The following is a 70,951-nucleotide window of genomic DNA, read 5'->3' as shown; positions in this document are numbered from 1 at the left end:
TGGCCATCTTAGGGAATTCTTAAGTGACCGGGCCAAAAATAATTACGGCCACAATCGTGATAACGCGGAGCCCTCAATAAAAGGAGAAGACCCCCCGCGCCAGACGATAAACATAATTTTCGGGGGGAACGAGATTAATGGGGTTACCTTCTCGGTAGCAAAAAATATGAAGGTAACAGTAACCCACGGCAAGAGGCTATGGGAAGTTGCTGAGGACCACTTCCACGGAGGAAGATGTAAACGGATTATTGCTACCGCACAATGATTATTAGGGTTTTGTTAATTATTAGTGTTTTAGGTTTATAAGCAAAAAGTTAATTAGGGTTTTAGTTAAAAATGGCATTAGCTGGTGAGGATAAGGAAATGAGAATGCAAGGGTCATTAGGGTATCATTCACTTGATCAAAACTTAGATCAAGGTAACCACCACCACCACCACCACCATCAACCCAACAATAATAATCTTCAGCCACAACAAGATCATGAAAAATCATCCTCGGGTGCAGCTCCAGTTGTACCATATTCCAGTGGCGGATCTACTAATAATAAATTTAAAATAACATCACGAGCAAGGTATCGTGAATGCCTGAAGAATCATGCGGCCAGCATTGGTGGTAATGTTACTGACGGATGTGGTGAGTTTATGCCTTGTGGAGAAGAAGGAACGCTCGAGGCGTTGAAATGTGCTGCTTGTAATTGCCACCGTAATTTTCACAGAAAAGAACAACCAAATGTTGGTGCTGATAATAATAATAATGCTGGTATTATGGTTGTACATCCGCTTCAGCTTTCTCAACCGCTGCCTTCTCCGCTGCCGTCGATGAACCATCACCATTAACACGGCCTCTCAGTTTGGAGTGCTATGCCACCTCAGCCTGTCAAAATGGCCTTCGGAGGTAATGTTGAATTGTGTGATCGTTTCTTAAAATTGTTGGAAACTTTTGTAACAATTTTAAGAAACGATCACACAATTCAACATTACCTCCGAAGGCCATTTTGACAGGCTGAGGTGGCATAGTACTCCAAACTGAGCGGCCGTGTTGATGCTGATGGTTCATCGACGGCAGCGGAGAAGGCAATGGTTGAGGAAGCTAAAGCGGATGTACAACCATAATACCAGCATTATTATTATTATCAGCACCAACATTTGGTTGTTCTTTTCTGTGAAAATTACGGTGGCAATTATAAGAAGCACATTTCAACGCCTCGAGCGTTCCTTCCTCTCCATAAGGCATAAACTCACCATATCCGTCAGTAACATTACCACCAATGCTGGCCGCATGATTCTTCAGACATTCACGATACCTTGCTCGTGATGTTATTTTAAATTTATTATTAGTAGATCCGCCACTAGAATATGGTACAACTGGAGCTGCACTCGAGGATGATTTTTCATGATCTTGTTGTGGTTGAAGATTATTGTTGTTGGGTTGATGGTGGTGGTGGTGGTGGTAGTTACCTTGATCTAAGTTTTGATCAAGTGAATGATACCCTAATGACCCTTGCATTCTCATTTCCTTATCCTCACTAGCTAATGCCATTTTTAACTAAAACCCTAATTAACTTTTTGCTTATAAACCTAAAACACTAATAATTAACAAAACCCTAATAATTAACAGATAAGGAAAACCATGGAAGTTTATATAGACAATATACTTGTTAAGTATTTGAACGCAGGTGATCATCTTAAGCATTTGCAAGAAACTTCCGACATCCTAAGGAAGCATAACATGAAGCTTAACCCCGAGAAGAGCGCGTTCGGGGTCAGTTCCGGTAAGTTCCTACGATTTCTGGTGTCATAAAGGGGGATTTAGGTAAACCCCTATAAGATCAAATACATTGAAGACATCCCGGACCAGCTATCAAGCGTAAAAGAGGTTCAAAGGCTCACAGGGAGATTGGCCGCTTTGAGCAGGTTCATTTCCCGGTCATTAGAAAAACGCCACCATTTCTTTGCGTTGCTAAAAAGAACAACTTCGAATGGACCCCGGAATGCCAGCAAGCTTTGAGGGATTTGAAAAGGTACTTATCAAGCCCTCAGTTATTGTCAAAGCCGGAGGAAGGTGAAAAATTGTTAATCTACCTAGCAATCTTAGAGGTTGCGGTAAGCGTCGTTTTAGTTCGCGAGGATGAAGGTACGCAATCTCCTATTTATTACGTTAGTAGAATTTTAACAGGAGCAGAAACTCGTTACCCGCATCTAGAGAAGCTGGCCTTAGCTCTTGTAGTCACCGTTCGGAAGCTGAGGCCTTACTTCCAATGTCACTCGAAAGCTGTGGTGACCACCTTTCCCCAGCTAAATATCCTCCATAAACCCGAACTCTCTGGTAGGTTGGCCAAATGGGCTATCGAAATGAGTGAATTTGACATAGAATATAAACCTAGGAATGCAATTAAGTCACATGTTTTGGATGACTTTGTGGCCGATTTAAGTCCGGTATTTCTACCTCTGGAAACCAAAGAAGTAGTGATGGTGTCAGAATAGACATCGGGAGTTTGGACCCTATTTACGGAGGGAGCTTCCAACGTAAAGGGGTCCGGGCTTGGCATAGTATTAACCATGCTTTCAGGAGAAACCCTAAGGCAGGCCATAAGAATGGTCCCTTTGGCTAACAACGAAGCAGAGTATGAAGCTTTGATTGCAACACTCGAATTGGCCCGGGGACTAGATTCCGAGGTCATAGAAATCAAATGCGACTCCCAGCTGGTGGTAAATCAGGTCTATGGAATATTCGAAACCAAAGAGGAGCACATGCAATAATACGTAGTGAAGGTTCAGGTTGTGCTTGCTCGGTTCCAAGAGTGGTCAATTATGCATATCCCGAGGGAAGAAATTGCAGAAGCGGATGCATTAGCTAACCTTGGTTCATAAATGAAAATGAAGGGATCAGATTCCGAGACGGTAGTACAGCTCATGCACTCAGTTCTGGGCACAGATAGTTACTATGAGATGAATACAACAAATTTGGTGTGGGACTAGAGTAATTAGATCATTGATTATCTCGAACAAGGGAAGTTTCCCGAAGACTCCAAGGTATCCCATTGCGCGCCAAAGCAGCACGATCTAGCTTTAAAAGAGGTCAACTATACAGAAAATCTTTCCAAGGCCCGCTGGCCCAATGCTTGGGATCTTCCAAAGCTAATTATGTTATGCGAGAAGTCCACGAAGGGATATGTGGAAATCATTCGGGCGCAGACACCTTGATACTTAAATTGGTAAGGGCAGGATACTATTGGCCCCGAATGGAACAAGACGCCAAAGCTTTCATACAAATATGCGATAAGTGTCAATGCTACGCACCACTGGTACATCAACCAGCAGAACTGTTGCAGTGGGTTCTGTCTTCATGGCCGTTCATGAAGTGGGGAATAGATATCGTCGGACCACTATCACCAGCCACTAGCATGGTAAGATTTCTTTTGATTTTGACTGACTATTTTTCTAAGTGGGTTGAAGCAGGTCCTTATTAGAAGATCGGTGAACGTGAAGTGGTGGATTTCTTATGGGAGGACATAATTTGCAGATTTGGAATACCAAAAGAGATAGCTTGCGATAACGGGCCATGATTTATAGGCGCAAAGATCACAAAGTTCCTTGAAGACTTGAAAATCAAAAGAATCACATCCTCGCCCTATTATCCGAGCGCAAATGGTCAAGAGGAATCAATGAACAAAGTGATTATACAAAATCTCAAAAAGCGATTGGAAGCAGCTAAAGGTAAATGGCCTGAGGAACTGCCTGGAGTGCTATGGGCGTAACGAACAATGACCAAATTGAGCACAAGAGAAACTCCTTTCTTCCTTGTGTACGGAGCAGAAGCCTTAATCCCAATAGAAGTAGGGGAACCTACCTTGATATATTTCCAGGCAAGTGAAGAGGCAAACAACGAAGCAATGTTAGTCAACTTAGAGTTACTAGATGAGCACAAGGACTTGGCGCATATAAGGATGGCAGAAAGATATTATAATCGAAGAGCCAACCTCCGTTATTTCAAAGTGGGAGACTTGGTTCTAAGGAAAGTAACTCAAAATACCTGGGAACTCAACGCATGGTAGCTAGGTCCAACATGGAAAGGCCCTACTGGGTTTCAGCTGTCACCGGGAAAGGTTCATACGAGTTGGAGAATCAAAATGGAGAAAAGTTGCCAAGCAACTGGAATGTGGTACACCTTAAGAGATATTATTGCTGATGAACATGACCTGTACTGAAAGTATGTGCTGCACTATTTTTCCCTTCGTCCAGTTTTTGTCCCAATTGGGTTTTTCTGGTAAGGTTTTTAACAAGACAGCAATGGAAAGCATACTACAAATAAGGTTTCAACAGCAGCAATAAGACCTTTTAATAGCAAGGCACACAAGCGAAGAACCACTCCAGAGCGGTTAGATAATCTTTGGCTCGGTAGCAAAATTTTCACCGGGAAATTAAGTTTGCTATCGAGCAAAGGTTACCCGACCGTTCACAAGTGCAAACCACTAGAGGATTGTTAGATAGTCTTTGGCTTGATAGCATAAATTCCTTAGGGGAAGTGAAGTTTGTTACCGAACTGAAGATTATCTAGCAATTCATTTGTAGAGTCCTCGAAGGTGCAAAACTTTCAGTGTTCAAATTCGCATTCTTCGCATTCGAACACTGGAGGGAATGATATGAGGATACGACAACAATGACTACCACGTTGAACGGAAATACAAAAACCAAAAATATAGTTGTATCATCGGGACCGGGGACTACGCGGCCAGCCTCATAGAAACAAGTTATACAAGTTAGCCACAATGAATGGAAATTTCTTTTTAGCATAACGAATGCTTATGTACTTTTTGAAAATGGAAGGAATAAAGTAAATTCCTTTTATTTCTATCTTGTTTCTTATCTGAACGATGAATTGATTTTGTCATTTGAAAGTTAAACAAGTACTTCAAATGCTAGTGCCATAATGAACAGGAGACGTCCTCTTCAAGAGCACCGTAAACATAAGAGGGCCCTCTCTTATAAAAACCCTCACGATAAAGGGTTGATTTCAGAAGAATTTGTGCCCGATATCCAAATGTTTTTAGGGAAAAATACACCCAAAGCCTTGCATGATCAGACGCAAACAGTAAAATTTGCGCAAAACACTTAAGCAAGAGAGAATGCAAAGATTAAAACTTGCATAAATGTTCAAACAAAAGAACGCAGTAAGACTCATGCAATACTTGAGCAAAATATGTTTTTATTCACAATAAATATGCCAAAACGACACACGTACAAAAGTTGGGATAAGAAATGAAAAGCTAAACTGCTGCATCTTTGGAACCCGGAGAAAGAGAAGCATTCGTGCCCCCAGGGGAAGTGTGTAGATCTGCCACTGGCTCAATACCTTGGCCCTCATCAGTTTGGCCTTCAACATCTTCGCCCTTCGGTTCCTCTTCATTTTCCAAGGATTCGAAACCGAAACTAGAAGAACCGGAAGCATCAGGCCCTGCCGGGAGACCCCTTTTAGCAGCTGATTCCAGCTCACGGGATTTAGCGATTTCGGCATCGAAGTCAATGACACTCGCTTTAGCCTCTTCCAAGGTTTTTCTCCTTATGTTGTACATAACATATATTTCTTCAACAATGAGGGAAACCGCTCGGCGCTTGAGTTCTTCTTTAAGTTGGTCAACCTAGACAGAAAGGTTTTCCCGGGCGGATCTAATAGACTTGAGGTTAATGTCGAGTTCGCGGATAGTTTCTCAATGATCTTCTTATACTTCTCCTCCAATTGGGCATATTTCACCCCGACAGCAGCAAGATCTTCAGTTTTGTAGTTCAAGGCTGCCTCCAAATTGGTCAATCTTTTAGCGGAGGCAACCTCGCGATCGGATGCAGCAAGAGCGACACATAGACTTCAGCCCATTTGGCCCTTTCCTCTTCAAATTGAACCCTCAGCGGGGCGATATTTTGGCTAAGGGTCTCCACTTCTTGCTCGCTTTACTATAAACAAGCCTCCAACACAACAACCTCAGCAACAATGGCTTCCAGTTCTGAGAGGCGAGCAGCAGTTTGGTCCCCTCGGCCAAAAGTTAATCCTGCCTGGTGGTAAGTTCTTCGTTTTCATGAATCAACATCTGGAGTTCCTCGGAAGCAAGGAAATTGGCCTACGAAACAAGAAGGGCGAACTCAAGATATTACTAAATCAAAGACAGGAGATATGACAAAGGTTTGTACAATAAGCACTTTCTCGAGAGAGCCTATATCTTTTTACAATATTTTTCTGAAGCCAAAGGCTTCATATAGTTAGCAAGTTCCACCCGTCAGGACAGCAAATTGCATTCGGTAGATACCGAAAGAGTAACGCTCCTCCTCCTTTGCGGATCTTCTGAGGGGGGCAGGATAATTTCACCTCAAATTCCCATGAACCGGGGATTGGGGAAGAGAAACTTCCTCTTCTTGGATAGATGTGGATGGTGGAGATGATATAACAGTTGCTGGTGGAAGAGTAGGTGAAGAAGGAGATGAAGCTGATGGCGTTTAAGGGTAAGAAGCAGCGGTGGAAAACACAGTGCTGGTTGTTGGTTGCTCGTCAACCGAAGATGGCAGGGACCCGGTACTCACCTCCATAATACAGGGCGCAGCGACTGGGATCCGAAAATGGGAGTTGGCATTTTCCACCATTTCAAACTCCCCCTAGAGCATCGAGGCATCATCCCTGGTTAGTGTAACTAACTCAACAGATATAGCAGTTTGTTGAGTTGAGGAAGGTCCGTCGTCTTCTATGTAGAGAAGCCCCATCATCATTGGCTTCTCCATCATCGTCAATCATCACGGTATATATGGCCAGCCCAGGTGGAGGGCTCATCACCACAACTTCCGGAGATGAATCGGGAGCAACATTCTTCTCCCTCCTATTCTTTCCCCCGGCCGCGGAGGAACACCTTCTTTTTTGTTGCTTGTTCTTCGGACGGGGACTCCGAGAAGAAGGACTCGCACCAGAAGCAGGCCCGGAGATGCCTGTCTGTGAAAAGGCCTTCTGTAGCAGCATCGTCACATCAACAAGATCGGCCAAAACGTCCTCCTCGGGGACGACAAATGAGCCATGGGGTAGACCTATATTCAACAGGAGAGAAGAATCAGACAACTTTCTTATAAGAAAAAGTAAAGACAAGATAAGTTTAACTTACCATGATTTTTAGCCTTCCACTCATATTTCAGGGACAACTCTTTCCACGTGCGGGTTTCGGGCGTAGTAACGTCCAAAATTTTCTGAACCCAATGATCCAAGCCCTCAACCCTAGTGGGAACCCACCGAGTTGCCGAGACAGGTATAGGAAGAAAAGTCAATAATTACGAGGAATGATCTTTAATAGAAGCAGAAGCAAACTATATGCTTACGAGTGCGGTTCCACAATTTCGGGAAAGACGGAACCGAGACCGGGATGATGTCACCGGTGGCAACTGAAACAAACCGTTCCATCTACCCACAGTCGTTATCATTATCCATACTGGCTAGCAGTGCATGGTGGCCTCGCTTGCTAAAGTTAATCATCCCCCCACGGAAGATCTTGGGGGAATAAAATTTCATCACGTGAATTAGGGTTAGCTCATCCCCCATTTCTTGGCACAGGCGCCGAAGATAAGCAATCGTCCTCTACATAGAGGGACTCATTTGTGCCAAACATACCTGGTAGCGGAGGCAGAACTCCACAATAATGGATTCAAGCTCTCCACTTAGAGAAAATATCCCCAAAGTGAAGAGATATGTATAGAAGTACGTAAAACGCTTCTTGGGTAAGGTTAACCGCTCCTTCATATCGGGAGCGATAATGTCCAAATCCTGACAATGACAATCCTCCTTCAAATAGGAATACTGGAAGGATTTATGGAAGAAGGATATCTGCCAACGGCCCATGTACAAGGGTTAGCAGAAGAAAATTTCTCTTCGAAGTCTTTAGTTGTGAGAAGACTCTTGGGGATGATGGTGCTCACTGTAGGAGGAGCGGCTTCATCGGCTTTGCTTTTGTTCTTTGAGGAACTAAAATGTTTTTAAGATGAATCCATTCTATGTTAGAAAAGAAGGAAAAGCTTTTATCTTATGAAGAGAATTAAAGAAAGGTTGAAGAACAGAGTACAAGTTGAATGAAGAGAGTTTGAGAGAGTTTGGAGAATTATGGGGTGTGAATAAAGGAGGTTGATGAGTATAAGTAAAGGTTTATGCGGCTAAATTCGTGGCCATAATTACCTCGATAGCCAGCAAAAGTTATGTTGAATCGTGGGATGATGTGTGTTCGGGGCATTAAATGCGGAGAGACGTGCGTCTAATCAACCATCAGGAACTTTTCAGAGGGGGTCAGTGAAATTCCCGCCAAAATGAATGCTTCCACCAACTTCCCGATGACACAAAGTTATGTCACCGAAAAGTAGGGGGTCTATCTGTATATGGTAATATATGCTATGTTAAGTGATTGCATAAGGGAGTGACACATGGAGTCAAAGGTAGAGGATAGCTAAAATCGAAGACTTTTATTCCATTTGTTACCAGAAAGAATGGTGCTCATAAAGATGAAATAAATGCCTACCACCCGGTAGGATTTAATGGAGAATATTCTACAACATTTAGTACATTGCCTTTTATAAAGAATTTGTCATTCATGCCCGCCGTTACACATTCTTCAATGACCCTCATAATTGACATTAAAGAAGGGCATGATCATAGGACTTTGTCCCTAGGTGCAGTTATAAATAGTGAGCTTTATTATCATTGTAAGGGACATGAATTTTCCGGCAAACTTATGCAATAATCTATTAAAAGCTTTATACAATTTTATCCTCTTGCTTTCTGATTTTACAGTTGTTGTGCTCGGAAGCCCTGTGTCACGACCCAAAATCCAACTAGTCGTGATGGCACATAACCCAACCCGCTAGGTAAGCCAACTTTCAACTATCCAATTCCAATAATAATTATTAAAGCAATTTAAGTAAATAAAGATCTTAATCTTATACATTCCCCAAGAACTGGTAGTACAAATCATGAGCTTCTCAGAATATAATTTACAAAACTGGTATGAAATAATACATCATCTATTCAAAATGTACATGAACAGATTGATATAAATCTAAGGCTACCATGAACAAGAGGCAGCTACAGCCGGAACGCAGGTACATCTTCAGATCCAGCTCCCAACAAACACAACAACATCAGCAGCCAACATCTGCACGCAAGGTGCAGAAGTGTAGTATGAGTACAACCGACCCTATGTACTCAATAAGTAACAAACCTAACCTTAGGTTGAAAGTAGTGACGAACTTTTACCAAGGTCGGGTCCAAAACTAATAGTCCACAACCGTCCATAACAACGTAAGGCAAATAATACAAGAAGTAACTCAGAGATAAAATGCTCAGCTAAATCATGATTTCCAAAAATAGTTCTTCCTTTCAAGTACAACAATGAAAACCCAAATCTTTTACCGAAGTTACCAAAAATATGAATAAGTTTGAAAACAATAATTTTTCCGAAATTCTTTCAATAATAAATAAGATGGTTCATTTTCTATCCAGATAACAAATGTAAAACAAATGCATCACTATGCCCATCTGTCAAAATGTGTGAGAAATCATGAATGATGTGATACTGTACAGCATGAGAAAAAATACATTTCTATACCTATATGTCATGTGTGCATGTCAATGCGATGCAACTCAGTGATAAAATCATATGCATACTCTCAGAGTATCATTTCACTCAGTCCTCCCAGTCACCCAGTCACTCAGTCCTCACAGTCATTCAGTCCTCCCAATCACTCAGTCCTCCCAATCGCTTGGCACTCGCACTCGGCACTCGCACTCAGTAGGTACCTGCGCTCATTAAGGGGTGTGTACAGACTCCGGAGGGGCTCCTTCAGCCCAAGCGCTATAATCTAAATGGACAACTCACGTGCTGCACAGACAACTCACGTGCTGCACAGACAACTCACATGCTATAGTATCAATATCTGTATCCGCACGGACAACTCACGTGCTATAATAAAACTGTAGAGACTTAGATATGATAAGCAATGAAATGAATATGACTCAATATGAATTTTCAATTTAAAATAAATAATTCACAACAATATGACCTCTGTGGGTCTCAATAATACTGACACATAACCTCAACGTGATTTTTAATATGATTCTCAGCTCAATTTCTTTAACACATAAAACTGCATGGAAAATGCCAAGATATTTTGACTACAAAATTCCCCCAAAAAATTACGTCACAATTTCTATGGTGCACGCCCACACGCCCGTCACCTAGCATGTGCATCACCTCCAAACAATTCACATAATACGTATATTCAGGGTTCATACCCTCAGCTCCAAGATTAGAAGAGTTACTTACCTCGAACAAGCTGAATCCAATGTCGAGCAAGCTAAACAATGCTCCAGAAATTCCATTCTGCGCGTATCAACTTCTGAACGGCTCGAATCTAGCCACAATAAATTTGATTCAACCCACAAAAATTATAGGAATTTATTCCATATCAAAATACTAATTTTTCAACAAAATCCGAAATTATACTAAAAAATTGCTCGTGGGGCCCACGTCTCAGAACCCGACAAAAGTTATAAAATACGAATGCCTATTCAACCACGAGTCCAACCATATAAATTTTACTCAAATCCGACATCAATTCGACCCTCAAATCTCCAAATTAACACAATATTTTAACTTAATTCACCAATTAAATATTAGAAACAACCATGGATTCGGGTAATTTAACCAATATTGAGTTAAGAACACTTACCCCGTTGTTTCCTCTGAAAATCTCCCAAAATCGCCTCTTTCCGAGCTCCAATCCGTCAAAAATAAAAAAATAGGACTTCGTCCCATTTTCAGAACTTAAACTCTCTGCCCAGTCATTTGCTCTACGCGATCGCGAACATGCCCACACGATCGCGAAGAACAGTTTTCCACTGCCCAGATTTTCTTAATCGCGATCGCGGAAATGGCCTCGCGATCGCGAAGCACAAAGAAGATTGCCCACACACTTTACCCTATGCGAACGCGAAATCACCCACGCGATCGCGGATCACTGCTTCTCAAACCTACGCAAACGTGTTCAGCCCCATGCGATCGCGTAGAGCAATTGCCTCCCTTCATCTACTTCCCAAATGCTTCTACACGAACGTAACCTCATCCACGCGTTTGCGAAGCACGGCTTAATACACTTATGTGATCGCGTTCCTTCCTCTGCAACCGCATAGAACAAAAATACCCCTGCCCCAAATAAGCTTACGTGATCGCGTCCCAATCTTCGCGATCGCAAAGAAGGTTTGAAACACCAGAAATCAGCAGCTACCAACAGTGCAAAAAATGAAGGAAAATAATCTGAATAACATCCGAAACACGCCCGAGCCCCTCGGGACCTCAACCAAATATACCAACAAGTCCTAAAATATCATACGAACTTACTCGAGGCTTCAAATCATATCCAACAACACTAAAAACACGAATCATACCCCAACTCAAGCCTAATGAACTTTGAAATTTCAAATTTCCACAAACAATGTCGAAACTTATCAAATCACATCCGATTGATCTCAAATTTTGCACTTAAGTCATAAATGATATAACAGACCTATTAAAATTATCATAATTGGATTTCGACCCCAATATCAAAAAGTCAACTCCCCGGTCAAACTTTCCAAAAATTCAATTTTCGCTATTTCAAGCCTAATTCTACTACGGACCTCCAAATAATTTTCCGGACACGCTCCTAAGTCCAAAATCACCATACGGAGCTATTAAATCATCAGAATTCAATTCCAAGGTCGTTTACACATAAGTGAATACCCAATCAACTTTTCCAACTTAAATTTTCAATTATGAAACTAAATGTCTCATTTCACTTTGAAATCCTTCCGGACCCGAACCAACTAACCCAATAAGTCATAAATCAACTGTAAGGCATAAATTGAGCAGTAAATGGGGGAACGGGGTTGTGATACTCAAAATGACAGGTCGGGTCGTTACATTCTCCCCCACTTAAACATATGTTCGTCCTCGAACGTGCCAAGAGTTGTTCTTAACCTTCAAATCTCTATTACACCTTACCATGCACATACTCGGGGGTGATCTCACGTCACCCTATTCTATATAGGCCTAACCACATAACATAACTGAAAATTATTAATTTAACCTTAGCCCAAAAACCTTGGAATTCAATTCCCAACCTTCCAAATTTCTTTTCAAGACATGAATCTCACAGTTACACACCGTATAAGTCTGAACAAGCTGCATCGAGCTATAACTATAACCACGAATATAATCACCCAGCATATTACACAACTCGCATGTTCGCAGCACCATTCCTGATCATAGTAACTACTTCAAACCAACCAAGTACTAGTATTAAACCCCATATCGAACAAAACCTCATCCCGACACCTTTGTGCATTGTTGATAATAAAAGAAACACGCAGAATCTCATAACCCCTTATCATATCAACAAGTCATGGAGCTCTCTCGCCCCAACCAGAACCATAATCCCTTTTTTTAGCCAACTTTCAATGTCGTCTTCCCAAATATACCGTAATCAAACCTGATAGTACCCATTCTGGGTTTAATGACCTTATATTATTAAACACAACTATCCCACAGACATGCCACACCAATATAACTCAGAGCCACAAACCGTACCATCAGTGTGCCAATACGCAATAATTCAAATGTACTCAGTCATAGAAAATGACTCAAATGAGAGAACTGCCCCGCAAGATTAACAAGTACCACTACAACGAAATGCTGAAAATACATCACACACCGTAGAACCATCACACGATTCTAACACAAGGGTCATACCTTAACATAACTCTGCTGCAACGTGTGACCCCATCTAAATGATGGTCCATATTATATACCTCGAGCCACCCTGCTCAAAATCAATAACCACGGAGAGGCAAATGACACAATGCCACACAAAACCTGAAAGAACATAGCCAACATGAAATCAATCATGCAATACCTAAATACTTATCTCGCTCAAATTCCGCCATAAGGCCCCCAATAGAACCGCACCATGTGTGCACATAACCAATGAATCACAACTCCTCGTAGCATAAAGGAGTAACTCACAGATCATTTTAGAACACTAATAAGTTTAACATCAACTGAATGGCACATTCTTCGACAATAGTAGTATGTGACCAACCATTCCGACTCGCTGTATAATACACCTCCTAATTGGGCCTACCAATGGACCCCCAAATCAATTCTAGTCACCCACAGTAGATAAATAACCCTCCAAAAATTCACAACGACGGAGTCATAATACATACCATTATCTAGCTAGCTTCGGCCATGACTTCACAGTCCGCAACCATGAAACAATCTGCTCTAAATCCATAGAACACACGAATCACCATTTCTGGTTCCATCTCCACCGCCCGAATGTCTAACACATCTCTCATATACGATCATCCTACAAGGAATATTTCTCCCATTCTTTTGTGCCACATAATAATAATTTGAATATCAGCAGTTTATCAACCAGGTGAGTATTGCAATACCGATGAACATCCATAAGTCAAAACACAACGCGCCTTCTGAAATGCGCACCCTTATCTGGAATTACCGAGCATTTATAACATTCATCAAAATATTTGAAACTGACCATGCTGTCCAACATTCGTTACCTTCTCTTCAAGATTGAACTGTCACCTTGTACATGTAAATCCTAATCCCGCACAACATACCACATCTATTATGTCATCATGTGACAAGCATAAAAATCCCATTATCAACTCTGAGTCACCAGCAAATTACATACCTGGTTAGTTAGAAACCTTCCTCTTGCTTCCTTCCAGGAAGAAATCACAATACATAACACGTTTCTCACACCAGTAGAAAATATCCGGTTCAAACCATGGTTGAAACCATCAAGAATACTGTGGAATCCATTTGCATATAATCAATCCATGCATGTCACCAGACCCAAGAATATTGCCACCAAAAAATTTGTTAAGTCTTACCACATCGTAATTACCCAAAGGACTGATCCTACCATTACCATACTGGTCCAGTCTACTATCCAGTTGTCCTGTTTCTCCGAGTCCCTTCCGAATTTGTCTTCAGATTGATACTTCTCCTTGCTAAAACACCACGATCTTTAACCACAACTCACTATAAGACACCCGAACATAAAACACGCCGCCCTAAGGCCCATAAGTCAATGTATTTTTCTTAAGTACCCCAAAAGCACCACAAACGAGACATCCACTCTGAAAGACCTTATGTAAATTTAAAAATGTTTCTCTTCCCTTTCTTATACTGAAATGTAGAATCCATAGTCATACAGTATCACCATAAATATCGACACCAACCAATGTAAATAACTGATTCGAGCGATATACGAACCCGAAAATATTTCAATTGCCGCTTATATATTTTTGAATCCATTAGCACCTCCCCGAGAGTCACTCATTTTGCTCAAATATGAAAATTACACCGCCCAAACGGGCTGAAAGACACGTGCCCCATTAGCACAGCACTACTCAAAGAAGTAACCCTGCCTTAATACCACCGATCAAATTCATACTCCGTGCACTACATCCTTCAGAAATAACAACGCACTCATCCCATGATTTTACTATACTACTAAAGTGCCAGAACCTTTATCCAGAAATTCCCTTACTCGAGTCATTTTTGAACTCCTCCTCTGCAAGTCATCACTGATTCCCAAATATACTTCAGACCAAACTAAAATTTAACACATAACCACCAATTGAATTATCAATAGCAGACTCCCCCACTTGGCTCAAAGCCATAAATTTAAACACTCGATAACTCACAGTACCCACACTCTATTATTGCCATAATACTGTAGTTAGTTCAACTAAAATCCTTCTCAAGTTCATACAACGCCAACCATAAAAATACCTCAATCATCCGCTGAGCTTGTATTTATCCTCTTGATACTCAAGTCAACTTTCTCAACCAGATTCAGATTCAAATCTCAACACATACGCCCCACTGGCAGAAAAGAAACTCTCCACTCACATTATAAGGAATGCACCTACATAGATTACTCCGCAGGGGATAATCCACCTGCTTAGACTCAAATTAGTATCTTGTTATACCCTTTCGCAGTCACAGTTACTATGCAATCACTTAGTCAATCTGAGTCCCAACTCATTAACCAGACATGAGAGCTTAATTTGTCCCAAAATTTAAACACGTGAAAGATCTTTCCAAACATTCATACTCATCACAAAGCCATTCCACCGCTCGTCGAGCTACAAATTCCACTCGTAGGGACATTACCGGACATATGAGTACAAATGTACAGGTTACAACTAAAGCTACCGAGCTTAAGTTGTGGTATAAACTGTCACGACCCAATTTCACCTATAAGTCGTGATGGCGCCCAACACTACAACTAGGCAAGCCAACTAATAAATTAAGCATACATTGACAAAATTTAAAACTAAGAAAAATATAATAAAACCCAAACTCTACCAATGTGTGTACCAAGACCTGGTGTCACAAGTGTATGAGCATCTAGTAGATTATACAAAACCTCAAATATTGTCTGAAATAAAAATAGACAGAATAAAAAATACAAAGAGAGACACTAGTAGCTGCAGAACGGATCAGAGAAACAGCTCACCACTATGCCCCTGGATAACGTGGGTGCAAGATGATAGGTCCCCCACTAGTACTTGCCTCAGTTCCTGCACAAAAAGTGCAGCAAATGTAGTATGAGTACGTAAACAACGTGTACCCAGTAAGTATCAAGCCTAATCTCGAAGTGGTAGAGACGAGATGGCCGACTTTGACACTCACTATGGGTCAATGGTAATAATTGAAATACAACTAGGATATTTAAATCAGTATAATTTACAGAGTTTAAAATAATTTATTTAATCAGCGGAAATAATCAAATTTCTTCAAATACAACAATTCTCAATATATCAATTAAATTTCTTCAATTCAAATAATTTTTAATTTATCAATTAAATATCATTTACAGGAATAACAATTAATTCTTTAACAAGAAAGAATAATAATTCATTAAATTCCAAATATTTTTTAATTTATCAATTAGCTTCGCAAGCTAAAATAAATTATTAAAGTATCGTGTAATTATTAATATTATTAAGCACGATTTCTGCCGAGGACGTACGGCCCGATCCAAAGTGTCGTGTACACTGCCGAGGGACGTGCGGCGCGATCCATAGATGAATCTATCATGCCGAAGTATTCGGCCCGCTCCACAAGAAAGGAGGGCATTTTCTTATGTACCTCCGGAAGGAGAAGTATATTTATTATGAGATAATTTCGGGAGGAGAACAATTTCTTTTAATAATTAATTATTTTAAACATAAAATCAAGCGTATAAATTTTTCCACTCAGTCGGTCCTTATTATTATCAATATATATATATATATATATATATATATATATATATATATATATATATATATATATATTAATTAAACAAGGAATACAATTTACACAAGTAATTCATGCTTTGAGTCCTAAACTACCATAGTTTTAGCATTAATAGTAGCTACACATGGACTCTTGTCACCTCGTACGTACGTAGCCCCCGCAATTATCAATAATTATTCAATTTAATCCTTATAAGGTAATTTCTCTCTCACAAGATTAGGCAAGAGACTTACCTCGTCTCAAAGTCCACTTTCCGATTATCGCGTCGCGTAAAATTCTTGATTCACTGCCGAAAAATCCGAAATTATCCAAAAGTTATATGAAATAATTAATATATGTTCAATAATTCGAAATTCATCTATTAAATAAATTACCCTATCCAAAATGGTAAAATTTCTAAAATTTACCCCGAGCCCACGTACTCGAATTCTGAAAATTTTTGGATGGAAACGTTACCTATAATCTCAAGAACTCAAATATATAATTTCTACCCAATTCCATAACTATTTTCGTGGTAAAAATCTCATTTTTATAAAAATCTAGGTTTTTCTCCTAAACCTTTGATTTCTAAGATTTACTAGTTATAATCAACTTATAATCTATGTATTTAACTCAAGGGGTGTAGAATTAACTTACCTCAAATTGCTAGTTGAAATCTCGTCTCAAAAAGCTCTAAAATCGCCCAAACATGGAAGAAGAATGGGCAAAAATGGTGAAATTCTGTTCTTTTAAGCCTTCTGCCAAACAGGTCTTTCGCACCTATGGACAGATTACCGCACCTGCGACTTTCGCACCTGCGGAAAATCCTCGCAGGTGCGAGTTCCACTTACCTGGCCAATTTTTCGCATTTGCGCACAAAGCTTCGCACCTGTGCGTTCGCAGGTGCGCAAATCGACCGCATCTGCGGTGGATTGCCCCTTCCTTTTTTCCGCTTCTGCGCTCAAAATCTCACATATGCGAGGGTCGCGCCTGCAAGCTTCTGTCGCATCTGCGAATGTCGCACTTGTGACTGGCCAAGCGCAGGTGCGATTCTGACAGTAGCTGGGAGCTTCAGTTTTGGCTCCCAACTTCCAACTTGGTCTGAGCCTCGTCCGATTGACACTCGGGGTGCCCGAGACCCCGCCCGAACATACCAGCAGGTTTGAAATCATAAAACAAACTCGCTCAAACTCTCGGAACGCGTAAAACAACACCAAATCTAATAATCATACCCTAAACCAAATTGATTCAAACTTAAGAATTTCAAGTTCTTCAAATTACTTCCAATGCGCCGAAATATACTTAAACTACTCGGAATGACACAAAATTTTGCGTGCAAGTCTTAAATCACTATACGGAACTATTCCCGAACTCGAAATTCCAAACGGACTTCAATATCTCAAAAACCTACTTCAAACCAAATTTAAAGAACTTTAAACCTTCAAAAAGTTGATTTTTACTATCAAGCGTCAAAACGCTCCCGGGTTATCCAAAACCCGATTCGAACATACGCCCAAGTCCGAAATCATCATACGAACTTATTGGAACCGTCAAATCCCGATTCCGGGGTCGTTTTCTCAAAATGTTGACCAACTTGTCCATTTAAAGCTAACTTAAGGAACCAAGTGTTCCGATTTCAATCCAAACGCTTCCAAATCCCGAACCAACAATCCCCGCAAGTCATAAAATAATAAAAGCATATTCGGGGAGTTTTATTTTAGGGAACGGGGTTCTAAAAGTTAAAATGACCGGTTGGGTCATTACATTCTTTACCTTTTAAACAAACGTTCGTCCTCGAACGGGTTTAGAATAATACCTGGAGTGCTAAATAACTGTGGGTATCTATTTCGCATGTCCTCCTCGGTCTCCCAAGTTGCTTCCTCGACTGGTTGGTCCTTCCACTGGACCTTTACTGCAGAAATCTTCTTAGACCTCAATTGGCGAACTTGTTTATAAAAATGGCAAATGGCTCTTCTTCATAACCCAAACTCTTATCTAGCTGAACTGTGCTGAAGTCCAACATATGTGATAGGTCAGCATGATACTTCCGGAGCATAGATATATGAAAAACCGGATGAACTCCCGATAGACTGGGAGGTAATGCAAGCTCATAAGCAACCTCCCCAACTCGTCTCAACACCTCAAATGGGCCTATAAACCTTGGGATTAACTTCCCTTTCTTCCCAAATCTCATGATTCCCTTCATCGGCGAAACCTTCAAGAGAAATTTTTCACCTACCATAAATGATAAATCACGCGCTTTCTGATCCGTGTAACTCTTCTGCCTAGACTGTGCTGTACGAAGTCGCTCCTGAATCAACTTTACCTTTTTCAAGGCATCCTTTACCAAATTAGTACCATATAACTTAGCCTCTCTAGGCTCAAACCATCCGATAGGTGAACGGCATCGACGGCCATATAAAGCCTCAAATGGAGCCATCTCGATGCTAGATTGGTAACTGTTATTATAAGCAAACTCGGTCAAAGGCAAGAAATGATCCCACTAACCTCCAAAGTCAATCACACATGCCCTGAGCATATCCTCCAAAATCTGAACTGTCCGCTCTGACTGCCCGGCGGTCTGCGGATGAAAGGTTGTGCTGAGCTCTGCACGGGTCCCCAACTCACTCTGTACTACTCTCCAGAAATGTGAAATAAACTGAGGGCCTCTATCTGATATAATAGAAATTGGCACACCGTGCAACCGAACTATCTCCTGAATATAAATCTGGGCCAACCTCTCTGAAGTATACGTAGTCATAACAGAAATAAAGTGTGCCGACTTGGTCAGCCTGTCAACAATCACCCAAACTGCATCAAACATCCTCAAGGTCTGCGACAACCCAACTACAAAGTCCATGGTAATTCGTTCCTATTTCCACTCTGGTATAGTCATCTGTTGAAGTAGGCCACTGGCCTCTAGTGCTCATATTTAACTTGCTGGCAATTTAGACACTTAGATACATATTCAACTATGTCCTTTTTCATTCGTCACCACCAATAATGCTGCCTCAAGTTATGATACATCTTCGTAGCACCTGGATGAATAGAATACCGAGAACTGTGTGCCTCCTCCAGGATCTTTTTCCTCAGTTCATCTACATTAGGAACACACAGACGATCCTGGAGTTGTAAAACACCATCCGCACCAACAGTAACTTCCTTGGCACCACCTCGTAGTACCGTTTCTCGAAGAACCATTAAGTGTGGGTCATCATACTAGCGAGCCTTGATCTGCTCAAATAGTGAAGACTGAGCTACGACACATGCAAGAACTCGGCTGGGCTCTGAAATATCTAGTCGCACAAGTTTGTTAGCGAAGGACTGAATATCCGAGGCTAATGGCCTTTCCTCTGCTGAAATGAAAGCCAAACTACCCATACTCTCCGCCTTTCTGCTCAAGGCATCTGCAACCACATTTGCTTTGCCTGGATGATATAGGATAGTAATATCATAATCTTTTAGTAATTCCAGCCATCTGCGCTACTTCAAATTTAGGTCCCTCTGCTTGAGCAAATACTGCAAACTGCGATGATCAGTGTAAACTTCACAAGACACCCCATAAAGATAATGCCTCCAAATCTTAAGAGCGTGAACAATCGCAGCTAACTCCAAATCATGTACCAGATAATTCTTTTCGTGGGGCTTCAGCTGATGTGAAGCATATGCAATAACTTGCCCTTCCATCATTAATACACAACCCAAACCAACGCGTGAAGCATCGCAATACACTATATACATTCCCGAACTGGAAGGTAACACGAACACTAGTGTTGTAGTCAATGCTGTCTTAAGCTTCTTGAAAACTCACCTCACAATCATCAGACCATCGGAATGGATCACCCTTCTGGATTAATTTGGTCAAAGGTGCTGCAATAGATGAAAAGCCCTCCACGAACCGACGATAATAACCTGCTAAACCCAGGAAACTTCTGATCTCATTCGCCGAAGTGGGACGATGCCAATTCTGAACTGCCTCAATCTTTTTGGGATCAACTTTAATACCTTCACCCGATACAATATGTCCCATAAATGCTACAGACTCTAGCCAAAACTCACATTTAGAGAACTTAGCATATAGCTTTTGTTCCCGCAATGTTTGAAGCACTACTCTTATATGCTGCTCATGTTCCTCCTTGCTGCGCGAGTAGATCAAAATGTCATCAATGAAAAAAATGACAAACGAATCAATATATGGCCTAAATACCCTGTTCATAAGATCCATAAACGCTGCTGGGGCATTAGTTAAACCGAAAGACATTTCCAGAAACTCATAATGACCATATCTAGTACAGAAAGTAGTTTTCGGAACATCCGAATCTTGAATCTTCAACTGATGATACCCGGACCTCAAGTCGATCTTAGAGAACACCCTAGCACCCTGCAACTGGTCAAATAGGTCATCAATACGCGGCATCGGGTACTTGTTCTTAATAGTGACTTTGTTCAATTGGCGATAATCAATACACATCCGCATTGTTCCATCCTTCTTTTTCATAAATAATACCGGTGCACCCCAAGACGATACACTTGGTCTGACGAACCCTTTGGCTAGTAACTCCTCAAGCTTCTCTTTCAATTCTTTCAATTCTTTTGGAGCCATGTGATACGATGGAATAGATATAGGCTGAGTATATGGAGCCAAGTCAATACAAAAATCAATATCACGATCAGGTGGCATACCTGGAAGATCTGAAGGAAATACATCGAAGAACTCCCGAACTACTAGCACTGAATCAATAGCCGGAGTCTCTACGGTAGTATCCCGAACATAGGCTAGATAAGCCAAACAACCCTTCTCAACCATGTGTTGAGCCTTTATAAAAGAAATAACCCGATTAAATGAACTAACCGACAAACCCTTCCACTCCAGCCTAGGCAAAGATGGAATAGCCAAGGTAACGGTTTTGGCATGACAATCTAGAATAACATGATATGGAGATAACCAGTCCATACCCAGAATAATTTCAAAATCGATCATCTCGAGCAATAAGAGATCTGCTCTAGTTTCATAACCACAGAATGTAATAATACAGGACCGGTAGATCCAGTTCACAATAACAGAATCACCTACAGGAGTGGACACATAAATAGGAGTACTCAAAGACTCTCAAGAAACACCCAGGAATGGAGAAAATAGAGATGACACATATGAATACGTGGATCCTGGATCAAATAATACTGAGGCATCTTTGCCGCAAACAGAAATAATATATGTAATCACAGCATCTGAGGCCTCTGCATCTGGTCTAGCCGGAAAAGCATAGAACCGAGCTGGAGCGCCAACTGGCTGGCCTCCGCCTAACTGACCTCCACCTCTAGGACGACCTCTATCCACCTGTCCTCCACCTCTTGGTGGTCGAACTACGGGTGGAGCAACTGTTCCGGTAAGCATAGGCTGCTGACCCTACTGTACTGGTCTACCCTGAAGCCTGGGGAAAAACCTCTGCATGTGACTGGGATCCCCGCACTCATAATAACTCTTCGGTGCGATGGGCTGCCGACTAAGCGTCTGGCCCTGGGGAACTGAATACCCACTGGGAGGACCCTGAATAGCTGGTGGGTGGTAAGAGTTCTCCGGTATAGCACTGAGATGAAGTCGCACTGGAGCACCTCGAGGAGGTGGTGTGCTGGAAATGGGGGTCTGCTGGACTGCCCCCTTAAAAACTGACCTCTACCCCCAGACGGAGCACCCCTGAACTCTCCAGAGTACCTGAACCGCTTATCTCTCATAATCTGCTCTCGGCTCCGCTGACGCACGCCATAACTCGCTCATAAGAAGTACCCATCTCAACCTCTCGAGCCATAGTGGCCTGAATACCAGTATGTAAACCGGCTACAAACCTCTGCACTCTCTCCGCCTCAGTAGGAATTATCATAAGTGCATGGCGAGATAATTCAGAAAACCTCGCCTCATAATCAGTCACAGATATCTGACCCTGCTGGAGCTAATCAAACTGAAACCGCAACTTTTCTCTCTGGGAGGGTGGAATATACATGTCCAGGAAGATACGGGTGAACCTGTCCCAAGTCATGGGAGGAGAATCTGCTGGTCTGCCAAGAGCATAAGACTGCCACCATCTACGAGCTCTGTCCTCTGGCTGAAAGTAGCAAAGTCTACCCCGTGAGACTCCAATATCCTCATGTTGTACAGTCTATCCCTGCAACGATCAATGAAGTCATGTGGATCAGCTCCAAATCATTAAAAATGGAAAATGGGACGAAGTCCTATTTTCAGAATTTAAACTCTCTGCCCAGTGATTTCTTCTACGCGAACGCGAACTTCCTCACGCGATCGCGTAGCACAAATTTTTTTCTGCTCAAACATTAACCCTACGCGATCGCATCAAGTTCCTTGCGATCGCGATCGCGATGCACCAGGTTTCGACTCTATGCGATCGTATCCCTCTTCACGCGATCGCGTGGCCCAACTTCCTCTCAAATTTCCCCTACGCGATTGCAAACAATGGCACGTGATCGCGATACACACACTGGCCAATTCTACGCGATCGCGGACGTGTCCACGCGATCGCAGTAAACAAATTCCCAGCTGCCCAAATTAACCCTACGCGATCACAACCCCATTCACGCGATCGCGTAGAACAAATCTACTTCTGCCTAAATTACTCTAGGAGATTGCAGACCAACTTACGCGATCGCGTATAAGGAAATCAGAAGAAAATACCAGCAGTTATTAGCAGTGTTCCAAAGGCCAAAAATGATCCGTTAGTCGTTCGAAACTCACTCGAGCCCCTCGGGACCTCGACCAATTATACCAACAAGTCCCAAAATATCATACGAACTTATTCTAACACTCAAATCACATCAAACAACGCTAAAATCACGAATCATCCCCCAATTCAAGCTTAATAAAACTTAAGATTTCCAACTTCTACATTATGTACCGAAACCTATCAAATCAAGTCCGATTGACCTCAAATTTTGCACACAAGTTATAAATAACATAACGGAGCTATGTAAATTTTTGAAACTGGATTCCGAACCCGATATCAAAAAGTCAACTCTCCGGTCAAACTTCCAAACTTAAATTCCTATTTTAGCCATTTCAAGCCTAATTTAACTACGGACTTCCAAATAAAATTCCGAACACGCTCCTAAGTCCAAAATCACCATACGGAGCTGTTGGAATCGTCAAAATTCTATTCAGGGGTCGTTTTCTCAAAAATATTGACCGAAATCAAACTTGGCCTCTTAAAGCCAACTTAAGGAACCAAGTGTTCCGATTTCAACCCAAACACTTTCAAATCCCGAACCAACCATCCCCGCAAGTCATAAATCATTAAAAGTACATACAGGAAGTTTTATTTTAGGGAACAGGGTTCTGAAAGTTAAAATGACCAGTTGAGTCATTACAATATACTATTTCTTTTAACTTGGAGTTTTTGTCTTTCTTCCTTAACATGAATCCTTGTAGTTTTATTAGAATCCATGCTACTTCCTTGTTTTTAAGACTTTGAATGTGTAACACTTTATATTTATATTATTACTATATTAAAAGCACGAAATCCTTTACCGAAATATCGTTTGTCTTTTTACCCCTTTAAAATAGATTACACACTAGATAAAATAGTCATATAATTATTTTTCTAATATTTAAGAGTATAAAATTAATTAAAATTTTACTTATTAATTAATTTTTCTTATTTTAACTATGTAAAAAATACTACATCTAGGACTCCAAATTCAAATTTTATTTTATATTATTTTTTTCTTATTTGACAAAATTTTATGAACTTCATAAGTGCTTTTGGAGTTTAATACGTGTAACAAATATTACATTTAGTTTAATGTCAATTGCTAATTTTCAACAATATATTTTTATATACATTTTATACTAATTGACGCAATGCACACGTGCAACGCACGTACACTAAAGCTAGTTTCTTCTTAAATTAGAGAATACTTCTTGAAAAACTATTTTCTTTTATATTTGAAGAATTTATTGATTGAACAATTTATTCCTTATTAATGAGTACTTGTTTCGTTCATTTATTTTAGTTTTTATTATTAAAAAGAAAAATTGCTTCCTTATTGAAAAGTTCTTTTTCCCTTTTTAGATGTTACACTGATTTACTAAAATAGTAAACATAATGATGACTTATCCAGTTGCAATTTAAGATTTAAGAATAGATCAAACCAATATACTAATTATAAAGGAAAAATATAAAAAATAAAAGGGACATATTTGTCTTTTGTACTTAAACTTTTAAATTAAAGTTATACTCATTAAGCATCGATATGACATTGACTACATCCTCTATTTTTCTATTTGTTAATTTTTACTTTTAGTTGCTTAAAAGAGGAATACTTACCATACCAGAAGACCTCTCTTACTATATTTGAGATTGAATTTTTGTCTTTGAATCTTTGTAGGTGTCCGATATAAAGCCGTAGACCAATCATAGTTTTAGGATTTTGATTGTATAATAGTTCCTCTAAATTTGGGCTTGTCTCTCTTCGTTTGTTAATTTAGTAAATGAAAAAGAAGCAAACTAAAATTACATTGTTGTCCAACATAGAATATATATTTGAAGGGTTATTTTAGGCTATTTTCGTCTACTAACAGTGTATTTATGCTTTTATACTAATACTAATCTTTATGTTCGCGCATTGCACGAGAAATGCATACTAACAGTAATAAACTTTCAATTGCATATACTATTGAGCCTGTACACACTACGAAATTAGTTTCTTAAAATAAATTTAAAAAAATGCAATATATCATACAAATCAAGTTATGAATAATGTTTTGACATAATATAGGAGAAAATTGAAACTAAATATTCCGGAATCACATAGTTATGTGACTAAAGTTATAAAATAACTTATAGAATACACTATTATTTATTATGTTATTTGATGTTATGATTAATTTTAGTTAAGCCTTAAGGTATATGAAGTCTAATATATATCTTAAGATAAAGATATATTGATAATGGAGAAAATAAAGAAATTAAAAGTCATTTAGTCAATAATGTGTTTTATCGAACTTTTTTTAGTCAGACGTTATTTTATTTCAAGTATTACACATTTTTATGTCTAAACATTTTAATTTCTTAGCCACACATTGAAAACACAATTGTGTAATTATACATTTTTATGTCTAAACATTTTAATTTCTTAGCCACACATTGAAAACACATTTGTGTGATTATACAGAAGAAATTATATTATACAAAACTTATCACTAGGAAATTATTCAACTCAAATTCTTATTAATCCATCTCTTAGAAAGCACACGTTTTTATGTCTAAATATTTTAATTTCTTAGCCACACATTGAAAACACATTTGTGTGATTATACAAAAGAAATCATATTATACAAAACTTATCGCTAGAAAATTATTCAACTCAAATTCTTATTAATTCATCTCTTAGAAAGCACAGGGGTCATCATGTGTCTATACAATAATAAACTTGCTCATATCAAAATTGTTTAGTATGTCCAAATCAATTATCACAGAGAACATTGCGATGTAATTTAGTATATATATGTTTGAAAGTAATTAATTTATTATGTGTTATCATCAATTGAGATTTAGCGTTTCTGAGTTGCAAATTAGTGTATATATTAAAACATCTTTGAAAGTAATTGATTTATTATGAGTAGTCATCAGTTGAGATTTAGTGTTCTGAGTTGCAAAATATTATATACATTAAAAGATCGTCATACCTACCAAATCAAATGTTATATCCCAAATTATATTTTTTTTATGAAATAATTCAATTTTGAAGGATATACAAAATTGGTCAACATTTGAATTATAAGGACCCATCTTTGGGTAAAAAGGAAATAATTTCCTAATCATAATAATTTACCCTTATTTATTTACTCCTACATAAATTTATAGATTATTTGGTATAATAAAAAATCAAATTCTATTTTAAAACTACCTCTAATTTTGAAGCTAAAACAAGATAGGCTGCTAAATATATGTTTTACACGTTTAAGCTTACTCTAACTTTTTGTTTCTTTTAGGTATTCTTTCATTTGTTTAAACAAGGAGTTAGAGTGACATTAAAATATTATGTTATGTCGTGGCTTAAGAAATTCTTCTTCGTGTTTTCCAATGACAAGTGGCTTTAAGAATTTCTATTATTAGTTGGTAACTAATTCCTTTATTAAAGGTACTATAACTTGATTCACGTTATTTTATGATTTTAAATTTTTTTAGTATTAGCTGTTTCAAACTCCTATATTTTAGGTACTAACTGTTATAATTTTATCCCATATTCTATTTTTTTTTTTGAAGAAATAATTCAATTTTTAAGGGTATAAAAGTCGGTCAATACGTCAGGGGTATTTTTGTCGTTCGATATTTACAGATCCAATATTCATGATTTTATAATAACTAGCTTCTATGTACGTGCGTTGCACGTATATCCCTTGTCAACTAATTTAAATTTTGTATAAGAATGATAAATTTACTTGCATGTAGACCTATTAAATTTAAAAGAATTGAATCTTTTCAAACTTTAAAAAAGGAAAATCAAATTAAATTAATTAGATATTTATTGCTTTCACTCTATATTTCTAAATGATTTTCTAATTATGGAATGTCATGCTACAAAGTGTTTCTTTTCTTTTTCTCTACTAATAATTAAATTCTAAAGTGATTTAGGGAAAAAAAAAAGTCTTATGAATCAAGAAATAGTCATATATTGGTGGTGGTTAGCTGATCAAGGTTTATTTGTTTGACTAATGTTACTGAGATCCTATTACCTTCTTTTGTAGTTCAACCTTTATGCGTGATAGAATTGAAAGTTAAAGAGTTTGGATGTGAAGTTATCTTATAGTTACGAAGATCTGTGAATGTATGATTATAACGACCTGACCGGTTGTTTTGAGTATTACAACTATGTTTAGCCATTTACTGCTCAAATAGTACTTTACAGTTGTTGTATAACTTGCCGGGGTAATTGGTTCGGGTCCGGTGAGGTTTTGGAATGAATTTGAACACTTAATTTCAAGGTTTAAAGCTTAAGTTAAAATAGTGATCGGATGTCGACTTATGTGTAAACAATTCCAGAATAGAGTTTTGATGATTTCAATAGCTCCGTATGGTGATTTTGGACTTAGGAGCGTGTCCGAAAAATAATTTGGAGGTCCGTAGTGGAATGGCTTGAAATACCGAAAGATGAATTTTTGAGAAGCTTGACCGGGGGTTGACTTTTTGATATCGGGGTCGGAATCCGATTCTGAAAATTTGAATAGGTCTGTAAAGTGAAATGTGACTTGTCTGCAAAATTTGAGGTCAATCGGACGTGATTTGATAGGTTTCGGCGTCGTTTGTAGCATTCGAAAATTTAAAAATTTATTAGGCTTGAATCCGTGTGTAGTTCGTATTTTTGAGGTTGTTAGGTATGATTTGAGGCCTCGAGTAGGTCCGTGTTATGTTATGAAACTTGTTGGTACTGTAACAACCCAACCGGTCATTTTGACTTTTAGAACTCTGTTTCCCTAAATAAAACTTTCCGTATGTGCATTAATGATTTATGACTTGCGGGGATGGTTGGTTCGGGATTTGGAAGTGTTTGAGTTGAAATCGGAACACTTAGTTCCTTAAGTTGGCTTCAAAAGGCCAAGTTTGACTTTGGTCAATATTTTGAGCAAACGGACTCGGATTAGTATTTTGACAATTTTAATAGGTCCGTATCGTGATTTGGGACTTGGGCGTATGCTCGAAATTAAATTCCGAGGTCCCTAACCCGAGATATGAAATTTTGATAAAATAATTAAAAATATTTAAGTTCAAATAGTGACCGGATATCGAATTATGTGCAAACGACCCCGGAATAAAATTTTGATGATTCCAACAGCTCCGTATGGTGATTTTTGACTTAGGAGTGTGTTCGGAATTTTATTTGAAAGTCTGTAGTCAAATTAGGCTTGGAATAGCTAAAAACAAGAATTTAAGTTTGAAAGTTTGACCGAGGAGTTGACTTTTTGATATCGGGGTCAGAATCCAGTTCCAAAAATTTTTATAACTCCTTATGTCATTTAAGACTTAATTTGATAGGTTTCGACATCGAATGTAGAAGTTGAAAATTTTAAGTTTCATTAAGCTTGAATGGGAGCATAATTCGTGGTTTTAACGTCGTTTTGTGTGATTTGAGGTTTCAAATAAGTTTGTATAATGTTTTAGGACTTATTGGTATATTTGGTTGAGGTCCCGAGGGTCTTGGGTGAGTTTCGGATGGTTAACGGATAAAAAATTGGACTTAAAACAGCTGCTGCAATTTGTTTCCTTTCTGCTAGAAATTCAGGCCCAAAATCGAGCTCCCAAGATCGAGGCCCAAGATCGAACTCCCAAAAATCGAGCTCCCAAGATCGAGCTCCCAAAAATTGAGACCCATAATTGAAGCCACGATCGAGGCCGAGGATCGAGGCCATGAATCGAGGCCATGGATCGAGGGCTGCCTGGGAAGAATTATAAAAGAGGGCATTCGTCTCATTCGCCATTTTTAACAAATTGGAGCTTAAGCAGAGGCGATTTTTGATAGATTTTCAAGGAAAAGACATTGGGTAAGTGATTCTAACTTGGATTTGGTCTATAAACATAAATATATCATTGTTCTCATCATTTAATTAGTGTTTTGAGATTGAAATTTGGGAAATTTTTATAAATCTCATAGAAATGAATTATTAAGATTTCGGTATCGATTCAGAGTCGGATTTGAGTGAAACTGGTATGGTTGGACTCATAATTTAATAGGTTATCGGATTTTATAACTTTCGCCGGATTCCGAGAAGTGGGCCCCACGGACGAATTTTTAATTAATTTCGGGATTTTATTAAAAATGTAGTATTTTCTTATAGAATTGATTCCTATAAATTTTAATGATTGTATCGAATTATTTTGGGTAGATTCGAGCCAGACATAGTTGGATAATCGAGGAAAGGGTCTACTAGTGGATTAAATAGGAGCAAGACGAGGTAAACTCTTGTCTAATCTTGTGAGGGAAAATTACCCCATATGTGATTAAATTAAATAATTATTGCTAATTGTGGGGCTATGTACGCACGAGGTGACGAGAGTTCGTGTGTAGCTACTATTAATGCTAAAGTTCGGGTAGTTTAGGACTCAAAAGCATGAATTACTTGTGTAAATGGTAGTCTTTACTTAATTAAATTATTTGATATATGTATATATATGTTGTGAATTGATAGATAAAAATATTAAAGGATGGAAATCTCATAAGCTTGAATTTCTGTTTAAATTAATTAATTGTTAAGAGAAATTATTCTTCCTCCTGAATTTATCTTATAATAAATATACTCTTATTCCGGAGGTACTTAAGAAAATATCCTCCTTTCTTGTGGAGCGGGCCGAACGCCTCGGCAGGATAGATGCATCTATAGATCGTGCCGCACGTCCCTCGGCAGTGTACACGAAACTCTGGATCTGGCCGTACGACCTCGATAGAAATCATGCTTAATAATAATAATAATTACACGATACTTGGACAGTTTATTATAGTTTGTAAAAGCTATTTGATAAATTGGAAATTTATTGAAAATGAATTGCAGCTTGTAAAGCTATTTGATAAATTGGAATTTTTATTGAAATTGAAGGATTTAATTAATAGATTAGAAATTATTTGAATTGAAGGAATTTAATTAATATATTGAGAATTTTTGGAATTGAAGGAATTTAATTACTTCTGCTGGTTCAATAAAATTATTGTTAACTCTGTGAATCACGTTGATATAATTATTTTTATTTTCATAATTATTTAATATTATTGACCCATAGTGAGTGTCATAGTCGGCCATCTCGCCTCTATCTCTTAGAGATTAGGCTTGATATTTACTGGGTACATGTTGTTTTCATACTCATACTGCACTTGCTGCACATTTTATTGTGCAGGTACATATATATATAGCGGCTTTGTGGGCGCAGAGGTGTGGTTAATAATTGTGGGGACATAGGTGAGCTGCATTCTATATTACGATCTGCAGCTAACAGAATCTCCTTCAGAGTTATTATATTTTTCTGTCTAATTTGTATTCTGGACAGATGCTGTATTTTATTTTAATTCCCTAGTAAATGCTCATGCACTCGTGACACCGGATTTTGGGAATGGTAGTGAGTTGTTTAGAAATTTAGTTGCTAAAAATATTTATCATTTACTCTATGAGTTTTAATTGTTTTTATTTTATTGAAGAAATTTTGATTTTAAATCCATTAAAATGGGTAATTAAGCTAAGTATGTATTGTTGGCTTGCCAGACAGCGGTGTTCGGCGCCATCACGACCTTTAATGGATTTTGGGTCATGACAACATGGTATCAGAGCATTGATTCCTTTGAGGCTTATGCCTTCATTTCCTTCCTACTTAATCTTATGCGACGTGAAGCGCTTGTTATAAATTGGGGATCGAGGAAATTTTTAATGGTATTACAGATGTAGTACAGGATGCTTCTCCCTGTGTAATTAATTGGGCTATTATCGTCGCTTTACGAAAGGCCGCTCTGTCATTTCAAATTAAGTATCAGCACTACCTAAGGTTTTGAGATTTGGCATTGATTGTTATGATGATTCGTGCGTTGTTATCGCACAGTGTTTATGAAATGGTAAAATGACCGTCTATGTATCAGGGCAGTAAACGACTTGAAAGATGGTTTTTCCCAGTACATGATTCAGAGGTTCTATGTTTTATTCCCAGCAAAGAAAAGGTAATCGTACTACGAATGTTCAGGTTTGGGGTTAATAGATTAACGAAGCTTGATATTTTCGAGTGTGGTAGAGTTCTCAATTTTGATGTGGTGTCATCGCCTTGTTAAATGTGTTAAGGTTTGCCGGTGTTATGGTTTTCTTCAACTAGCCTTCACGATGGGGTGTTAGGAATTGGTATAGGGGAAGAAATCGTTAGACATCGCGGTGTGCAGTGATTCAGGATCGAATCAACGTTCCTAGTATTGATGTCTCGAGAAGGATGATCATCAAAAAGGGTTAAAGCTGGTAACGAGCTATTAGTTCAAGTTCTAAAGAGACAGATTTTTAGTTAGGGCAACAACTGGGAAGCGGAGGATGAGGAAGGATATATGAAAGGTACCTTGCGGTGGTTAGGTTCCGAAAAGGCCAAGTGTAAGAAAACAAAAGCAAAGTAGTTGCTTAAAGGAGATGGTTGACCAAAGTGGGAGAGTGGCAAGGTAGCATACATGTTCTGTGGTAGGATAGCCACACGCCTTGGGGGGAAATTTGAGTGATTTGGGAGTCATGGTGGACAGTGACTAGGTCTACGGACTTAATTTAGAATATTGGCTGCTATATTGAGGAAGATTGGATACAACAAAAGGGAGTTGCTTGATATGAAGAAGGATACAACATGAATTTGGATTGGAATGTATTTTTGCACCTTTAGTTGACGTCCATGAGGACTGCACGGACTGGTGCAACTGGTGAATGAGCTCGGACTCAGGATGATCTACTGATTTTGTAGTAATTGCACCTAGTGTAGAGACGTTGGAATATGTCGGAATGTAATTTCCACAGGTGGGTTATCTCCTGTGAGCAGGTTAACGGTCGCGTGGTTTTGACGAAGCTTCTGCGAAGAATTCTACTGGCTACCCGGTAAGAGATTTAATATGTAAATGTGGCTAGTGGTTTAGAGTGTTTATTAAAGGTTAATAGAAGGATTTCGAGAAAATTTGGCAAGTTGCGTGTGCAAGATCATGTCAACGATGAAGAAAGAATCTCGGTGGATTCCGGAATTTTGTAATTGTAGCTTCAAGCTAAGTGGGAGAGCCCCACTGTCTATGATTGGATTGCGTAGTGTCAACTTGTGCGGTTTCTGGTCATCGGTGTATTGGTGGGTCATTACGACTATGGAAAGAAAATATCGGTGGTAATTTGAGCAAAGGATTTGGGGAATGTGTGCCATATTTGGCCTTACCGATTCGTATTCAGGCTTTGGGAAAACTCAAAGTTTAAGCTTCGTGTAGATGTAATGCACAGGGAAAGTGAGACAGTCGGGTGTTTCCTTGAGAAAGTTTCCATGTGCTAGCAAGGCCTTGGATTTGATCATGTTTGGGAACAAGTCAGAGCAAGTGACTCTCAATAACGGTCTTAGCGGGTTCAAAAATTTAAAGTGCGATGTCTAAGGATCTCGAGTCCATAGTATGGTTGAGTATCGAGCTTTTGCAGCAGATTATGAAACGGGGCTTGGAGTACTCTGTGTTATCTTCAGGTTGTGGTGTAGCATTTGAGAAACGAAAGAAAATATCTTCGGATTCATAAAAGAAGTATCAGAATGGGTGTACCAGTTTAAGATGTAAAAATGCGCACAAGGAAGAGTATGAGATTCGTGGATTTTGAAACAACGTGGTCTCGTGAAATAAGGTCACTCGGGATGAGTGTGGATTTGAGTTCGTGATGTAATGAATAGAGATATTATTACTTCTAAGTCAAGTTGAGAATAAATTGAGAAAAGACGGATCGGCTAACAATGGTGAAATTGGCATGATTGTGGCAATGATCAGTTCCTTTCAGTGCATTGAGTTATGCATGTGATTTGCGGCGGTACGTGCGAGGCTTGACTGCCGTCGTAATTGATTTTATTTGGAGGAATTCAAGTATTAGGGAATGTTATGTGTAGAGGGATCCCAGGAGAGTTATGGTGGTTTAGGTCACTACTTGAGGCCGGTATTTTTTTTTTTACGGATATGGGAATTCAGTAACGTGTTGCAATGGTTCTCTTGAAATGAGTTAAGAAGAAGGTTTCTATATGATGAAGTGTTTACCCTATTAGTGATTCGGGAGTTATGATGGAATTCTTGTACTCCTGTGCATTGGCATGGTTAAGTGCACTAAGTAGCATGGGATTCGAAAGTTGAGGATTTAAGATTTCGGTTTGGTGTTGACAAGGATGTCATGAGCTCGGATGAGCAGGAAAGGGATTTAGATGTTTAAAGTAAGATGGTATTGTTTTTGGCATCATCTAAGGTCGATGTCAGGTGTAAGAGACCTTGTGTATTGATTTGTGGATTCTTGATATGCTTTCCAGCATTAGTGTAACCGGTAGCATGGATGTGCAGACTTGTTATCTGTTGCGGAAAGTCATGGGAGCGTATTCCACGGGAGAATTGTATGAGTATGACAAGTAGTCACCTGATTGATTAAATATTTAACAACCAAGTATAAAGATTATGGTGATATCGCTAATTCGAGAATTTTTGCCTGGAGGGTGCTCGGTTCATTTGGTTGTGGAATGTGGAAGTTTGTTCAGGTTATGATGGTTGTTCTTGTGTGTTAGGGGAAAAGAGTTATTATGGATCCTTGAAAGTCTATTAGCCTAGTACGGTGCGATCAGAATTGGCTTGAGGTCTGTGGATGAATTTAAATATGAATACGGGCTCTATATCAGGCCGGATGTGTTCATTTCAGCATAAAAGCTCCCTATGGAGGAGTATTCAGACGTTGGACGTCGTTTCGTCGTCGGTTATTTCATGTAATACTATATTGTGCCGTGTGAGTTATGAAACGGCTTGATAAATTTCTATGTGTTCAGGTCCCGCGTAGCGATAGTGTTATGTGAGCAGGATGGCTCTTGAGATTCATATCATATATCGCACCTTAGTTGTGCTTGAGTTTTGTAGCGTATGGCGTTGTCGGTCCTTCCAGGGATGATATTATGCACTGAGCGTGGTTGTGTCCGATATTCGGATATTTTGTAGTAATGAGCATTCTAGCTCGGTAAGTATTTTCTTATAGATTCTTTTTGTGCGGATCGGGTGGCACGCTGCTACGGGTATGTTGTTTGGATCGGGTTGCATGCTGCAACGGTATCATGTGTGGATCGGGTTGCATGCCGCAACAGTGTGATGTTGAGTACAGTCACCTATATTCTATTTTGTGTGTTTTGTGCCCCGTTTTCTAAGGAAGGTTCATGACACCTTTTCAGTTGTCTAATTAGTCACGTGGGTTGAGTAATCCTTTACAGGGTTCGTTTTCCTTATGTATCGCAATCGAGTCCGTGGCTTATTAGCTAATTGTGGCGTCATATGAGGCTTTTTGATCGTATCTGAGGTGGTTTATTGCCTGAGCAGCTTATACTCGGTGAGACGAGATTATTGGATACGGGATCAGTGCGATCAGATTATATGGAGTGTAATAAAGAGCAAATACCATTATTTGGTTATAATGAAGCAATGGTTCTTGTAAGAAGGAGAAACTCAATAATTGTTGACTCGGCAGTTGATTATGAATTTCTACACATTTCTTCCATCGTGGAAGCATTTTAAGAGTTGGAACATGATTTATATGTTTCATGAGGTGTGTTGTGAACATCAGATTCGTGGAATTTTGGCTATTGTTATCGGAGGATGTTATTATAGTCATGTGAATGATGCGGTGCATGGTCTAAATTCAACAACGGTATGCAATTCTGTATTGGTGCATCGTGTAGTGATTGATACGACATTCATATGTTGGAAACATGCATGGTGGAGAATTCTGGATGTTAGAATTGGGCTCTAAGGCTTATTTGCCTAAATAAATGGGAGAATTTTAAGATTGGCTCGAGTTAGTGTGCTCAACTGGGTGTGGTAGCATGGGTAGGTGCACGAGGTGTTAAACAGTAATTTTAGATAACTCCTGAACACTCCTTAGCACGTTCGAAGACGAACGTATATTTAAGTGGGAGAGAATGTAACGACCTAACCGGTCGTTTTGACTTTTAGAACCTTGTTCTCCTAAATAAAACTTCTCGTATATGCTTTAATAATTCATGACTTGCGGGGATGGTTGGTTCGGGATTTGAAAGTGTTTGGGTTGAAATCGGAACACTTGGTTTCTTAAGTTGGCTTTAAAAGGCCAAGTTTGACTTTGGTCAATATTTTGAGCAAACGGACTCGGATTAGTATTTTGACAGTTTTAGTAGGTCCGTATCATGATTTGGGACTTGGGCGTGTGCCCGGAATCAAATTCCGAGGTCCCTACCCCGAGATATGGAATTTTGATGAAATAATTAAAAATACTTAAGTTCAAATAGTGATCGGATATCGAATTATATGCAAACGACCCCTTGGAATAGAATTGTGATGATTCCAACAGCTCCGTATGGTGATTTTGGACTTAGGAGCGTGTTCGGAATTTTATTTGGAAGTCCGTAGTCAAATTAGGCTTGAAATGGCTAAAAACAAGAATTTAAGTTTGGAAGTTTGACCGAGGAGTTCACTTTTTGATATTGGGGTCGGAATCCAGTTCCAAAAATTTTCATAGCTCCGTTATGTCATTTATGACTTGTGTGTAATATTTGAGGTCAATCGGAGTTGATTTGATAGGTTTCGACATCCAATGTAGAAGTTGGAAATTTTAAGTTTCATTAAGCTTGAATGGGAGCATAATTCGTGGTTTTAGCGTCGTTTTATGTGATTTGAGGTTTCAAATAAGTTCGTATGATATTTTAGGACTTGTTGGTATATTTGGTTGAGGTCCCGAGGGTCTCGGGTGAGTTTCGGATGGTTAACGGATCAAAAGTTGGACTTAAAACAGCTGTTGCAATTTATTTCCTTTCTGCTGGAAATTCAGGCCCAAAATCGAGCTCCCAAGATCGAACTCCCAAAAATCGAGACCCATGATCGAAGCCACAATTGAGGCCGAGGATCGAAGCCACGATCGAGGCCGAGAATCGAGGCCATGGATCGAGGCCATGGATCGAGGGCTGCCTGGGCAGAATTATAAAAGAGGGCATTCGTCTCATTCGCCATTTTTAACAAATTGGAGCTTGAGCAGAGACGATTTTTGATAGATTTTCAAGGAAAAGACATTGGGGTAAGTGATTCAAACTTGGATTTGGTCTATAAACATAAATATATCATTGTTCTCATCATTTAATTAGTGTTTTAAGATTGAAATTTGGGAAATTTTTAGAAATCTCATAGAAACGAATTTTTGAGATTTCGGTATCGATTCAGAGTCGGATTTGAGTGAAACTGGTATGGTTGGACTCATAATTTAATAGGTTATCGGATTTTATAACTTTCGCCGGATTCCGAGAAGTGGGCCCCACGGACGAATTTTTAATTAATTTCGGGATTTTATTAAAAATGTAGTATTTTCTTATAGAATTGATTCCTATAAATTTTAATGATTGTATCAAATTATTTTGGCTAGATTCGAGCCAGACATAGTTGGATAATCGAGGAAAGGATCTACTAGTGGATTAAATTGGAGCAAGACGAGGTAAGTCTCTTGTCTAATCTTGTGAGGGGAAATTACCCCGTAGGTGATTAAATTGAATAATTGTTGCTAATTGTGGGGGCTACGTACATACGAGGTGACGAGAGTCCGTACGTAGCTACTACTAATACTAAAGTCCGGGTAGTTTAGGACTCAAAAGCATGAATTACTTGTGTAAATGGTAGTCTTTACTTAATTAAATTATTTGATATATTTATATATATGTTGTGAGTTGTTAGATAAAAATATCAAAGGATGAAAATCTCATATGCTTGAATTTCTATTTAAATTAATTAATTGTTAAGAGAAATTATTCTTCCTCCTGAATTTATCTTATAATAAATATACTCTCATTCCGGAGGTACATAAGAAAATGTCCCCCTTTCTTGTGGAGCGGGTCGAACGCCTCGGTAGGATAAACGTATTTATGGATCACACCGTACATCCATTGGCAGTGTACACGAAACTCTGGATCAGGCCGTACGACCTCAGCAGAAATCGTGCTTAATAATAATAATAATAATTACACGATACTTGGACAGTTTATTGCAGTTTGTAAAGCTATTTGATAAATTGAACATTTATTGAAATTGTATTGCAGTTTGTAAAGCTATTTGATAAATTAGAATTTTTATTGAAATTGAAGGGTTTAATTAATAGATTAGAAATTATTTGAATTGAAGGAATTTAATTAATATATTGAGAATTTTTGGAATTGAAGGAATTTAATTACTTCTGCTGGTTCAACAAAATTATTGTCAACTCTGTGAATCACGTTGATATAAATATTTCTATTTTCATGATTATTTAATATTATTGACCCATAGTGAGTGTCATAGTCGGCCATATCGTCTCTACCTCTTCGTGATTAGGCTTGATACTTACTAGGTACACGTTATTTTCGTACCCATACTACACTTGCTGCACATTTTATTGTGCAGGTATATATATGTATAGCGGCCTTGTGGGCGTAGAGGTGTGGTTAATAATTGTGGGGACATCGGTGAGCTGCATTCTATATTACGATCCGCAGCTAACAGAATCTCCTTCAGAGTTATTATATTTTCATGTCTAATTTATATTCTTGAAAGATGTTGTATTTTATTTTAATTCCCTAGTAAATGCTCATGCACTTGTGACACCGGGATTTGGGAATGGTTGTGAGTTATTTAGAAATTTAGTTGCTAAAAATATTTATCATTTACTCTATGAGTTTTAATTTTTTTTTATTTCATTGAAGAAATTTTGATTTTAAATCCATTAAAATGGGTAATTAAGCTAAGCATGTATTATTGGCTTGCCTGACAGTGGTGTCTGGCGCCATCACGACCTTTAAGGGATTTTGGGTCGTGACATGTATGTTCGGACGGGGACCCGAGGGCCTCGGGTGAGTTTCGGATGGTTAAAGGATTGATTTTTGAATTTGGAAGACTGCTGGAACTGGAGCCTTCTGGTTTAATCGCACCTGCGAAAAAGTAGTCGCAGGTGCGAGCTCGCAAGTGCGAGCAGGGGTGCGCTGAAGTGCATGCGCGGAAGATGCTTCGCAGGTGCGCAATCGCACCTGCGCGTGAAGGAGCGTAGATGCGGGCAAAGGGCTGTGAGGCATTGGTCGCAGGTGCGAGGGAAAATTCCGCACCTGCGTGAGCGCAGATGCGGATGGATGTGCGCAGAAGAAGATGCGCAGGTGCGCAGGTGCCGCAAATCTTATCCGCATATGCGGAAATCGCTGGAGCAGAACCTTAAATTCGAGGATTCGATATTTTTACTCATTTTCGGATTTTGGAGCTCGGGTTGGGCGATTTTGGAGATGAGATATTCCACACAACTTGGGGTAAGTGTTCTTAACTCCCTTGTGATTATATTCCATGAATTAATCTTCATTTTTGGTGTAAGATTATTGAATCTTCAAGAGAAATAGAAGGAAATTTCTATAATATCACAAAACGATTTTTTTTCAAGTTTGAATACCGATTTAGAGTCGGATTTGAGTGAGATTAGTATGGTTGAACTTGTAATTGGATGGGTTATCGTATTTTGTGAGTTTCATCCGATTTCGAGACATGAGCCCCACGGGTGATTTTTGGGGCGTAATTTCGGAGTTTTGGAAAATATTAGTATTCTGATATGGAATTAATTCCTATAGTTTTGTGGGCTGAATAAAATTAATTATGACTAGATTCTAGCCGTTTGGAAGTCGATACGCATAGAATGGAATTTCTGGAGCATTGCTTAGCTTTGCTCGATATTGGATTTTGCTTGTTCGAGGTAAGTAACTCTTCTAATCTTGGAGCTGAGGGTATGAACCCTGAATATATGTATTTCGTGAATTGTTGGGAGGTGACGCACATGCTAGGTGACGGGCGTATGGGCGTGACTATAGAAATTGTGACATAATTATTTTTGTGAAATTTTGTAGCTAAATAATCTTGTCATTTTCCATGCGGTTTTATGAGTTAAAGAAATTGAGATGAAAAGTATATTAATAATTATGTTAAGGCTATGTGTCAGTATTATTGGGACTCATAGAGATCGTATTGCTGTGAATTATTGCTTATGTTGAAAATTCATACTCAGTCATATTCATTTCATTGCATAGCATATCTCAGTATCTGTTTTTATTTATTGATACATCATATCATTATTTTGGGCTATTCTCATGACATTGTGAGCCCATGAGAGAGAGACTGGAGAGATTGATGACTGAGGGAGGTCGAGGGCCTGATTGCGAAGATATTTTTTTGGGGATCGGGCTGCATGCCGCAGCAGGCCTTATTGGCTTATTATTGCACGTGAGTTGGCCGTGCGGATCCTTATATTATTATTGCACATGAGTAGGCCGTACAACACGTGAGTTGGCCGTGCGGATCCTTATATTATTATTGCATGTGAGTTGGCCGTGCAGCATGTGAGTTGGCCGGGCGAATCCAGTTATTTATATTATAGTACGTGAGTTGTCCGTACAGCACGTGAGTTGTCTGTGCTTATAGCGCTTGGGCTGTAGGAGCCCCTCATGAGTATGTACACATCCCCAGTAAGCGCAGTCGACTATAAATAGGGATCGGGCTGCACGTCACAGTAGGTATGGTATAACGCTGAGTGATTGAGTGTGCTGAGCATAGTGAGAGAGAATGCGAGACAGTAAGATTGAGTACTCTGAGAGTGTGAGTACATGAGTACAATCTCTGAGATACATTTCTTTGACATGCACACATGACATATATGCATAGAGATGTGTTTTCTTCATGCTGTACGGTATCACATTATTCATGATTTCTCACACATGTTGACAGATGGGCATAGTGATGCATTTGGTTTATACTGGTTATCTGGAAAGAAAATGAGATATTTTATTTATTATTGAAAGGATTTTTGGAAAAAATTTTGTTTTCAAACTTATTCACATTTTTGGTAACTTTGGCAAAAGATTTGGATTTTTATTGATGTACTTGAAAGGAAGAACTATTATTGCTGAAATCATGATGTGACCGAGCATTCTATCTCTGAGTTACTTCTGGTATTATTTGCTTTATGTCGTTATTAATTGTTGTGGATTAGTGGTTTTGGACCCGACCTTGATAGAAGCTAGTCACTACTTGCAACCTAAGGCTAGGTTTGTTACTTACTCAGTACATGGGGTCGGTTGTACTGATACTACACTTCTGCACATTGCATGCAAATATTGACTGTTGTTGTTGCTGTTCTCGATAGTTGCGGGATTTGAAGATGTACCTACGTTCCTGTTATAGCTGCCCCTTGTTCATGGTAGCCTTAGATTTATAAAAGCTTTGTTTATGTACTATTCAAACAGACTATGTATTTATTTCATTTCCGCTTTGTATACTTTATTCTTAGAAGCTCATGATTTGTACTACCAGTTCTTGGGGAATGTATAAGGTTAAGATAATTATTTACTTAAATTTTTTTAATAATTGTTATTGGAATTGGATAGTTGAAAGTTGGCTTACCTAGCGGGTTGGGTTAGGTGCCATCACGACTAGTTAGATTTTGGGTCGTGACAAGGTGGCATCAGAGCTCTAGGCTCATAGGTTCTACAAGTCATGAGCAAGTGTCTAGTAGAGTCTTGCGGATCAGTATGATGACGTCCATACTTATCTTTGAGAGGCTACAGGGCATTTAGGATATATACTTCCCATCTTTCTTTCTTTATCGTGCGGGATTGATTCATCTTGAGACATAACTCTTTTAATTCCTTCCACGTATTTGTATGCGCATATTAGCGCTCGGTATCAGTTGTGCATCGCCGGCTTGTGATTCTATGAACGAGGTTCGAGGTGAGTATTCTGTGTTTTGGTGATGAGCCAGTCTGGAGGACTTGAGGCCATGGTTAGACCGTAGCTTGAGCTTGGTAGTTTCAGTTGTAACCTGTACAGTTGGACTCATATGTTCGGTAATGACCTTACAGTGGAATTTGTGGCTCGATGAGCGGTGAAATGGCTTTGTAATGAGTATGATGTAACTGCGGGATGTGTTAAGACGATTTGAATGTGACAAGAAGTGTTTCCTTGAAATGTAAAAGAAGGCCATTGGGTGCTTGATTTTCATTTTGATGTGACGTACAGTCTCGAGTGTGAATGTTTTGAAGGATCTTTCACGTTGTTAAATTGTGGGACAAATTAAATTCTCATGTCTTGTTAATGAGTTTGGACTCAGAAAAATTGAGTAATTACATAGTAATTGTGGCTGCGAAAGGGTATAACAAGATACCAGTTTGAGGCTAAGCAGGTGGGTTAGCCCCTGCGGAGTAATCTACGTAGGAGTATTCCTTATGATGTGAGTAGAGAGTTTCTTTTCTGCCGACGAGGTGTATGGGTGGAGATTTGAATCTGAATCTGGTTGAGAAAGTTGACGTGTGTGTTAAGAGGATGAATACGAGCTTAGCGAATAATTGAGGTATTTTTATGGTTGACATTATATGAACTTGGGAAGAAGTTTCGTTAGACTGACTGTGGCATTATGGCAGTAAGAGAGTATTGGTATTGTGAGTTATGGAATGTTTTAATCTATGGCTTTGAGCCAAGTGGGGGAGTCTGCTATTGACAATTTGATTTCATGGTTAGGTGTTAAATTTTAATTTTGGTCTAAGGCATACTTGTGGGTTAGCTATGACTTGCAGAAGTTGAGATCGAGGATGACTCGAATAAGGAAATTCCTGGTTAAGGATTATATTGCACATATGAGTATATGAAATTCGTGGGATGAGTGAGTTGTTATTGGTGAATGATGTAGTGCGCACGGAGTATGAATTTGATATGTGGTGTTAAAGTAGAGTTACTTCTTTGAGTGTTGTTGTGCTAATGGGGCACGTGTCTTTTGGCCCATTTGGGCAGTGCAATTAGATTTGAGCAAAGTGGCTGACTCCCGAGAAAATTCCAGTGGGTTTGAGAATTATATATAGCAATTGAGAATGTTTTCGGACTTGTGTATGGATAAAATCCGAGATTTGCATTTGGTGGTGCCTGGACTTGCGAAAATTCTATATGACTATGGATTCTACATTTTTGTATGGGGAAGGTAAGAAAAATAATTTCAAATTCACATAAGGTATTCTTAGAGTGAGTGTTATAGTTGTGGTATTTTTGAAGGTGCTTAAGAAGAATATAGGTACTTATGGGCTGTAGGGCGTTGTGATTCTATGATAAGGTTTGTAGGGTGAGTTGTGGTTAAAGATCATGGTATTTTAGCAAGAAGAAGTATCAATCTGAAGACAAATTCGGAAGGGACTCGGAGAAAATAGGACAACTGGGTAGTAGGTTGGATCAGTATGGTAATGGATATGATCGGTTCTTTGGGTGCTTATGATGTGGGGGTTTTCTACAGGTGCTTTGTGGCAATACACCTGGACTTGACGACCTGCATGGCTTGGTCGAGTTAGAGGAATTTAGTTTTAAGGGCTTGATTATGTGCAAATGGATTCCAAAGTATTCTTGATGGTTTCTACCGGTGTGGAGAACGTGTTATGTATTGTGATTTCCTCCTGGAAAGAAGCAAGAGAAAGGTTTCTAACTAAAATGGTATGTAAATTATTGGTGACTCAAAGTTGATAATAAGATTCTTGTGCCTTTCACATGATGGCAATATAGATGTTACGTGTTGTACGAAAGCTAAATTTTCATATACAAGGTGGCAGTACAGTCTTGAAGAGAAGGTAACGAATGTTGGACAACATGGACAATTTCAAATAACTAGATGAATACTATTATTACTTGGTGTTGTATGAGAAAGGGACGGACTTCAGAAGGCGCATTGTATTTTGACTTACGATTAGTATTGCGGTACTCACATGGTTGATAGACTGCTGATATTCAAATTTTGTCAAGTGGTACGAAGAACTTTCAAAGTATTTCTCGTGGGATGATCGTGTATGAGAGAGGTGTTAGGCATTCAGGCGGTGGAGATGGAATCAAATATAGTGATTCGCGTGTTCTATGGATTTGGAGATTGGGAGTTCCCAGGAGCAGATTGTTTCATGGTTGTGGACTGTGAAGTTGTGGCCGGAGCTAGCCGGATGATGAAATGTGTTATGATTCAGTCATTATGGATTTTCAGAGGGATTTTTATCTATTTGTGGGTAACCCGAATTGATTTGGGGGTCCATAGATAGGCCCAATTAAGATGTGTATTCTACACCGAGCTGGAATGGTTGGCTCCATACTGCTATTATTGAGGGATGTGTCATATGGTTGATGTTGAACTTATTCTTGTTCTCAAATAATCTGTGAGTTACTCCTTTATGCTACGAGGAGTTGTGATTCATTGGTTATGTGCACAAATGGTGCGGTTCTATTTGAGTTTTATAGCGGAATTTGAGTGTGATGAGTACTTGGTGTATTGCATGATCGATCGCGTAATGGTTATGTCCTTTCAGGTTTTGTGTGGTATTTTTGTCATTTGCTTCTCCGTCGTTATTAATTTGGAGCAAGATGGCTCGGAGTATATAACATGAACCTCGTGTTAAAATCGGGTGATGGTTCTATGGTGTATGATGAATTTTCAGTGTTTCGTTGTAGAGGTACTTGTTAATCTGGTGGGGCAGTTCTCTTATTTGAGTCATTTTCCATGACTGGGTACATTTGAATTGTTACGTATTAGTGCGCGGATGGCACGAGTTGTGGCTCTGAGTTATATTGGTGAGGCATGTCTATGGAACAATTGTGTTTAGTAATATAAGGTCATTGGACCTAGAATGGGTACTATCAGGTTTGATTTCGGTATATTCAGGAGTATAATATTGAAAGTCATCTCAGAAAGGGATTATGGTTCTGGTTGGGACGAGAGGGCTTTGTGACTTGTTGATATGGTAAGTGGTCATGAAATTTCGCGTGTTTCTTTTATTATCAATAGTGTACGAAGGTTTTGGGATGAGGTTTGGTTCGATATGGGTTTAATACTAGTATGCGGTTGGTTTTGGAGTAGTCACTGCGAGCAGGAGTGGTGCTACAAGCATGCGAGTTGTGTAATATGTTGGTTGATTATATCCCTGGTTATAGTTATAGCTCAATGCAACTTGTTCGGACTTATATGGTGTGTAAATGTAAGATTTGTGTCTTGAAAGAAATTTTGGGAATTGAATTCCAAGGTTTTTGGGCAAAAGTTAAATTAAGGATTTTCAGTTGTATTGTGTTGTCAGGCCTATATGGAATAGGGTAACGTGAGATCACCCCCCGGGTATGTGCGTGGTAAGGTGGAATAGAGATTTGAAGGTTAAGAACAACTCTTGGTACGTTCGAGGACGAACATATGTTTAAGTGGGGGAGAATGTAACGACCCGACATGTCGTTTTGAGTATTACAACCCCGTTTCCCCATTTACTGCTCAAATTGTACTTTACAGTTGTTGTGTGACTTACCGGGGTAATTGGTTCGGGTCCGGTGAGGTTTTGGAGTGAATTTGAACAATTAGTTCCAAGGTTTAAAGGTTAAGTTAAAATAGTGACCGGATATCGACTTATGTGTAAATGATCGCGGAATAGAGTTTTGATTATTCCAATAGCTCTGTATGGTGATTTTGGACTTAAGAGCGTGTCCGAAAAATTATTTGGAGGTCCGTAGTGGAATTAGGCTTGAAATGCCGAAAGATGAATTTTTGGGAAGTTTGGCCGGGGGAGGGGTGACTTTTTGATATCGGGGTCAGAATCTGATTCTGGAAATTTGAATAGGTCTGTAATTTGAAATGTGACTTGTGTGCAAAATTTGAGGTCAATCGGACGTGATTTGATAGGTTTTGGCATCATTTGTAGAATTCGGAAATTTGGAAATTTATTAGGCTTGAATCTGTGTGTAATTTATATTTTTGAGGTTGTTAGGTATGAATTGAGGCCTCGAGTAGGTCCGTGTTATGTTATGGAACTTGTTGGTATGTTCGGACGGGGACCCGAGGGCCTCGGGTGAGTTTCGGATGGTTAACGGATTGATTTTTGAATTTGGAAGACTGCTGGAACTGAAGCCTTCTGGTGTAATCGCACCTGCGAAAACATAGTCGCAGGTGCGAGCTCGCAAGTGAGAGCAGGGGTGCGCTGAAGCGTGGTGCGTATGTGCGGAAGATGCTTGCAGGCGCGCAATCACACCTGCGCGTGAAGGAGCACAGATGCGGGCAGAGGGCTGTGAGGCATTGGTCGCAGGTGCGAGGGAAAATTCCGCACCTGCGTGAGTGCAGATGCGGACGGATGCACGCAGAAGCGGAAACTGGGCAGACGAGTGGAGTCTGCAAATGCGACGTTTTGCTCGCACAAGCAGATGCGCAGGTGCGCAAATCTTGTCCGCAGATGCGAAAATCGCTGGGGCAGAACCTTAAATTCGAGGGTTCGACATTTTCACCCATTTTCGGATTTTGGAGCCCGGGTTAGGCGATTTTAGAGAGGAAATTTTCCACATAACTTGGGGTAAGTGTTCTTAACTCTCTTGTGATTATATTCCATGAATTAATCTTCATTTTTGGTGTAAGATTATTGAATCTTCAAGAGAAATAGAAGAAAATTTCTATAATATCACAAAACGATTTTTTCAAGTTTGAATACCGATTTGGAGTCGGATTTGAGTGAAATTAGTATGGTTGAACTTGAAATTGGATGGGTTGTTGTATTTTGTGAGTTTCGTCGGATTTCGAGACATGGTCCCCACGGGTGATTTTTAGGGTGTAATTTCGGATTTTTGAAAAATATTAGTATTTTGATATGGAATTAATTTCTATAATTTTGTGGGCTGAATCAAATTAATTGTGACTAGATTTTAGCCGTTTGAAAGTCGATACGCGCAGAATAGAATTTCTGGAGCATTGCTTAGCTTGCTCGACATTGGATTTTGCTTGTTCGAGGTAAGTAACTCTTCTAATCTTGGAGCTGAGGGTATGAACCCTGAATATATGTATTTCGTGAATTGTTGGGAGGTGATACACATGCTAGGTGACGGGCGTGTGGGCGTGCACTATAGAAATTATGACATAATTATTTCTGTGAAATTTTGTAGTTAAATAATCTTGGCATTTTCCATGCTATTTTATGAGTTAAAGAAATTGAGCTGAAAAGCATATTAAAAATCATGTTGAGGCTATGTGCCAGTATTATTGGGACTCACAGAGATCGTATTGCTGTGAATTATTGGTTATGTTGAAAATTCATATTCAGTCATATTCATTTCATTGCATAGCATATCTCAGTCTCTGTTGTTATTTATTGATACATCATATCATCATTTTGGATTATTCTCATGACATTGTGAGCCCATGAGAGAGAGACTGGAGAGATTGATGACTGAGGGAGGTCGAGGGCCTGATTGTGAGGATATTATATGGATCGAGGCTCACCGCCTGCAGCATGTCTTATTGGCTTATTATTGCACGTGAGTTGGCCGTGCAACACGTGAGTTGGCCGTGCGGATCCTTATATTATTATTGCACGTGAGTTGGCCGTGCGGATCCTTATATTATTATTGCACGTGAGTTGGCCGTGCGGATCCAGATCTTTATATTATGGCACGTGAGTTGTCCGTGAAGCACGTGAGTTGTCCGTGCTTATAGTGCTTGCGCTGTAGGAGCCCCTCATGAGTCTGTACACACCCCCAATGAGCGCAGTCGACTATAAATAGGGATCGGGCTACACGCCGCAGCAGGTATTGTATAGCGCTGAGTGATTGAGTATGCTGAGCATAGTGAGAGAGAATGCGAGACAGTGAAATTGAGTACTCTGAGAGTGTGAGTACATGAGTACAATCTCTGAGATACATTGCATTGACATGCACACATGACATATATGCATAGCGATGTATTTTTCTCATGTTGTACGGTATCACATTATTCATAATTTCTCACACATGTTGACAGATGGGTATAGTGATGCATTTGTTTTACAATGGTTATCTGGAAAGAAAATGAGATATTTTATTTATTATTAAAAGGAATTTTGGAAAAATTTCTGTTTTCAAACTTATTCACATTTTTGGTAACTTTGGCAAAAGATTTGGATTTTTACTGATGTACTTGAAAGAAAAAACTTTTATTGCTGAAATCATGATGTGACTGAGCATTTTATCTCTGAGTTACTTCTGATATTATTTGCTTTATGTCGTTATTAATTGTTGTGGATTAGTGGTTTTGGACCCGACCTTGGTCAAAGCTCGTTACTACTTACAACCTAATACTAGGTTTGTTACTTACTCAGTACATGAGGTCAGTTGTACTGATACTACACTTACACTTCTCCACATTGCGTGCAGATGTTGATTGTTGTTGTTGTTGTGCTCGATGGTTGCGAGATTTGAAGATGTACATACGTTCCTGTTGTAGCTGCTCCTTGTTCATGGTAGCCTTAGATTTATAAAAGGTCTGTTTTTGTACTATTTAAACAGACTATGGATTTATTTCATTTTCGTTTTGTATACTCTAATCTTAGAAGCTCATGATTTGTATTACCAGTTCTTGGGGAATGTATAAGGTTAAGATAATTATTTACTTAAATTTCTTTAATAATTGTTATTGAAATTTGATAGTTGAAAGGTGGCTTACTTAGCGGGTTGAGTTAGGTGCCATCACGACTAGTTGAATTTTGGGTCGCGACAATAATCCTAGACGGAATTCACAAATTTGGTTTACTTCGAAACACATACTCATCATGACCAAAAGCTCCCCTATAATCTCTCAGATATCTTTGGCATCCATGAATATTTCTCACGGTCAAGTCACCCATAATAGTCACCCTATTAACCGTCAAATAAACTTGTATTTGGGGACTTTATATCTCTATGATTATCTTAGTATCTATGGGTCGAGTGAAGACCGTTAAAGCAAATATATATGAGATGTGTTGTGATTATTCGAATAATTCGAATATCTGGTGTCCGAACACTTTGACAAGTCCCAAACATCTCCAAGAATTAGTGTTTGTCCCTAATTATTGACTGAGTCAATATTAAATTTATCATAATTAGACAAAACTAAAGGAGAATATAAAAGAAGTTGGAGAAGTCACCTAGTGAGATCTCACGTTAAAAGGTAATGATAAAGAATTTTTCCTTGAAGAAGTATGTATCGTCAACCATTGTTTCAATTAGATCAAGTATCACGAATTAGGATAATAATAGTATGATATTAATCCAATTGTTTCTCCATTACACACATTTCATAAATAAGAAGTCCATTATCTAATAATTCCTCCATCTATATGCAAAAAAATTCAATTTTCATGCATCAAACAGGTAGGTAAAATTAAAATCTAAAAAAAAAAAATTTATAAACAAAAGTGATGATGCACATTAATGCCTAATATCAATGAAGTAAAAAAGCAAGTTCTCTGCTTGACTGAAAAGAGTTAAAGTAGAAGAAGGTCTCAAAAAGTTAATCAGTTTTCAAAGATTTAACTTTTTCATCAATATTGTGTCTTTCTTATAACAACTTTCATTGATCTTCAAGATCCTTAAAAGACAAAGTACCTACAAAGCAAATCAAATATTATCATTAGACTTTACTCTTAGAGAAAGTTAATTTAACCACACAAAAAAATTATGGATTTTAATTTGCAGAATGTAGGCATCCAGCATGTTAAAGAAAAATAAATTACCTATTACCTATTATAAGTACTTTGCATGTTGAAGCACATACAAAAGACTTCTACTATGAGTTAAAATCATGCATTTTGATATTTTCAAAAGTGGACACCTATTATGAGCATATAATGCAAACAGAAATATTGATTATCTTCAGGATATAAGTTTTGTGTCCATAGGACTCCTCCTTAACTAAAATAAAACTGCAATCACTTTCCGATCCGTTGCAAAGTCTATCCAATATGGACTTGTTAAAGTAATATTTAGTTAATTTCAAAATCATGAATATTAATTAGGAAGAGAGTTTGAATGTTACAATGTTAACCAAGCATTACTTATGTTCCGAAATAAATAATTTAGCTTTTAAAGGGTATAAAAAAAATAATATTCGTACTTTTATAATAATATAAATATTGATAAATATAGGTATAGATAGAGATTTGATGAATCTAACAAGATTTTGATTTTTCAAAAATATACTACTAATTATCTAAATAAGACAATTGTATAAGATAAAGAGACAATTATATAAGATAAAGAGAATGTTGAGGTTCAGGGAAACAAATCACGAAATTTTAAGACAATTTAACGCAAGAATAAAACAAAACTTGAGAAACATTGCCATTTTGATTCCTTGTTGCTCACTACTTTTTTCTTACGTGATTACATGCCTTCTCCAAAACCAATTCTTATTTCATTCACACGGTTAAATTTGTATTCCATCACAACTTTGTATTTTTAGCGTGTAATGTTTCCAATTATGTCCTTTTCTTATTTGCTTGTAATATAAATAATTACAAGGCTAATGTCTAGAATTTCGATTATGTCCTTTTATTATGAGTTATTATGCTTAATATTAAAAGGTTATTTTTGTAATCCAACCTTTTATTCATGCTTTTATAATAATATAGATAGATAGATATAGATATAGATATAGATAGATAGATGTATAATAATATAGATATATAAATAGAAATAGATAGTTGTAGATATAAATATATACGTTCTCAATTAGGGAAGATATAGGGAAAAATAAGAACCATTAATAAGTGTTATAGTTTTTCTTTTAAGCTTTATAAATCGGTAAATCATTTAAAATTTGATCATAAGTTAAAATTCAATCTACAACATATGTTGTAGTAAATTACGTAAGACACTTTAATTTTTAAAAAAAAATTATTAATGTGCTTTTCTAATTCAAGCGGATCAACTTTATAGGGTAGTTTTAATCTGAAAAGAATTCCATTCTTGGGGTAATATTTGGAATATTACAACTAAATCCATCTTTAACTCAAAATTTTAAGGGCATAAAAGTCTATTAAAATTTCGAGGATATTTTAGTCGTTCAACATTTAGCATAAATTATTCGTACTTTTATAATAATATATAGATAGATTACTTTTCTAAATTTTGGTTTTAATCACACTGGATAAAATTGTAATTTATTTTAATCTTTGTTGATTATGATTTTGACCAGGGTATTATAACAACAAAGGGGATGTAGCTCAGATGGTAGAGCGCTCGCTTAGCATGCGAGAGGTACGGGGATCGATACCCCGCATCTCCACTTTTGCTTACATCTCTTGCGTCAGTGTGTTTTTCCCCCTTTGGTTAGCTTCACAATTTTAGGAATTTCGTCGCCCGGCTACTTTATCTCCACAGTTTAAATGCTTGATTAACGTCTTCTCAAGAGCTAAGTCATTTAATTTTTACTAAGTTTTACGCACCGAACCATTTGGCATTCGAAAACTCGCTGATTATTCTTTCTTTTCTTCGCATCTCAGTTGGTATAGGGTTGTATGAGGTTGAAAATCCAGTCAAGAGGTAATTTGTACTACCTTCTCCTGTTTGATTCATGTAATTAAAATGTTCTTATTTTGAAGCGTGTATTTTTAGTTTGATTTTTGGAATAAAATACACTAAGATAGAAGTGAAGCAGACATTATATATATCTATATATTATACATTTGAGAAACATTACACACTAAGATCGAAGTTAAATGGATTAGAGATGGACAATAATGTAGTCATACATTTTGCTTTCTTCATAAACTCAGACATGAATTCACAATTTAAATGCTTTGACATTTAATGGAGAACATGTGATGTTATTGAGCATTGGCTGCAAATTTGTTCTCACCGTAGCTTCAGGTTCTTCAGAAGCCTGTTCAATAAGAAATAGCCATGTAAAGAATTGATCAATGATGAGGAAATAAGCATTATTTAGTTGTTTGAGAAACAAACACTATTTCTTCTTTTTAAGAAAATTTGAAATGCAGCAAAACAATATCAATTTGAGTTCAGAGATTCGTCCAACTTTATTAGAAGTAACTCTTAATTAGTCCTCTTTTGGCTTATATTCTTAGTGCTGCTTACACAGAAGGTGTTTTCTTTCAATTGTAAGTGCTGCTGAAATTATCTTGTCGAGAAGTGACTAATTGGGATTGCTGAAGGATTATCGAGGAATTAATGTGAGGAGCTCATAAAATATCTGTTGCATCATGTGATGATATGTATTATCAGCACTAGAAACAATTGTTAAACAATTGTGTTTTGTATAATGAAGTGGTAGGGGATCAAGATGTAGGACTTATGCACGTGATTTAAAACAAGTAGGATTCGTTTTAGTTATTTAGAAGCTTAATTAATAGGTAAATGTGCAGACATCTCTAAACTTTCCACTTGCAAAAAGTTGAAACTTTAAGCATTTATTCTTTACAATATAGGGGTCAGTATTTTATTTTAACAAGGAGTGTGACTAGCCTTTGACTTAAAGTTACTAAAAATGGAAAGGTGGTTAATAAGCAGTACCAGAAATAAGAGAATAACAACATATGGAATCTATACAAGGTATGTCAATTTTCAAAGTTACCAAGTGTCACATACTTTGTTTTGTCAACAAGCGTTAAAAGATAACATTTTGATGGTGTTTCTTAAATCATCTTTCTGAAAATTAATGTTTGGCAGATATAACAAAATGCTTAGCCTTAAAAATACAGAATGTATCATTGACTTGTATGTGGATGAAAAGATTAGTTTGGTTGTGTGGAGAGTATAGATTTGCTATACCTTTGTTCATTGGCATACCTGCTATTGCTTTCAACGGCTTTGTAATTAGGTAAAGGTACATGGCCGTTTTCAATTTGCATGATATCCTTCACAAGCAACTCATAATGCCTCCTCACTTCCTCTGCTGATTTTCCACCTACACACCTGGCAATGTTATGCCAGCGGTCAGGAGTTTCCTTGTCAAATAAAGCCAAAGCCTCTTCAAACTTCTTGTTTTGCCTTGTAGTCCATGAGGCCATTATTGATTAATAGGGATAGAGGGTTGTGAGCTAGCAAAGTCAAGTACTCAAGTGAATGGTATGGACAAGATAATGCTAAGCTAGCTAGTTCCTTATAAGCTGGAGGAGATGGTCTTGGTTTGTGGCAAGTTGGCGAATATTTCGTTTTCTTTTAGGGGAGGTAGAATACATGATTCTTGAAGTAATGTTAATAGGAATAGGTGGAGGAAGAATAAGAAAATAGTATTTGTGACCATCAGCGGGTGGATCAGATAAGAAATTCACCCAGCTGGAGGAGATTAGATCCCCTAATTCCAATTCTATGGCTAAGATAGACACGCCAATGTTATAATATCTTAGGCCGAAAAACAATTATCAAGATATTTTGCCATCTTTAGGTTGCAACATGTTGCTTAAATTCTGCCTCAATTGGAAAACCATTTGTTACCCTTCGCCTTCAATTGTTGTCTGCCGGCCATTTTTTGACAATGTGTGCATTGACCGAAGCATTGTTGATCTTTGTGTTTTGATCGATGATAACAATTATGAACAAAGTAAAAAGACTAAGTGTTTAATGTTATGCATTAACTCAATTTCATTGTTTTATAAGTTTTATCATCTTACATTTAAATGATTATAACTATTAGGTTGCCTATTGCTGTATCAAATTATGATTCCGAGTTGCAAGTTGGAACAGGCAAGTGGCTGCTGCTTATGTTTTTTTCCCCTCTACAAATGGAGTCACCCTGTGCTTATTTCTATTACCGCGTCTTCTGAATTTCCCTCCTTTTGTGTTTCAACATAACGTGTAGGTACTATCGGGGTTATCATGGTGTAAAACTCTGAGAATACCTGTTGTGTGATGAGTGTTTCTCTTTTTAACCATGATTGATTGATTTCCCTCTTCATTAGCTAACCTATGCGTGTTTTATGTACTTATTCTCTCTTGTACTCCTATACTATCGTTCTGGTGTTGTTATTTGTTTTAACTAATAAGGAAATATAAGTCAACTAGTATGAAACTGACTAGCATTTGACCCTAAAACTCTTTTCAAAACCAGTATCAAAAATCTATGTCCAGATGCACGAGCTATATATAGTCAGCCATCTTGATTTCCTGCAGCTACTAGTTCAGTTTCCAAAATAATTTCTGCTTTGTAGTCACTCTAATAGAGAAACAGGACAAACATTTCCAAGATGTATTGCTTCTTCTGTTTCTTTGCTATGGTAGTTTTTGCCTTGTGCTTAAAGGAGAAAATGAACTTTTAATTTCTACGACAATGGTTTTTCCAGTTTAGATCATATTGAGGAGTTTGTCATTCTGAGATGAACTATTTTTGAGTCAGAGTTGTAGTTCTGAAAGCCTCTCAAAATTGCCAAAAAGGGGAGAATTGTCCCTTTTACACCACTTGCTTTGACACCTTTTTCATTTGAGATACTGCCTGTCCATATGAATGAGGTGGAGGGATACCTTTTGTCAAATCTCATAGTAGTTTATATTCTAGCAAAAAAACTACAGTAGGAATCTATGCCGTTATGCAACAATGTGTCTGATATTTAAGAATCCTTTTAGGAAAAATGACATTTTATAGCCGCTATAAAAATAATAGCCGAAAAAATGTATAAAATTTATATATATATATATACATTTTGTATGTTATATACAAAAATTATACAAGTTTATACACTTTTTCGGTTACCAGACGTAAATAGTTTCTGGTGCGGGATAAAAGTGATAATACCCCATCCTTTTATCTAGAATACCTTCTACATGGTGTATCCAAGGTACAATAAGTTTTCCACCCCTTCCCCACTTAATCAATGGTAAACTAAAAGTTACAGGTATCAGATAATCGCGGTAAACTCCCCAAAAGAAAAGGAAATAATAATAGTCCAAAAATAACAATTATGAGGCAAAGCGTTTTACCCCCAGCCCCGCCCCACCCCGGATTTTTGAACTGTATGTTAACTCCTATGTGGAAAAAATGCCTGAAGCCTCCTTTGGTTTTGAAAACCATGTATTTCCCCCCTACAATCTCATAGCATTCGTTTTTTCTTTAAAAACTTGATTGAAGATGTCCAGAATATCCTCATTTCTGCATTTAAAAAATCTATGTAATAGAATGTATACTTGGCAACTTATCACTGGTTTCTCAATCTCAAAGTAGCATGACCATAAGGTTTTTGATAAGCTTATTTATATATTAATTATGAATTTATCTAGTTTAATTGCAATTTTGTTTTGTGATGTCGCAAGTTAATGTAGTTATTTGCATTCTGTTTCAAAACATGGTCTATCAAAATAATCCAAAAAAAATTAGCTGCTATAAAGTAGAGAGGGGGTATGCTTCTATTCTTATTTAGAATAATGAACTAAGGCCTACTTTCTGTGGGAAATTATTGACTCGAGATCAACAATGTTCGAACCTGCAATGAAGTAAAAATTTGTTTCAATTATCTGGTAGAAAGTATGTTTAACAGTCAAGATGAAACAAATCTGGCACATATCGATCTCTAGTCAAAGAGAAAAGTCTTACTCCTATGTAAAACACAGATGTTATCTGTGACTTCTCAAAGATCAGAGGACTGAGATTAGACCTTTTAACAACTGTTCAGTCCTATGCTAGTAAAAGCTTGAGGAGTACACTAAGGTTGGAATCTTTGGATATGCCAAAAAGAGAAGTGTAATTTGTTGAAAAAATCAATATATAGTGTGATTGAATCAACTTAGAAATTTGCAACAAATAGAATAAGCAGGTGGCTTTCCTTATTTTTCTTTCCTTTTTTTTTTTGTGGGTGATGAAATGTTCCAAATGATAAAAAGATAGATGCAGGAGAAGTATCTTCTCATCTTATATTTAGATAAGAGACCTTAGCTAATGCAAGATTAGTGGTCATGACTTTATATTCTGGATATGTTTTCTTCTTTTCTGAGTCAAATGTGGGCGCTTGTGTGTGCATAGCTGTGAATTAGAACAATTGTCCGTCTAAGGAGAGCGTTTATAACAGTAATATGCTGAGCACTTGCATACTTTTGATCAGAATAGAATTTTCTTGTCTTATTCTCTTTGCTTTTTTAAGGTCTGATAAGCAAATGGCTGGTAAAAGGAGAATTCCAAAGAGGAAATTAAGATATGCAGAATCAGCATGTCTTTTTGAGGAATGTTTTCTAGCTTTCTAGTGGTATATTATTGGATTCTGGTATTCAGTGGTTAGAAATAAAAGACAATTTTCTAAGAGATGTCAAAATTATTGAAATTATTGCTTTCTTTAACTGGTTTGTGATATTTATATTGCAATATGCGCAGGTTGGTGGTCATAAAACATAAAGATCTTTCACTGGTGTCTAATTCGTGGTGTAAATAAGAAGCCCAAGTTTGATAAGAATATGTATTAAGGTAGTTTGGTTCATGTACTAGTTATGTTGACATTATCCGTAAGGATTGTTAATAATAATATTGAAATTATATACTATTGGGTGAATAATAAATAATATAGGGAATGCTATGTATGGATGACCTGCTTTAGGGACATTTTTAAAGTATCAACATCCCTTTGTAATATAATGCCATGAATTCTTATGTTCTTTCAGGTTTATTTAACTTCATTTATCATCAATCATTATTCTCCAAGATAGAGAATTTGATCGCCGTAGAGAATAACAATTCAGGCAATTACTTGACCTTTTAACAGCCTGACCTTATGTGGATATCAAAAACTCATTAAAATGTTTGACAGTAAGTTCCAAAAAAACATCATTGCTTTAATCACTGTTCCTTAGTTTCTTTGTAATCCCTCCTTTCGTATTTTACATTTATATGTCTCAGATATGAACATAATTTGTTCATAAAATTTGGTTTGATAATACATATAGATTAGCACCTTAAGCTTTGCTGAAGCAGCTCCCATATCTGAAGATGCTAATAAGAAAACAGCAGAGAGTCGCTATAAAATAAAAGGCCCGTCATTTCGATCAAGCATACCTTTCTCGGCCTTTTGGCTAAGATCAAGTGTAGTATCTGTTCTTATCAGTTTAATATCTGGTATGTGGGTCATCGGCCCACACGATATTAACTCAATTTTTTTAAGGGGAGAGTCCATTAAGGTAGCTTGCTACCTAGGCTCTCGAGCGTCGCCCATGCATTGCACTATTGCACGGGCCTGGCGCACCCCTCCAAATCAAGTTTCAAGTCTTACGAATTTTAATTATTTATTTGATAGAAGAGAAAGAAAGTAAATATTTTATGTTACACATTTTTATTAAACTTGTGCCCAGTAATATGAAGCAATACACTGAGAAAATGACAGTAGTGGTTTGGTATCAGCTGAGAGTATCAACAAGCAACTTTGATATTAGTAGCTTTGCTAAATATGTTTTCAGTAGTAATCCCCTCGAATGAATTGATTCAGTTGGTTCACTTCTCCAGTTTGTTGCTCCACCACAGCTTTGACAATATCTGCAACAGAAATCATGCCTACCACCTTTCCGTCTATCACTGGAACATGTCGTATGTGATGTTCTGTAATCATAAAACATTCGATCATTTTCCTTAAATCATATCTATTTCCATTAGTTGAACACGTAGTAGTATTTACCACTCATGAGTTGCATCGCTTGAAGAATGTTTGTGTCGGATGTGACTGTTATGAGCTTGCTCTGTTGCAAAGGTAGGAATATTGAGCAGAAAAAACAGAAATGAGATGGCCAAATAAACAAAGAAGACAATATATAGGGTACCTGCTCAGTCATAATATCTCCCACTCTTGTGTATTTAGATGATCTATCCTGCACAATTACCTTCCGCAGATAGTCTGCTCTCATTAAAAAAAACAAAAATTACATTTAAGAAACTCTCTGAAGTATAGATGAAGAAGTTCAACATTTTTATCTAATTGAGCAAAATGTCTATTTCTAAACAAATTGTGTAATAGAAAGTTTTGCAGCCTCGTCTATCTGTGGAGAATATGTGACTTGGAAGGCTAATTACCTCTTTCTGTTATAATTCCAGCTATCAGTTGATTCTCTCCTGGCTTTAGAACCACCAAAGATCCGATGTTATTGTCTGCCATCTGCAAATTTGTCACCATCATCATATTAGCAATGTTATTTGTATGTCCGTCACAAAATAAACATCAACTTTCTATGGTTATGTTGAAGTTTTAGCAACCAACTTGTTTGATGGCATCAAAAACTGTGTCATTTGTCCGACAACAAAGCCATGAACCACTTTCTTCTCCATCCTTTGTCAGTAATACATCAGATACTTTTGTATTCTCTAACCCTTTTTGCTGCATTGTGGACTGTGATACCATTATGGCATTAGCTTCCTTGTTTTGCGTCGTGGGGAAGGAGATGACACGTCCAAATCTTGCGAATATTTTGTTCATCTCACTTGTGCTTTTGAGCTGCGAGTTCTGTAGAATTGTAACCTTGAGCTTCTCATGACATGATCTAACCATTCGAAGAAGACCTTGCATTGCGTTTCTGTGATTATGGTACAACACTATCAAATGCTTATAGGTCACTTGTTTGTATCTGGTAACCATAGAGATACTAATGATTATTGGTAAGTGCATTACAAACGTGATAAAATGATTATTCGCTATATCTGTCTTTTTCAAGAAATAATAAATGTGCTTTTATGTTTTCATCAAAATGAATGTTGAGACATAAAGTAGTTCTCAGTGTTGAGAAATGGAAGAACTTACCTTAAGATGAGGAAAAGAAATCTTCAACTGGCAATTTGGTCTTAGCTAATTGATTATACTGTACTTGATAGAGTCACAAGAGAAGGAAGAGCACTCTCCCCTTTGTTGTTTGTATGAGTTCCATTCTTGTGTTCTGTTCTTGAACTATTAAATCAGGTAAGTCCAAGTTTGTTAATGTGAATTTTGCTTCTAATGCTTTCCTTCTTGGAGAGGTAATCGACTATTTTAAAGGAAAATAGCTTTTTAGTTGCTGCTTTCTTTCACAGTTGGCTTAGTTTCTTCTTTTTCCCTCTTCCTTTGCCTCCTGCAGAGATATTCTTTAACAATGAAATAAAACAATTTGCCTTCATATTGCTGGCTTTTGCATATGGTTGAGAGTTATTTCATTGTCTGGTCGTGGCATTTCTGTGAAATTCAAGTTACATAAAATGAATATTATGAAAAACGTTGTGCAAAAAATGGTTTTGCATTTTAGAGTTAAACAATGGCCAAAAAACACTTTTAAGTGGATTATGCTTATGCACACAGAGAAGAAACAAAGTTAGATGCAAACCTCAACCATAAGGCAAATTTCATTATAGGAATTCCAGAGAAAAGTTGCCTGCGGTGAGAGGAAAAGAAGCAAAAGGTGAAGGTAAGAAGGCAAGCTGAGACATTCTAAGTCTTGAAATGTTCAAAGGTATCAAAAGCAAACCTTTATATATTGGTGCTTCTCACTGGTTGAATATCATCATCGGACAATTGAACAACAAATTTCTTTTGCTTCATAACATTTATCCTAGTAAAATGGAACGAAGATCCACATTCCGCTTCCGTCTTCCTTGGTCACAACCTGCACCTGCACCTGCTCCATCTCCAGCTCCAACACCTGCAAGCAAACCATCCACTCAGCCTACTACCAAAACAAGTCGCGCTCCCACAACTCGTACTGGCTCAAGAGCTGCTTCACAGCCCTCCAGCAGCAGTACGCCGTCCTCCAGTCCTACAACTGAAAACCCAACTCGCAAGCAGCCACCAAGCGCCACCTCAACCACAACATCTGCAAAGCCTTCTTCACCAGCTCAACCTTCAGCTGGCACTCAAAGCCGTAATGATGCCCCTACCAGTACAATCACCCCAACACCAACATCTCCTACGCCTCTACCTCAGCCCTCAGCTGAAATGAACGCACCTAGCCAGCCTTCCACCAGAAGCACAAGCCCTTTAACTGAAACTACCCCAGTTCCTCCTCAACCTTCAGCTGAAAGCAAAGCCCCTATCCAGCTCTCCACCACAAGCACAAGCCCTTTAATTGAAACTACCCCAATTCCTCCTCAACCTTTAGCTGAAAGCAAAGCCCCTAACCAGCCATCGACCTCAAACTCTACACCAGCAAATGCTCCAGCTAGTTCAAAATCTGAAACTCAAACCCCTACCACTACCATAAGCACCACCCCAACATCCACAATAGCTCAGAGCGGACCATCTAGTCCTCCAGGAGTTTCTCCCTCACCCTCTTCTCAAATTCGGGCATCCAGAACTGAGTCTCAACCATTGATACCATCTCAAGAACAGCAAGGGATCAGTTCTCAACCAGCCTCACCATCTGATGTTCCACTCTTACCTTTGATACCTTCGATTTCTTGCCAATCCACAAGGGAGCAGTTTTCAATTCTCACGTGCCCTTGCTTCCAATTCTTTTAGATCCTCAATCACGAGAAATGAACCCGATATCCTCCCCAACACGCAAGGATCCTCAAGTCCTCTCAACGGACCAATTAACCTCAAAGGTACCTCCTCCTGCAAGCCAGAGTATTTCTTCAAATCTTCCATCTGGTATAACCTCTCAAATGCAACAAAAGGATCAGACAATTGCTCAGCCAACATCTCCACTGAAACAATTAGACAGCTCAGAACCTTCTTCCAAATCCACTGAAGCACTTACATCAATTTATGGAAAAGAACCAAAGCTCACAGCAATTCGGCCACAGTCAGAACAAATGGAGCTTCCCAAGAAGGAGACCATATCTGACACTGAAGCAAAAGTTAGGTCACCTGAAAAAATAATGCAACCTTTAAAACTATCAGAGGTGAAATCCACTAGAGGCATTACCGAAGAACCATCCCAGATATCAGACTCTTCAGAAATCAATGGCAAACCTATGATGGTGACACAGTCAGAGACAAACATCCAGGAAACTAGAGAAGTGAAGGAAGTTATGCAAGAGATGAGGGATAAAAACTATGGTGCAGGAGAAAATATTGGTGGTTTCCTGACATCCAAAAAGCAGCCAGGCATTGTTTTTCAATCAAAGCAAGCATATACAGAGCAGCAAGCCAGTTCTAATAACAATCAGATTCGGGTGAACCCTGTCTCTAATGTCTCTAACAGAAAACATACAAGAACAGTTTTATCTCAGCCAAAGAACAAAACAATTGCCAGTAGTTCCAGTAAGGAAACTGCGGTTTCCACTGAACAAGACATACCCCTTAACAAAGAGGTAAAAGATAACATCTCGAAGCTTATTCATAGAATGGCAGTTGGAGAGGGCAAGCAAAATTTGGAAGACGGACCGGTGAGTGTGATCACACTTGCAGGTGATAATAGAGGAGCATCTATGCAACTTGGTTCTGACTCATCCAGAAAAGAAGGGGCAATCCACATTCGCAGAGGCTACAAACTGAATCCAGATGAAAGTGCCGATGCAACCACAGATGCAGAGGGAAATTCAGTGGGAAGACGACCAAAAGATGCAAGGATCGTGGACGATCAAGAAATAGAGGCATATCTAAACTGCAACGTGCAGGGCATGAACAACTCAATTACATTTGACAGTGCCATTGAGGCAAAAAATCCAGGTATACATATGTTGTTCTATTGTATGCCTTCAGAACCTATAAGATCAAGTGAGAGAACAGGACCCTTTGAGGCACACAAGGCTGAATTTAATGTAACCCCTGCCCAGAAACTTACATACGAGCCAAAGATCAGAAGAAGATGCCTCAAAGGCCTTTTCCTTGAACCAAGTGATTCTGATCCAGATAACCCTGGTTGCCATGTTGGCTGCATGGAGAAGAGTAATGATAACGAGATAGAGATTCTTTGAAAACTACAGTTGTAATACATGTAATTGTTAGAAGTTAAACATCCTTGTGTATATGCTCAATAACCCATGTTTAAAGCAACTGCAATTGAGATGGCTGTGATATATGAAACATGATAGTTATGAAATGTTGTTCTACTGCCTCGTTTTGATGTGCATATGTGAATATTAGCCAAAATCTGATTAAAAGGGCAGCCCGACGCACAAAGCATTCCGCGTTCCCGCAGGATCCGGTAAGGGCCGCACCCAAGGGTGTGTGATGTAGGCAGCCTACCCTGATGCAAGCATCAGTGTCAAAATCTGATTAGCCAAAATCTGATTAAGAGAGAAAAATAGGGAAAGAAGAAGAAAAGGGAAAAAAAGAAAGGAGAAGATAGAACGTCACTATGTTAGTTAAAGGGCAAATTACTTCTTGCGAACTGACAGAATTTTCGAATAAGTACAGCATGCTGAAGAATACAACAGAATTGCCACTTTTTGCAGGCAGAATACTGCATGCACTAGAAGCATATCAGCCAAATTCCTACTAGACAATAACCTATGCCTCCTATGCCTGCACATAAAAGATCCTTCCAAAGGAGAGGGCTAAAAAAAAGGATATATATACACAACTGTGAAGACAAAATCACAAAATGGCATGTAATAGTAGCCAAAAGAAAAAGAAAAAAAAGAGGCTACTCGCAAGCAGGTTTGGTGTCAAAGCTACTTAAACAGATTGCAAATGCTTGGAACGCCGATAGAGGGTAGTGGTAATCCATGGTGAAAATGTCTTTCCCTATCTTCCCAAATTGCAAGATTACTTTTTCTAGTTCTGTGATTGGGATGCCCTGGGATGTGCCAGAGGAGGCCACCAGCTGAAAATTCTTGACAGAGGCCACTGTAACACGGCCTTTAAAATTCAGACACCAACATTGCAATTGTTCATGCCATCTTGGAGCTTTATTCCTCAAAGTCAAAGGTTCTGTATTCTTTTGAATTGTTTCAACTGGCTCATCAAAACAACTACAAATAGAATCTTGGACTGTCCTATTTGAAACTGCTGATACTAAAGATGAATTGCACTGAACGTGTTCTTTGAAAGTTGCTGGTGTAGGAGCAGATCCACCTTCTTGAATTGCAGTGAAAGGGATCGCATGCATAGTGCACCGCATTCTTCTTGGCCCCCTTGTACGTAGAACATTGACTTCATAAGAAATGGTACCCACATTGTGATTTCCAAATAACTGCTTTGGCTCTACCTTCTTCATAGCAAACTTTTTATGTAACACACCACTGGACTGGATCAATAAATTGCATGGTGGCTGAGCGTCATAAATGACAAACTTAGTCCTGAGAAAATTAGACCTGATCAATGGAAGCAATTAGTAGCAGGAGGGAAATCTGGCCTTTTTTTTCTTAAGACAAAGAATAAGATGAAGCTTCATACCAACCTTAACTTCCCAACATAACAATCACTTGCCCGGGAAAAATCATCTTTCGACATGGATATTAAGAAGTCAGTGCATGTGGCCCTTCTAATCTTCTTTGCCGTCAATAGCAATTTACTGGCATCCCCTGAAAGAGCTGAATATGTTGAAATCATCAGACCTATATAAGATAATTTCTCACAAGTTATCATCTGAATCATCAAGATGGTGTAATAACAGTGAGACAGAAGAGTAGTGTTCGATAAGGTATCTTAAGCTGGAATCAATGATATCAGGAAGAAATGTAGGAACTGAATCACAACTGGAGGGAGAAAAAAGTACAAAGTACATACATTTTCTATTTATTAGGAAAGCAACGAGATTGACCACAAATATAATTAGAAAGTCAGAGTAATAAACTCGAATTGATAGATCAAGAACAAAGTGGAGGGTGAGAGTATCATAATTTACCAGGACTCAGGCCAAGATATAATCGGAAAGTTGATGTTGCCCTTTCTCTTCTTATAAAGCACTGAATTGGACAATCTCTAGGCCCAGGCTAACAGGAATTCAAGAAGTGAAATCAGGGTCAGTTTGCTAATAAACAGCTAAACGAACAAGAAAATAATGCAACATCCAATCTACCTGCTTCAACGACGTAGGAAAAGTCAGCAGCCCACATTGTTCCGGAGTTCTAACAACCTCCTTGGTTGTTTCCCTCCAGGACCGGCACACAGAGGCACAAGTAACTACATCTCTACGGGCAGGCCAAGTAATCTCACTGGCCTCTATTCTTTGGATTATGTCAAACAGCAGTTCATGTGGCAAACTCGCCCACGGACTTTCTTGAACGAATAGACATGGAGAGGATGTTAACCTCTCAGGAGCCACATATGACCTGCCACGGCTCAATACACACTTCCTCTCGGCTTGCTTTTTTGATTTGCTATCTACATTATCTCCTACTCCCTTAAGCACATGAATAATTGATTTCAGTGCCATTTCATTCCCTCGACAACTCGTTTGCTGAGTAATAATCATGGAATCAAAGGATACATTAAAAAAAGGTAATGTTGAACTAACAAAAGGAACATCAAAGTCTATATCTCACACTACTGAATATGCAAAAGAATTGCCTCCAACTCCAATTTTTGCACCATACATCAAGCTTAGTTTTTGATGTTCAAATTCTCAACAAAGAAGCTTCTAAATTGAAAATAATAGCCACATTATCCAACAATTCTTTGCCAAACAAACTATTATTACTATAAAATACAAAATGTGTGCAACTTTTTCTTCCAAATCAAACGTTTGATGAGAAAATGTGGAATTAAGCATATACTATTAGTTTTTAGATAGGGAGAATATTGAAATATCTAAAATACCAAAAAATTCAGCATTTTAATTTCGAATTTAGTCCACAATTTTCTCAACAACAACAAAAGAAAAAGAGGTGAGAAGAAAAAGCCGCTAATTTACTTCAAATGCAGAGGGATGCAAATACCTATTTAGCGAATTTCGCTGATCCAAAATCGAAACACGAACTGATACACTAAAGCCGTTCACGTTCCGATGTCTCCCAAATACAAAGCACAATCGAACTTCGGAAATAACGAAACGCCAATTTGCCGGTACAATTGTATGCATAAGTTCGTAAGTTTTGTTAAGAGTTCCAACGTCTTGGTAGAATACAAAGGATAGTATTAATTCATGAATTAAACCAATTAAATGCCAAATTTACCAGTCTCAAGTTTCAATTTTTATTCTTGTGATTTAAATATAAGTTCTATAATATTTTGTACTTCGAAATGAGAGATCGTGCGAAGCGTTGTATGGCACAACCGCCACTGCTGTCAGCACTACCCCCACCGGCTTCGGGAACACCGCCGTGAGCGGCGCCACGTCCGCTAATTGGATCCCGAAAGTTCTGCTCTTTTTTCTCTTTTTCTTTTTCTTTTACTTTTCCGCTATTTTTTCAGCCCGTTAAATTTAAAAGGTTTGCGCAGGGGCGGCTCTGGCAGTGAAGCTGTTGCCTCCAAAATTCAAAATTATTTTAAATTCTTCTTATTATTGTATATTGTATATTATATAATTCAGAGGAGGACGCAATTCCAAGGAAAGGGTTGTAATATCTCCTATTAAATAATGGATAGTTAAGTAAATTACAAAAAAAAAGACAAAGAAACAACAAATAAATAAATAATGCAAGACAAACAAAAACAAAAACAAAAAGAATACAAGTAAGTGGGCTTAGCCCATTAACGTGACAGAAGCTAAAAGGGTTAGAAAAAAAGAGAAAATCCCTTCTGCAAATCCCAAAAACCTTGACAGAGGCATCAACACGGAAAACGAAAAGGGGGGAAAGTTTCTGGTGTTGCCTCACTGCCAAATACATTTTCCATTTAAACATTGGCATATATTCTTTAGTCTCAGCGATAAGCTCCAGGTAATTATATATAGTTTTCCTTCTTTTGAAACAGTAGTAATTTTTATATACATGATTCCTTGCGGGACTAATAGTCTGTTTGGCCAAACTTCTAAAATTAGCTTATTTTGAGAAGTGTTTTTCTCAAAAGGCGAGAAACAGTTTGTGTTTGACTAATTAATTTGAAAAGCACTTTTGAACAGTAATTGGTGTTTGGCCAAGCTTTTGACAACTGCTTCTACGTGTATTTTTCTCAAAAGTGCTTCTCAGAAAAGTGCTTTTGGAGAAAAACTACTTTTTTTTTCTTCTCAAAAACTGCTTCTGATTCTCCTCAAAAGCACTTTTTTCCTTCCAAAACCTTGGCCAAACACCTAAATTTGTAATTTTGGCCAAAAAAACACGCTTGGCCCAAAAATAAGCTTGACCAAATAGGCTATAAGTAAATATAATGTTGGGATTTGATTCAGAGTTAAAAAAAAAAGGAGGTTAGGGAACTGAGAGAAAATCCATAAGACTTTTCATGAATTAAGTGAGTATATTATATGAATAGGCTAAAAAGTTGAGAGATTAGTAATTACTCATATGTGGGTAAATATAATTCGGTGAATTTAAGAGTCAAATATGAAACCTCGAGGGTTGGGTATTCTAAATTAGCTATGAATTAGCCTAAACAAGGAAATTAACATGAGATCGATATTATGTAATTATAGATTGATTGGAGAAATTTGTACGAATTGCTCGAGGTGAAGCATTTGGTATTTTGGCACGAGTACTGTGAGTAGTAATCTTACCGCAATTTGTATTTTCATAATTTACATGAGTTACACATGATTTTTTAATATGAATATGTTACCGATTATTTTGAGTTGTATGTGGGATAAGTTTTTTACTCGATATGATACCGAAATAGTTATTTGAGATGATTACCGTTATTTTAAAATATTCTTGTTGTCACTAGATATGTTTTACCGTTACTTGAATTTACCTCTTATCGAAATGAAATTACATAATTTGATAAGAACCGAAATGCCCTATATTGTTTTAAAATATTTTCTTATGAGTATATACGGATTACAGAGACAAGTATAAATGGGAGTAGACTTTGAAGGAACCCTTAGCTAACGGCGGGTTCGTTAGACCTGGTGAACCTTATAATTACCGAGTAAAGTTATAGCCCTCGCTAGTGGGAAGGTAGAACTAGCATACCGTTACCGATTTTCCTCGAGTAGGGACTACCGTTATATTTGACTTCTTACGAAGAAGTCCATAGTTATACTGATTACATGATCTATTTATTGAAACCTTCCAAACATGAATATTGATATTACACAGTATTTACCGAGCTTATTACCGAATTGCCAATTGATTTATATTACATGAAAAACATGATGAGACTGATTATTGTTTATTGTTTCTGAAAGGGCATTCTTATGATATTTTCTGTTTAATATATATACTAGCATGTTTTCTGACATGTCCCCAAAAAAAACGGTTGTGGTTAAGTGTTATAACTCACTGAGCTAGTGACTCACTCCCCGCTATTTTTTACAGAGACAGCAGTTGACGCGGGCGAGGATTCTGTTAATTAGAGCGCACAAGTTGATAGTTCTTGGTGAGCCTCACACTTGTTCGCGTGGGCGGAGTTTTTATTTATTGTTATGGTCTTTTCTTTGAACTCTTAGAGTCACTCCATAGTCATTCTTTTAGTGTCATGAATATTTTTTGTCATTATAGACTTATGTTGAGTATCACTCTTTATTATCAAAGTTGGAGATAAATTAGTATTTCTAGCTGCTAGTGGGTTAATGGTAGATATTTGTTTAAGTTAATTGATAAAGTTATTGTTGTTTGGATTGATATTAGGATGTTTGGTTGTTGATTTGAGACAGAAAATTTTTTGGAATAGTCCAAAAATAGGGAAAACTTTGTCTGATTTTCTGTAAAATACCGATGAGGCTTACTTGGGGGCACTTGTTCCTAAGTGCCGGTCACGATCCTAAATTGGGTCGTGACAAAGTTGGTATCAGAGCTTAGGCTTTAAGTCTCGAGTCATGGAGCAATGTTTAGTAGAGTCTTGTTCATGGGTATTTAGGCGCCCATACTTATGATCTTGAGGCTACTGAACATCTAGGAATGTTTTCCCTTCTTTCATTCTTTGATCGTGCGTTGAGATAACCTTGAGATTGACTTTGGAGTATTTCTTTCGTAGATGGCTAGGACACGCATACCATCATCTGCTGGACGTGGTGCTGGATGTTGTACTACCCGGGCTGGCGGTCAAGTTGGGGTTCATCAAACTAGAAGACAGACTGCTCCTCAACCTGAAGTTGGGAACATAGGTCAACCCCAACTACTATGCCAGATCAAGTGCAAGAACAGGGGATTCAGGACGCTCCATTACCAGTGCCAACTGTTGTACCTACTGTTGCCTTACCTACAGACGCAGTAGCAAGGTTATTGAATGTGTTAGAGGCATTGGTGCCTACTCAGGGTGGAAGTTCAGCTCCTTAGGCTACTTCACAGGCACAAACACCTGCAAAGACTCAGACTTTCGGGAATAAGGAAGTATCCCTACAAGAGTTCCTGAAATTGAAATCAGCAAAATTCACAGGTTCTGATAATTCAGCAAATCCTCAAAGTTTTTTGGATGGGAAACTCAAGGCATTACATGCTCTAGGATGTTCTAGCGAGAGATCCGTGGATCTCGCAGCATACAATCTAGAGGATATGACCAATACATGGTATGAAACTGTGTTGCTGGGAAGGCCAGCAGGAGCAACACCACTGACATGGGACGAGTTCACTAAGTTGTTCGTGAATCATTTTCTTCCAGACAGCCTGATGCAAAAATATGCTAGAGACTTTGAGAGATTGGTTCAGACTCCAGATATGAATGTGTCAACATATAACACCAAGTTTTGTAAGCTGGCTAGATATGCTCCTTACTTAGTGCCTACCGAAGAAGCTCGAGTTCAGAGGTTTGTTGATGGATTGGTTGGTCATTTATACACTGCAGTAGCCCCACATATGAAGACTTTATCCTACTTTGATGCAGTCGGCCTTGCTAGAAAGATTGAAAACAAGGGACGCGATGAGCGTGCAACTATTGATTTACGTAAGAAGGCCAAGACAGGAGGGTCTTTCAGTGGCGGTTTTAGTAAAAATCGAAGAGCAGAAAATCAGGGACAACAACAACAGGGTTCTCAGACAGGGACACACCTGTCTTCACTGTCCACATACAGACCACATTACAGATAGGGTACTAGGGGACCATCATTATCTGGACATCGTAATTTTGGGCAGATATATGCCACTACTTCAGTCTGCCAGACCTGTGGTAGATCACATTTGGGCCAATGTCGTGTTCTAACTGGAGAGTGCTTTCGGTGTGGCCAGTAGGGACATCACTTGAGGGATTGCCCTCAGCCTCCGAGAAATTTCAACCATGCTTCTATTCAGTCAGCTGCACCTACTCAGACTACTCATAATACTTCAGGTGCTACAGGTACAGGAAATAAAGGTCGAGGTGCTGGAGATCATTCTAATGTGAATCAAGGACAAGGGAATGCTGGTAGAGGTCAGGCGAGAGTTTTTGCATTTACTAGACAGGATGCTCAGACCTCGAATGCAGTGGTTACAAGTATTGTTTCTGTTTGTTCATTTGATGCACTTGCGTTGATTGATCCAGGATCTACTCACTCCTATGTGTCCTCGTACTTTGCTTTAAGGTTTAGTAGACAGCCTGAGCTATTGAATGATCCTTTTCTAGTTGCTACTCCTGTTGGAGAGTTTCTATTAGCTGAATACGTGTATCTTGCTTGTCAGATTCGGGTTGAGGGTAGGGATACTTTAGCTGACCTTATTGTACTTGATATGATTGACTTTGACATGCTGATGGGAATGGATTGGTTATCTTCTTGCTATGCTATCATTGATTGTCATGCAAAGATAGTTAAGTTTGAGATACCAAACGAACCCAGTTTTGTTCTAAAAAGGGGTCAGGTTCCAGAGACTTGCAAAGTTGTATCTTTTATGAAGGCTCAACGACTTCTGAAAAAAGGTTGGTTGGGTCTCTTAGCTATTGTAAATGACACAAGAAAGGAAACAGTCAGTATAGAAAACATACTAGTAGTGAGAGAATTTTCTGATGTATTTCTTGAGGATTTACCAGGATTGCCTCTAGTACGAGAAATAAATCTTGGTATTGATTTGCCACCTGACACATATCCCATATTAATACCCCCATATCGGATGGCACCAGCCGAGTTGAAGGAGCTAAAATAACAACTGCGGGATTTGTTAGTTAAGGGTTTTATCAGACCGAGTATATCTCTATGGGGTGCACCAGTACTGTTTGTAAAGAAGAAAGACGGATCCCTGAGAATGTGCATTGACTACAGGCAGTTGAACAAGATAACAATACGTAATAAATATCCTTTGCCTCGTATAGATGACATGTTTGATCAGTTACAAGGAGCTGCCCACTTTTCAAATATTGACCTCCGTTCTGATTATCATCAGCTTAGAATCAAAGATGAAGATATTTCTAAGGCTGCTTTCAAAACTCGATGCAGGCACTATGAGTTTCTTGTGATGCCTTTCGGACTGACTAATGCTCTAGCTGCATTCATGGATTTAATGAATATGGTGTTCAAGCCGTTTCTGGATAGATTTGTAATAGTATTTATTGATGATATCCTGATATATTCTTATAGTCAAGGAGAACACGAGAATCATCTCAAGACTGTGTTGCAGACATTGCGAGAACATCGGCTTTATGCTAAGTTCTCGAAGTGTGAATTTTGGCTAGACTCAGTAGCATTTCTGGGGCATGTTATATCCAATGATGGAATTATGGTAGATCCTAAGAAGACAGAAGTTGTGCAGAAATGGCCCAAACCTACTTCTCCTACAGAGATTCGTAGTTTTTTAGGCTTGGCAGGCTATTACAGGCGTTTTGTGCAGGATTTCTCCAAAATAGTAGTGCCACTAACTAATCTAACACAGAAAAATGCAAGGTTTCAGTGGACGGAAGAATGTGAGCAGAGCTTTCAAAAACTCAAAACGTGTCTGACAACCGCACCTATATTAGCCTTGCCATCAGGTTCTGGAGGATTTACGGTGTTCTGTGATGCATCGAAAGTGGGATTAAGATGTGTTCTCATGAAAAACGGTCACGTTATAGCTTACGCTTCGAGACAATTGAAAAAGCACGAGCAAAACTATCCTACACATGATTTGGAGATGGCTGCTGGTATTTGCTCTAAAACTTTGGAGGCATTACCTATACGGCGAAACTTATGAGATTTATACTGACCATAAAAGTCTGAAGTATATCTTTCAGCAGAGAGATCTAAATCTTCGGCAGCGTCGGTGGATGGAACTACTCAAAGACTATGACTGTTCTATTTTGTATCATCCTGAAAAAGCCAATGTGGTGGCTGATGTATTGAGCAGAAAATCTATGGGGAGTTTGGAACATATAGCTCCTACAAAGAGACTTTTGGCTAAAGATATTCAGATACTAGAAGATACAGGTATCAAATTTAGTGTCGGAAGTTCAGAGGCATTGTTGGCTTGTGCTCAGGCTAAGTCTTCATTAGTTGAGCGCATTAAGGCCACCCAATATAAGGATGAGCAATTTTGCAAATACAGAGATGAGGCCTTAGCTGGTAAAAGCAAGGATATGATTGTTGAAAGTGATGGTGTTCTTCAAATGGGTGACATGCTATGTGTTGCAGACGTAGATGGGTTGAGGAATGCTATTCTTAAAGAAGCTCACAACTCTAGATACACTATACATCCTGGATCCACAAAAATGTATCATGACCTAAAGCAATTTTATTGATGGGAAGGTATGAAGAAAGATGTTGCTAACTTTGTTTCTAGTTGTTTGACTTGTTAGCAGGTCAAGGCTGAGCATCAGCAACCCGCAGGACTATTACAACAAATTGAGATTCCAGAGTGGAAATGGGAAAGAATTACTATGGATTTTGTCACTGGTCTACCACGAACCCTTAGAGGTTATGACTCTGTATGGTTGATTGTAGATTGATTGACAAAATCAGCACACTTTTTGCCAGCGAAGACTACATATAGTGGAGTAAGATATGCACAAATATTTATGAACTAAATTGTCTGACTTCACGGAGTTCCAGTATCCATCATCTCTGATAGAGGATCACAGTTCATTTCACACTTTTGGAAATCTTTTCAAGGAGCATTGGGTACACGAGTAGATCTTAGTACTGCATTTCACCCACAGACAGACGGGCAGTCTGAACGTACTATACAGATCTTGGAGGATATGTTGAGAGCTTGCATTCTTGAGTTTGGAGGTAGTCGGGATGCTTATCTACCTTTAGCCGAATTTTCTTACAATAATAGCTTCCAGTCCAGTATTCAAATGGCAACG

The 70,951-nt window shown here is 38.3% G+C and overlaps 6 protein-coding genes, 1 long non-coding RNA gene, 2 other non-coding genes and 2 pseudogenes across 14 annotated transcripts; 7 read left to right on the top strand and 4 right to left on the bottom strand.

Moving 5' to 3' along the window:
- Positions 1–266: 266 nt before the first annotated feature.
- On the top strand, positions 267–906 carry LOC107811101 (uncharacterized; annotated as a pseudogene).
- A 15-nt stretch (positions 907–921) lies between these two features.
- On the bottom strand, positions 922–1,540 carry LOC107811100 (uncharacterized; annotated as a pseudogene).
- Positions 1,541–50,120: 48,580 nt separating this feature from the next.
- Positions 50,121–50,193, top strand: TRNAA-AGC (transfer RNA alanine (anticodon AGC)). The gene has a single exon. It is a non-coding gene; the product is annotated as a tRNA-Ala (tRNA).
- LOC107769484 (uncharacterized) lies at positions 50,186–55,499 on the top strand. The gene is made up of 3 exons (XR_012697187.1): positions 50,186–50,450; positions 52,561–52,610; positions 55,222–55,499. It is a non-coding gene; the product is annotated as an uncharacterized LOC107769484 (long non-coding RNA).
- LOC107769483 (protein RADIALIS-like 6) lies at positions 50,457–52,550 on the bottom strand. Of its 2 annotated transcripts, none has more exons than XM_016588705.2 (2): positions 51,696–52,550; positions 50,457–50,790 (listed from the first exon to the last, which is right to left on the bottom strand). In XM_016588705.2, exons 1-2 carry the CDS (start codon positions 51,932–51,934, stop codon positions 50,763–50,765), a joined length of 267 nt encoding a protein of 88 aa, XP_016444191.1. In that variant the 5' UTR covers positions 51,935–52,550; the 3' UTR covers positions 50,457–50,762. The 2 variants fall into 2 exon arrangements, with proteins under 2 accessions (XP_016444191.1, XP_075082238.1); XM_075226137.1 differs by having other exon boundaries at positions 51,714–52,550.
- Positions 55,500–55,892: 393 nt separating the features above from the next.
- On the top strand, positions 55,893–56,088 carry LOC142167611 (U2 spliceosomal RNA). Its single transcript, XR_012697706.1, has one exon. It is a non-coding gene; the product is annotated as a U2 spliceosomal RNA (small nuclear RNA).
- A 54-nt stretch (positions 56,089–56,142) lies between these two features.
- On the bottom strand, positions 56,143–57,774 carry LOC107769482 (CBS domain-containing protein CBSX3, mitochondrial). Of its 2 annotated transcripts, none has more exons than XM_016588703.2 (6): positions 57,623–57,774; positions 57,086–57,398; positions 56,902–56,983; positions 56,652–56,725; positions 56,510–56,570; positions 56,143–56,433 (listed from the first exon to the last, which is right to left on the bottom strand). In XM_016588703.2, exons 2-6 carry the CDS (start codon positions 57,389–57,391, stop codon positions 56,291–56,293), a joined length of 666 nt encoding a protein of 221 aa, XP_016444189.1. In that variant the 5' UTR covers positions 57,392–57,398; positions 57,623–57,774; the 3' UTR covers positions 56,143–56,290. The 2 variants fall into 2 exon arrangements, with proteins under 2 accessions (XP_016444189.1, XP_016444190.1); XM_016588704.2 differs by having other exon boundaries at positions 57,086–57,449; positions 57,623–57,752.
- Positions 57,775–58,291: 517 nt separating this feature from the next.
- LOC107769481 (uncharacterized) lies at positions 58,292–59,305 on the top strand. The gene has a single exon (XM_016588702.2). It carries the CDS (start codon positions 58,292–58,294, stop codon positions 59,303–59,305), a length of 1,014 nt encoding a protein of 337 aa, XP_016444188.2.
- Positions 59,306–61,094: 1,789 nt separating this feature from the next.
- Positions 61,095–64,164, bottom strand: LOC107769488 (tubby-like F-box protein 5). 4 transcript variants are annotated; one of them, XM_075227572.1, is made up of 5 exons: positions 63,616–64,164; positions 62,757–63,137; positions 62,583–62,670; positions 62,136–62,292; positions 61,095–62,049 (listed from the first exon to the last, which is right to left on the bottom strand). In XM_075227572.1, exons 2-5 carry the CDS (start codon positions 63,111–63,113, stop codon positions 61,380–61,382), a joined length of 1,272 nt encoding a protein of 423 aa, XP_075083673.1. In that variant the 5' UTR covers positions 63,114–63,137; positions 63,616–64,164; the 3' UTR covers positions 61,095–61,379. The 4 variants fall into 4 exon arrangements, with proteins under 4 accessions (XP_075083673.1, XP_075083671.1, XP_075083672.1 ...); XM_075227570.1 differs by lacking the exon at positions 63,616–64,164 and having other exon boundaries at positions 62,757–63,580; XM_075227571.1 differs by lacking the exon at positions 63,616–64,164 and having other exon boundaries at positions 61,095–62,034; positions 62,757–63,580.
- A 3,679-nt stretch (positions 64,165–67,843) lies between these two features.
- LOC142167008 (uncharacterized) lies at positions 67,844–68,820 on the top strand. The gene is made up of 3 exons (XM_075227158.1): positions 67,844–67,873; positions 67,936–68,400; positions 68,485–68,820. Exons 1-3 carry the CDS (start codon positions 67,844–67,846, stop codon positions 68,818–68,820), a joined length of 831 nt encoding a protein of 276 aa, XP_075083259.1.
- Positions 68,821–69,913: 1,093 nt separating this feature from the next.
- Positions 69,914–70,384, top strand: LOC142167007 (uncharacterized). Its single transcript, XM_075227157.1, has one exon. The coding sequence runs from the start codon at positions 69,914–69,916 to the stop codon at positions 70,382–70,384; it is 471 nt and encodes a 156-aa protein (XP_075083258.1).
- The last annotated feature ends 567 nt before the right edge of the window (positions 70,385–70,951 follow it).

This window comes from Nicotiana tabacum, chromosome 12, assembly GCF_000715075.1.
Source record: "Nicotiana tabacum cultivar K326 chromosome 12, ASM71507v2, whole genome shotgun sequence".
NCBI classification, from domain to species: domain Eukaryota; kingdom Viridiplantae; phylum Streptophyta; class Magnoliopsida; order Solanales; family Solanaceae; genus Nicotiana; species Nicotiana tabacum.
Note: the sequence above shows the minus strand (reverse complement) of the source record. Positions and strands in the feature narration are given on the sequence as shown.

Bases quoted from the DNA above. Each gene is read 5' to 3' on its own strand.
- LOC107769483 (XM_016588705.2), bottom strand. From the start codon at position 51,934: ATGGCCTCATGGACTACAAGGCAAAACAAGAAGTTTGAAGAGGCTTTG. The intron at 50,791-51,695 runs GTATAGCAAATC...CTTATTGAACAG, and splicing joins AGGTATGCCAATGAACAAAG to GCTTCTGAAGAACCTGAAGC.
- LOC107769482 (XM_016588703.2), bottom strand. From the start codon at position 57,391: ATGCAAGGTCTTCTTCGAATGGTTAGATCATGTCATGAGAAGCTCAAG. The intron at 56,726-56,901 runs GTAATTAGCCTT...TAATGAGAGCAG, and splicing joins TGGAATTATAACAGAAAGAG to ACTATCTGCGGAAGGTAATT. The intron at 56,571-56,651 runs GTACCCTATATA...CCTTTGCAACAG, and splicing joins GAGATATTATGACTGAGCAG to AGCAAGCTCATAACAGTCAC.
- LOC107769481 (XM_016588702.2), top strand. From the start codon at position 58,292: ATGTTCAAAGGTATCAAAAGCAAACCTTTATATATTGGTGCTTCTCAC.
- LOC107769488 (XM_075227570.1), bottom strand. From the start codon at position 63,152: ATGATTATTACTCAGCAAACGAGTTGTCGAGGGAATGAAATGGCACTG. The intron at 62,293-62,582 runs GTAAATTATGAT...TATCTTATATAG, and splicing joins ATATCTTGGCCTGAGTCCTG to GTCTGATGATTTCAACATAT. The intron at 62,050-62,135 runs GTTGGTATGAAG...TCCATTGATCAG, and splicing joins TGTTATGTTGGGAAGTTAAG to GTCTAATTTTCTCAGGACTA.
- LOC142167008 (XM_075227158.1), top strand. From the start codon at position 67,844: ATGCCACTACTTCAGTCTGCCAGACCTGTG. The intron at 67,874-67,935 runs GTAGATCACATT...TGTGGCCAGTAG, and splicing joins TTCAGTCTGCCAGACCTGTG to GGACATCACTTGAGGGATTG. The intron at 68,401-68,484 runs GTACTTGATATG...TGTCATGCAAAG, and splicing joins ATACTTTAGCTGACCTTATT to ATAGTTAAGTTTGAGATACC.
- LOC142167007 (XM_075227157.1), top strand. From the start codon at position 69,914: ATGGAACTACTCAAAGACTATGACTGTTCTATTTTGTATCATCCTGAA.